This window comes from Canis lupus, chromosome 13, assembly GCF_003254725.2.
Source record: "Canis lupus dingo isolate Sandy chromosome 13, ASM325472v2, whole genome shotgun sequence".
In the NCBI taxonomy this organism is placed as follows: Eukaryota; Metazoa; Chordata; class Mammalia; order Carnivora; family Canidae; genus Canis; species Canis lupus.
In genome coordinates, this window is record NC_064255.1 from 50,680,602 (window position 1) to 50,752,690 (window position 72,089).

Sequence of the window (72,089 nt, forward strand, 5' to 3'; positions counted from 1 at the left end):
ACAGCATGGAAGTTCCTCAAAAAGTTAAAAATAGGACTACCATATGGTCCAGCAATTCCAGTTCTGAATGTTTATCTGAAGAAAATGGAACACCAATTTGAAATATATATATATATATATATATATATATACATACCTCCATGTCCACTGTGGTGTTAATTACAATAGCCAAGACATGGAAACAACCCAAGTGTCCATTAAATGATTAATGGATAAAGAAAATGAGGTAAATATGTCCAATGGAATATTATTCAGCCATAAAAAGAATTCAGTCTTGCTATTTGTGACAACATGGATGGATCTTGATGACATTAAGGTCAGTGAAATAAATCATATAGGAAAATAAATATTATATGATCTCACTTATATGTGGAATCTAAAAACAAAACAAACTGAACAGATCAAAACAAACAAACAAACAAACTTGAGTTTAGATACAGAAAATGGGGTGTGGTAGCCTGAGGTAATGGGTTGGAGGAATGGGTGAAATCAGTGAAGAGGATGAGAAGGTACAAATTTTAAGTCATAAAATTGAGAAGTCAGGTGATGTAATGTATAGGATGGTGACAATAGTTAATAGTATTATTACATATTTGAAAGTAGCTAAGAGAGTGAATCTTGAACATTTTCATCACAAGAAAGAAAATTTTTGTATGGTGATGAAAACTATTAGCTTTCTAATAAGCTTATCTTCTTACTATAATCATTTTGCAATATATACAAATACCGAATCACTATATTGTATACCTGAAACTAGTATAATGCTGTGTCAGTTACACTTTAATAAAAATGAGTAAGTTCTAATATAAGAAAAAAAAAAACCCTATGCCTTATCTCATTTTCAAGATTTAAAAAATAAAAAAAAAGGAAATATGCTATAATGTATCAATAAGCATATTTTACTTCCAGGGTTTGGAGAAGCTTACAGCTCTTTATGAACAAAAATGTTCTTACATGGCATGAAAATGAACCTTGCTTATAATTCAGATGACACCTGTCAAGCATTTAAAGAAAACTGAGAGTTTGTAATTACACCTTAAGTAAACTTAAGTTTACTTTATGTGTTTATATGAGTTTATATGAGTGAATATAAAATATTTTTTAGTTGAAAATGAAGGAGAGATGGAAAATAAGTCACTCTGAAAGCCTGAATTTCTGCAAAATTTCACAACAGCTCTAATTTATTCTTTAACTTAGGATTTTGAATACACAATGGCAGTTAAATTCAGAATTTAGAAGTTATTAATCCTAGCCAAATATAAATATTTCTTCTGTGTTATAAGTAACAAACTCCTGCTTGAATCTCTTTCTGAGTCTGGTAAAAACTTCCGATTAATTATATGAAACACAATTTCTACTAATAAAAATGAATTATAAACCTTGAAAAGAATGTCACCTGTTCAATTTATTTGACTGTTTCATTTTTAATCAGAGCTTCTACTCAAATGGTGCATTTTTTTTCATAGTTACAGAATAAAGGAATTGTTAGAAATTGACCTTGGTAATTAGGTTCTAAAGATGAAAAATTTTAGTGGTGACAGGATGACAGAATTGAATGATTAACAAACGAAAAACAAAGTTTCTATGAACTTACCCTACTTGAAATTTTCTCATTTATAAGTTGTCACTTTACCACTAAATAAGAATTATTGCTGAGGAAAATAGAATGCTCTATGATTTTTCTTCCTGTTAATATGATCATAGATAACCATATATCCTATAAGTAGAGAGTATTTATACATTCAAAACTGGGTCAAAGAAGAGTAAAAAGAAGGGGATGCTAATCAAAAGAAAAGCATAGGCAAAGTGTTACTAAAATGCAAATAAGAATGGGGAGGAATCACGTTTGCTTTTAATTTAACTGAATACTACTTATCAAATATCTATTTTATGGTTTTAAAACATAGTAGACAAATCTAGTTATGAAGTCTATAATCTCTTAATTACTCAAACTATGTACAACACTTTAAAGATAAAGGATATTCCATGGTGGCCTTGAAAATTAGCCATTTAAAAATCACTCAAATTGACATTTTAATCAACTATGTTACCATAGTAATGTCCTACAAGGAGGTCTGAGATCTCTCCATGGAAACCTCAAGGGGAACAAGGTTGGGCAGGACTGTGACAACAGATTTTCAGAACCAGAGTCACTGTGGAGGCCCATTTCTTATTCTAGCTGCTTCCCAAAGTACTTATCTCCTGAAAATTCAGAGCCACATTGATACTTCTTAGGAAGCTCTAATGTTTAGCCAATAATCATGGCCAGTCTTTATTTATAAATGTAACCAATTCCAAATTCCATTCCTACCTTCTTTGGATCACCCAGTTCTCCTTTCTTTCACCAAAGGAGACATTTGAGTCTCTAAGTTTCCCATTCTCAGTCAAGAAAAAATTATTTTCACTTTAGACTAAAGAGTCCCAGGATGGACCAAGACTGCCATGCAGTTGAGTGGTTGAATAGATGTTCTTTAGGGCAATCCATGTGATAATGCATGTAGTAGGAAACAAAACAAAGCAAAATTATTAAATAAAAGGTTAGTCACAGATTTCTAGAAGAGAAGTCTCTGGACAAGAATTCTCTTTAATGGATTTGTTTGGTTTGGGAAATAAGCCCTCCTGAGTACGGCTTGGAAGTTTAATGGCAGATCAAAGAGAAAACCAATCTTCTCTGAAAAAATGAAAAGGGGATTAGGGGATTGCAATTAGGGATTCTAGGGAGATAAATGGAAGACCCCTGATAGGGACACAGGATGCTAGAGTAACATGGCAAGTGTCTAGAGTTTGCACAGAAGAAAACTGCAGTGATACTTTCTCTTATGAAAAGAATATGCAGGGATCCCTGGGTGGCTCAGTGGTTTAGCGCCTGCCTTCAGCCCAGGGCATGATCCTGGAGTCCTGGGATGGAGTTCCACATCGGGCTCCCTGCCTGAAGCCTGCTTCTCCCTCTGCCTGTCTGTGTGTGTGTGTGTGTGTGTGTGTGTCTCATGAATAAATGAATAAAATCTTAAAAAAAAAGAAAAGAATATGCAAAAATGGTTTAAAGCAAGATTTATAACACTAAGACACAAACCTTTTTCTCAATCTAAGTTCCCAATATACATGGTCTAAAAGTGGAGAAATAATAAGACTGAGTAGTTTCTGGAAATTCAGCGCAACTCTTTCCATCCTTCTCAATGTTAGCTTCTGCTCATGTGTCATCTTTCAGTAGAATGGCCAAAATCCAATAAACTGACAATACCAATTACTAGAGAAGAAGTAGAGCAACAGGGACTCTCATTCATTGTTGGTGAGTGTGTACAATAGTACTATCACTTTGGAGGACAATTTGGCAGTTTTTTAGGAGCTAAACAGAACCTTACCATACAATCCAGCAGTTGTATTCCTGCCCGTTTACCCAACTTATTTTAAATTATGTACACACAAAACTGATATGCAAATGATCATATCATCTTCATTCATAATCACCCCAAATTGGAAGCAACTAAGATACCATTCAGTAGGTGAATTTATAAACAAACTGTGATATGTCCACACAATGGAATATTATCCAGTTTAAAAAGGAATGAGCTGGGGATCACTGGGTGGCTCAGCGGTTTGGTGCCCGCCTTTGGCTCAGGGCGCGATCCTGGAGTCCCGGGATCGAGTCTCACTCGGGCTCCCGGCATGGAGCCTGCTTCTCCATCTGCCTGTGTCTCTGCCTCTCTCTCTATGTCTATCATGAACAAATAAATAAATAAATCTTTTAAAAAAAATAAGGAATGAGCTAACAAGCCATGCAAAGAGATGGATGAATTTTAAATGCATATTGTTAAGTGAAAGGAGCCAGTATGGAAATGCTACAAACTGTGTGATTCTATTTATACGACATCCTGGAAAAGGCAAAACTATAAAGAAGGTAAATAGATCAATGGTTGTCAAAAATTTAGAAGGGGGAAAGGTTAAATAGGTGAAACAGAGTGGAATTTTAGGGGCAGTAAAACTGCTCTGTGTGATAGTATAACTGAATATATAGCACTATCATGTACCTATGTACGCACAGAACTTCACAGCTTGGAGTGAATCCTATTGTATGTAAGTTTTAAAAAAAATTAGGAGGGCATGGGTCCTACGATAGAATGCAGATTGTGGCAAAGTAATGTAAGAAACAACTTCAAATTAGGGTTGGGAGGAGAAAGCTGCTAATCGATGTAACTTTGGAAATGAATGGGATCTATAAGACTAAAAACAAAGGGAAGTATAACATTGTATATCTGGCACTGTACTGTAGTTGATAAACTTGTTTCATGTGGAGGTACAGACTTACAATACTGAAACCACTATACTTGTGTCCTGGAATTAAAGAATGAAGTAATTGGATGTCAGATGGTAGGAACCAGATTTCTCACTGTTGAAGTGGAAGGTTACAGACCAGCAAGGAGAGGAGGCTAGAACAGGCCATTCCATCAAGGATGCAGCTCTAGACAACAATATGAACTCATGTTTACCTTTCTATAAATGCAAATGGTTACATAAAGAAATCACTATGGATAAGTGTACATACATGGGTTAAGGTATACATATATGTATATCCTCTCTCAGTCAGCTGAGGGCATCTAGAAGGCATCTAGAGGGCATCTAGAAGCAACAACACTTCAGTAGCACACCGAGTACCCAGATCTTCGTTTCCCACTAAAAGGAATTAGGAGTCTTTAGAGAAATGGCTGATTAAATAGTGGGGCAAGGAATGTACAAGATAAGCCTAGGGCATCTTATACATAGTGCCTGGATTAAAGTACCACAAAAAAAATAAAATTAAAAACACAAACGATATAGAGGTTATATCAGGACATAGGCATTAAAGGAAAGTACTTTCATTTGCCAAATAAGGAACAATTTCAGGAACAACAAAAGGAGTATTGATCATAACCCAAAGTATGAAATAAACATCCATGAGTCCATATTGACATGAATAAATGATTGAATGAATAGACAAATGGAGAAGAACAAACAGGTGTTCTGGGTGGAAGAATTCCAAATAATTTATGCAGAAAATTCACCCTCAAGGACTATGACTCTTCACTACTTAAGGTTGGGCTGCATGTAAGGACTACCTTTCAAAGAAAACAGCAAAGAAAAGAGGAGAAAATAGCAACTTTACAGTGAAAGAATTTGACAAATTCTTTCTTGGCGCAGATGATCAAGTTTAACATTCACAGTGGTAAGTTACATTGAGGGTGTGTTACTCTTGATGTGAAGTAATGAGGATGACATTTGACCTTTGTGGTTTTTGTTCTGCAAACAAAACACTAGGTCTAATTACGAGAAAAACATCATAAAAATCTCAATTGATGGGCATTCTGCAAAATACCTGATAATACTCCTTTTAATTTTGTGAAAAATACTCTTAGAAAGTGTTAAAATCATAAAAACAAGGCAAGCCTGAGAAAATGCCAGTCAAAAGGAGCCTCAGGAGACATAATGACAAAATATTCTATGATATCCTGCATGGAGTCTTGAAATAGAAAAAGAATATTCTGTACAAACTAAAGAGATGAGTAACATATGGACGTTAGTTAATATTAACATATCAATATTTATTACTTGTGACCAATGCACCATACTAAAGTAAGATGTTGACAAGAGGGGGAGCTGAGTATGGAAAATATGGGAACTTTTGTGATATCTCTGCAAATTTCTGGAAATCTAAAACTGCTCTAAAATCAAAGTTTGTAAAATAATAACAGTTTAGATTTAAAACTTGAAAATTACATTTCTTACGTTACATTTCTGGATACAGGGATTTGTAAGTACATATATAGACTTTTAATAGAAGTTGAATGAAAATACTTTTTACTGACAGAAGGTTGACTATAATAGACCATGTAAGTAAAAGATGAATGTGGACAAGGTGTACATTTCTGAATATAGTTCAAAAGATAGTTTGAAGTTATCTTACTAACAGTACATGCTCTTCAATCCTGGATCCTAGCAGCACTGAAGAAGAAATCTTATTATCTAGTACCTATTAACCAACTTGGTAGGGGATATATACCACAAAACATTAGAGGGATAAGGATTTTCTTAAGTATTTTAGAAGTCGTCAAGGCAAAATTAGCATTTTCTTGCACTGCTTGGAGGAAATAGCATTTATTTAGCTTTCATTGTCATTATCATTACTAGCAAGTTTTGTTTGACTCTGTTGACAATTTATTTTGTTAGAATATTAGTTGTTGTCAGTCTCCTAAAGAGAAAGAAAGATCTTTCGGGAGAAGCCATTTGAGATAGAAATATATGAGACACGGAGATATAATATCTCAGGTGGGAAATGTGTTGATTTAAAAAACATCATATAAACTATGCCATAAATGTCAAACATTTAAGATACCATAATCATTAATTCTTATATATTATATTTCTTATGTTTCCTTTTTATCTCAAACTTGATTTGAAATACACAATCAAATGCATTATACAATCTGTATCATTGCTGCTAGCCTTATTATTATTGGTTAGGGCTTGACGTTCTTGATTAGCTACTATTTTTATTAAAACGTTCAAAATAATTTATTATTCAGTTTAGCAAAGGGAATGGTAGCTCTCCCTTCCCAAACCCATGGGTACCCAACCTGCTAGAAGGCAGCATCATTTTGTAATGACTGACCTTTGTGAAACTTATTTCTACATATCATAGTGAAAGGAATGTTCATAGTATAGTGTGGTGGGAAGCAAGATAATTTTGTAAGAAAAAAAATCTATATTTTTAAAATAACATCACTAGGAGAAAAACTCCATTTACTGAAATGCCTATATTTTATTGCTCTTTCTACATTAACATCAATGGGGATATATATATATATATATATATATATATAATTTTAATGATCTAAAATGATATGACTTTCTTAGACATTGTGATTATTTCTGTGATTACAACATGGCAGCTCAATATATAAAAACACATCTGTTGTTTCTAATTATACCTGTTCCTGAACATTTCCATCATGTTAATTTCAGTTGCTGAGTGGAAATAATTGAATTTGCCTTTCCTTTCATTTCATATTTGTTTAAGCAAACACCTGGGGATTTCTGCCTGTAGGGAGAAATATAATGAGATGATTCAAAGATACAGCTTACAACAAAAACATTTTTTATTCTAATTTTTTGCTATTATTTATATAAAGTTCAAGTTTCCCATTTTTTCCTCCAGAATTAAAATGTTTTTTTTTTTTTTCCAGCTAGATGCTATTGGTGAAAAAAATAAAAATAAAAATTGAACACAGCAACTTGGAAGATTTACCCAGAAATGACTTTGATTAAATTTTGTAGTAGAAGAAGCTGAAAAAGCAGCATATTTACAACACACTAGTTTTTCCTATTAGTTCTTGACATTCAAGTAAACTCATTATTTCTATTTAGACAACTTGCTTCAATGCCTCAGTGAATCATATCATTATCAACCAGTTATAGAGCTTACTGTCTTCATCATTCTCGGCACTATATAGGACATGAGTTTTCTGTCACTGAGTATATAATCTAGTTAGGAGACATGTCCTAATATATAATTGATTTTTTCCTTCTCTAAATTTGTATTTAAATTCTAGTTGATATACAGTGTATTATTAGTTTCAGATGTAGAATTTAGTCATTCATCACTTATGTAAAACACCCAGTGCTCATCCTTTGGTGCCTCCTTAGTGCCCTCCTTAGTGCCCATCACCTATTTGACTGAACATACATGACAAGGAATACTATTAGGGACACCTGAGTGGCTCAGTGGTTGAGTGCCTGCCTTCCACCCAGGGCATGATCCTGGAGCCCCAGGATCGAGTCCTGCATCGGGCTCCCTGCATGGAACCTGCTTCTCTCTCTGCCTATGTCTCTGCCAATCTTTCTCTCTCTGTATCTCATGAATAAATAAATAAAATCTTTAAAAAATACTATTAGTAATAATACATTGCATAATCTATGTTATTAATTTTCATGATAAGATTAAAGAAGATTAGAGCAGTGCTGCAAAGCTTTGAGAAAGAGGTAAATTTCTGTATGTGCTTTAGAGAACAAATAATGGTAAGATGGTTTCTAAGGGGTAAAGAACAAATTTCAACCAAATGAAAAATGATGGAAGGCAAAGAGAGTATGACCAGATATGACTAAGAAGCTGGATCCAATTTCTCCAAATCAGTGAATACTGACAAGGACTCTAAAACCTTTCACAGATAGGTACTAGGAGACCAAATTATTCTATTGGGTGGGTATAACTAGGAAATATAATAAACAATTAAGAATCACATGTATGCTCTGTTAAATATTTTAACTTTACATGAAGCAAGAAATAAGAAGAACTGCTTACCTCATAGATGAGGGGATATCAATCTTCTTGAACTGTTTCATTTATTCCCTCTTATTCTCTCTTTAAAAGTGTCTACTTCCTTTTACTTCATGATTAATTGTCAGGGTGACTGAGTAGCTCTCTCCAGAGCAGTATAAATGTCACTCACTTTATTTAGGTATGTGCTTCTCTTGAAACACGTTTGACAATCCCTTCTTAGAAGCCAAAAATCTCAGACTCCAATATTCTCATGGTCAGAAAATAATAAACTGTCTTCCAGAGAGCAACAGGGTCAAACTTGTTGAGAATAGACTTCTAACATGAAGTTATACATGACAATTAGTATTTTGTTGCATAGGTTAGTATATTATTGAAAAGTTGCTAGAATATTCCACAATTAGTCTATTTTAATCTACATAAAAGATTCCTTTGATGAAACCAAAAAGCAGGAACTCCATTCATTTGAGTATATTGTAATATGCAGTTCAACTTCAACTGCCTAAGTAATTCACCTAAGAAAATTATGCACTATCTGTGTTACTTAAAAATGAAAGTTTTGGTGCTGTGATGTGGGACTCAGATCTTCTTTCAGGAATGAAGGGCTTATTGTGTCATCTATTGGGAATGCTGCTGGATTTTTTTTTTTTTTTTTTTTTCAGATGTCTTCCCACTTTGCAGACTGTATCAGCTAAAGAGCTGCCTGGATGTGGCCACACCTCCTTCCAGGGCAACCAGAATCCAATGATTGATAAATGTAGGAGTAAAGGCTTCTACTTGCTCTATCTTGAAGTAACTCTGAAGGACAATCTCAGCTCTAAAGGTCCCCATTGGAGTCAACATTGGGATTGTATTGTAGCTCAACCTCTTTCCTAATTCTTTCTTCCACCTGTCCTCCTAAAAGTGTTCATCAAGTGTATTTCCTACAAATATTCACTGTCAGAGTCAGCCTCTCATGGAGTCCATTCTGCAAATATTTTAAAATTTGTTCTTATATGTACCCCAAATCTTTTAAGCAAATCTCAAACCCATATTTCCAGCTTTATATAGTCTTTACTTGAAAGTACTGTATTAGCATCAAATTCTTCATGACCAAAACATGCTCATGTCTTAAGATGTTTATTACTTCTCCTATTTCATTCTTTATGTTAATCTTCCATCCTAAACAAGCATGTAAATGAATTTACTACTCACTGAATGAGCCATCTGAAAATGTTGCTCATATAATATTGGGCATAATGTCATTTAGTAGTCAACTATCTAACATGATTCCCCAGTAGTTGGAGGATAAAGATCAAGAAATGCATTTCAAGGAATTACCTAATTGCAGGTTCATATTTGGCACACATTCCAAACATGACACTGTATGTGAAATGGATTTTTCCAAATTACATAATGCTAGTTTTTTTTTTGCAGAGAGAAACTATCTACAAGAGAAATCCCTCATTCAGTATTTATTCAACAACATTCTCATCGAGTGCTTTTAATGTTCTTACAAGCATTATAATTTCTGGGATACAGTGAATAAAATAAACATGAACTCTATTAATGCTATTAAGATAATAAAATAGGTAATTGATAAAGATGTACCTGGACCAGACTTAGTTAGGAAGTCTTTATTATGAAAATGCCATTGAACTAAGATCTGAATCATAAGGGACCATGCAAAGACCTGGAGAAAACATATTCCAGGGCGAAGGAAGATTATGTGTAATATCTCTAGAGGTGGAAATGACCTTGATTATTGAAAGGACAAAGAAAAGTCCTTACAGATGGAGCATGAGAACAAGACATCTTTAGATCTCATTCTCTAGAAACAGATCTTGAGAAGAGAATTAACGAGCAAACAATTTATTAAGGAAGTGCTCTTAGGGCATAGAAATATTAAAAGGGATCTGAAGAGAGCTGGGTAAAGTAGTGATATCCTCTACAGAAGGAAAGCAGGATATAAGTTGAAGACAGAATATAAAACGTAATAAAAAACTGGATTATATTTTCTTCAATGAGATGCTTTTGAAGAGTTCTAATCAGAGTAGTAGAATGATCAATGTCATGCTTTAAATTTGTCACTCTGGAGACTGATGCAAAGGGGTGTGTGGAGAAAGATAAACAGGGAAGATGGGAGGGGGTTGTGAGAGGGAGAAAGAGATAGAGATAGAGATGGAGAAAGAAAGAAGAGAGAGAGAGAGAATTAAAGACCGAATCTGATAGCAGAAAAATTGGTTCTAAGGAAATTTAGGTGTTCTAGAAAGTAATGATGATGGTTCATTCAAAATAAGGATAAAGAGAGATACGTAGCTAGCTGCTGAACACATTTAAGAGGTTGATTCCATACATTTTGCTGAGTGTTTAGACATAAGACACATGAGAAGGAAAAAAAATAATGAAGATGCCTTGAATTTTGGTCTGAACAACTGGGTTCTGATATTTACTAAGATGTATGATCCTTGAAAAGGAATAGGTTGAGTGAAAGAAAACAAAAAATTTTGTTTTAGGCAAGTGTATATATCGAGTAGTTAAATAGATCTAGAAGTTTGGAGCTCAGAGAAAGTTTTGGACTAGAAAATAGATATTTTGAAGTCAGGCATAGATGGAAAGTATTTGCAGTCATGATACTGGATAGGATTACACAGAAGCAAAGGGCCAAAATCGATGAGACACTTCAACATTCTGAGAGCTGACAAAGGAAAATTGTCAGTGAGATGGGAAGAAGAAGTGAGATAGATGTATAAAAGACTAAAAAAATATTTCAAGAAGGAGGACATAGTCAACAGTGACAAATGCTAAATGAACAAAACAGGTAAGTATTTGAACCCTGTTAGAACTTTGAAGCAGCTCCGCGAGATTCAGAGTATTAGGAACAGACCTACTAGAATTCCAGAGCTAACAACTTATTTTTGTGTAGTTAGTCCCTTCTGTTACCATCATTTGAATTAAAGATAGCTAAGAGGGGTCTAATGATGAATTATATGGTGCATCCTCTCTGACCTTTAATTAGGTGTAAATTCTAGTGGTCTTGAGTCATTGTAAATAGTGTTTTTTTTTTTTTTTTAACTATGCCTTTAAGATTTAAAAAAAGGGTATGTCTATGCTTATGGTACCTGAAACTTTTTTTGTGCATTTCATTACCTTTGTTTGTATTTCCCTTCCTCACCTTTGAAAGCAGAGTACAATGGAGGTGAGAGCATAGTACTGCAGTCACACAATCCTTATCCCAAACTGTTGAGTTGTGTGATCTGTGACTCAATTCTCTGTGCCTAGCTTTTTTTAAATACGAGAAAGAAAAAAAAAATGAAAAAGAGAAAGAATATGATCTATACCATGGATTATTATAGATTATTGTATAGGATCAGTAGAATTAATATGTGAAAAGCCTTTAAGATATTGCCTGGCGTATGATATTTGCTACCAATTTACTATTGCCTAGAAAAAACCCTACTCATTATTTTCTAGATTCCTTTCTAGGAACTCTTTTCTAACAGACTTGGACAGAATTAATCATTCTCACCTCTGTGTGACCACTGTATTTTTACTTATACCTAGCTCTTTTCCTGCTGCCTTTCTCACATGGTTATCTCTCCCACTACACAATGAGCTTCCTGAAGGCAAGATTATATTTTACATAGTCTGTATTCTTGCAACAAAATGAAGTCCTACTATGCCAATGCCAAGCACACACTGCACCAATGATTATCATTCCTGGCTGCCTGGCAGGATCATTGAGGAACATTCTCAAAATATGTACGCCCTGATATTAGGATTCACTAAGAAATTTAGATTTTTTTTTAGAAGGTTTATCATAAGGTTTTCATGTTCTGGCAAGTTGAGATCCTATCTAGACACACGATAAATAGGTAAATAAATAAATGAGCTAAACTTTCTCTTTGCTTACTATTTATAAGGGAAAGCATTCTTATTTTCTATTCATTCTGAGTGCCTTGTAGGAAAATTGCATTTATTGATGGAAAAGAACAGCTATACATGATCTGATTTATGTAATACCTTTTTTATATTCGAATATTACTATATATCACTTTTCAACTTTCTCTGAAAAAGTCTAAATAATCACATATAATGCCTTTGGAGGTTTTTTTTTTTTTTTATGGGTCTTTGTGTATGATTAATTACCTTACCAAAAGACATTTTAATTGTGCAAAGGAAAACTTCAAGTCTATAGGAAAATTGTACCCAACCCTCGAATATGTTCTTACTTTCAGGAATTCTTTATTTGAATGTGGTGGTTTATTTCTCTAATGTATTCGCTGACCAAATCAATTAATGTTCCTAAATTCCCCAGATTTCCAAAAAGGAGAAGTGTATATGTAGATGATATGAGAAGAAAACTTTATTGGGGGAAAAACATTTAAAATAATAGAGAATGAAAATAAAACCAGATCTCTCATTGAAGCTGTCAGGTTGTGCATCATGAACAATAGTACTCATAAGATAAATTTGGCTTATTGTTGAAGATAGTCCTACTTTTTGGTAGGACTATTTTGATATTATTAATAGTTTTAGTATTAATAGTTTTCTTATTACATCCAGATTTAGATAATTTTTTTGTTGCATTGGCAAACTCTCAAATTTTCCATTTTGGAATTTCAAAAGTTTTGGAATAGAAACAACTCCCCCTCCTGCCCCTGCCTGCCACACACAGACATAGGTGCTTTTTTAAAAGAGTTACAAACAGAATATGAACAGATATTAGCAAAATGTCATTTGGTCATCAGGTTAAAATGAATGAATCTGCACCTGTGTAGTGTCCTTGGAACTAAAAGATAAATGTGCCTTCCTGTAATCCTAGAACAAGTGTACTTTATCACAAAACTGATGATTGTTTAGCACTACATGAGCTACATAAAGACACTAGTGAAACCCTACACTTTCTTAGAGCTGTACTTAAATCTCTCTGCATTGATTGTTTCTCATTATCTTTAACTGAAATTTCTACTTATCTTTATAAGCCAATTTTTAAATGATATACATTGTTTCATGTTTCATATTCAAATCTCCCTAGTTGTTTTCAATAGCAGATATTTTAAACATTTCCTCATTCCAAATATACTTTTTGAAGACATCTAATAAGATGTTCCCTCATTTGAAAGTCGCTTGTTATGTCATACTTAAGTACTCAACAAAATTAACTAGCATATGATACAGAATTACTTTTAGGACTTCTGGATCATTTGGGTGAATACCATGGTTTCTTTAAATATTCTTAAATATTAAGATCAAAAGATCTTTAAATAGATCTTTTGTGACAAATTCCTGATATAGATTGGTTTATTTACCTTTAGCTTTTTTAAAAAACTGTCAGTGTGTAAGGTAAGTCACTGAGATTGGGGCAGCACAATAATGGCTACTTTGGAATTTCATTCAAATTTTCTGCCACATTGGTATTTCATACCTCTCTTTTATAAAGCTGGGAGCAAGTTTCTCAGAGCTGATGATTATCAGCAACTCCTGCTCTAAGTGAGGAACGTACCTTACTGTTTGCCTGAGAATACAGTACTCAAAGTACTGAGTGTACTTTGTTTACCTGACTGTTTATTATTGATTAGAGGCCTAGATTTTGTTCCACAGTTTCAAATAATTTCTCTATAATTTCTCTACAATAAGAAAATAATTTAAAATGCTTTATTTTAATTCTCTGTAGGTATTGACTAATTCTGAATCTAACCTAGTTTTCCAGTTTCCCAAAATACCTAGTTTCTCAAAATAGTGTTTCTTTTTTTTTTTTTATGATTTTATTTACTTATTTGGTAGAGAGAGAGAGAGAGAGAAGAGAGAGAGCAAGCAAGGAGAAGTGCAGGCAGGGGGAGAAGCAGGCTCCCTACTGAGCACGGAGCTTGATGTGGGGCTCACTCAGTCCCAGGACTCTGGGATCATGACCTGAGCTGATGGCAGATGCTTAACCAACCGAGCCACCCAGGTGTCCCTCAAAATGCTGTTTCAACCAACTTTGCCATTTACCTGTTTTCTGTAAAACAAATTGAATATATTTTTGATAGGTATCCTTCTGTATTTGGAAAACAAAGGTTATGAGTCTATTGCTAATCTTTATACATCTCATATGAGTATGACTGCACTTTGTTCATTTCACGGAACAGTTTAATATGATTGTGATATATAGGACATAGAAAGCCTCAAGGGAGTGTCTCATAGCCAATGAGACAACTAAAAGGTGACAACTAAAAGTTTATTCCCAAAGCCAATCTTTACAGTAAAACTTTATGAGTGAGATTCTCCTCTGAGGATCTTTTCTAGTTGGAAAGTACTATAAGACACAGTTTATGCCAGTGCATTCCCAGTGAACTCTGAACATTCCAAGTGATTTATGCATAATGGACTCCTTCACTTATCTTCCTAATGGTTAAGATTATTTGTGGTCTAAAGTAACACTGGAAATAATGGACTAGATTATAGTAGCTCACAGATAAACTGAAAATTCAAGTCTCACCCAATTTCGGAGGGTTACTATGTAATTGCACCAATATTTTAAGATAGCTTACATTTGAATTTTGTTTCTGATAAGAAGTCAAGCAGCTATAAGGAATTAATTTCTGTTTCTCCTATATTTTGTTATTATTACAAATTAGTGAGCTATTTTTTGGAAGAAGAATGAAGCTACATGTAATTTTTATTAAATAATTTATTTTCTTAAATCATATGGCTATATAAAGATATATGCTTATTTTTTACATGCCTGCACATTACTTAGGTGTCTTTGGGAGAAAGGAAGCTAAATTAGGTACAGAAGTAAAATGTAAGACAAATTTTCAGTCATCTAGAAAACAGTAGAATAAAATCCTGAATTATTTTAACTCTTACTGTAGGAACTAATCAACTAGATTTCAGTGCTTTTTAAAAATAGATTTCAAAACTCAACATGCTTGTTTTTCTTTTATACCATTCCTCATGCTTGAGTTAATGCATCATTGGTAGTGTTTCAAACCATCACATCTACAACCGGTCTTTATTGCATGCTTTATTGCATACTTGAATGGCATTTTTTCAAAGCCTAGAGGTTTTTCATATTTCCCTCAGTGAGATTTATGCAATAGAATTTGTAGAGTCAGAAAAAGGGAATCAAGAAAAGAGAGCTGATGACTCTATTTAATGTAGCCTTTGATTGCCACAGGCTAACTCAGACCTAAGGAAAAAAAAATCAAGTACCCAATTTAAATCAATGAAGCCTTAAATTCCTTTCTTTAAAAAAAAAAAAAAAATTTTTCCATTGGAGTTCCACTTCCACCAGTCTTCACAAGTAGTTGCCAGAATGCCTTCTGGTCTCTTTTTCTGTCTCAATATCAAGGGCAACTTATTTAAGGAAGTATGCCTATCACAGAATAAGTCTAGAATGCCCCCAAAAGTATTTATTGAATGAAAGGGCAATGTAAAAAAAAAAAAATCTATGTAGTCCTCAGGCTTTAAGATCCCTTTCAGCAGTGGGCAGATGCCCTCCAGTATCCAAGGCAATCAATAAGCTAGGATTGCTTTCACTAAGTGTTACATATTTTACAGGCATCAAGGTGTAATGTAAAGCACAAAGGTATTAAAACCAGACAGGCAGAGATTTCTAATCCTATCTCTGTGTGGCTGTGGGCAAGTTGCTTGGCCTACTGGGTTTTAGTTTCTTCTTATGAAAAAAAAAGGAGATGTGACCTTGGAAGGTTGCTGGTAGATTAAAATTAATGGATACAGAGTACCTGGCACATAATAGGCCTTCTATAATAGCTATTAGTAAAAATTTTCCAGCCCCAAATAGAAAGAACTGTCTTCATTTTTAGTGCTGTTGGAAAGCCTATCTGATTCATGTTCTTTTGGTCTCACAGGGTAACCTTGCTCTTTCAGGCTTACTTTTTTATTTTTTATTTTTTTCCGTAAGAAGTTTATATCATGTTCTCCCAGGAACTGGGACAGGAGGTGTTTTTCTGTCAAGGCTTGTTGTGAAACTCAGACCTCTCTTCACTGACCTCCATTTTTTCTGAACTGAAATTTTGTATTTCAAACTGTGCCCAATCAAGGTGGAAGGGGCTAGAAATACAATGGTGAGTAGGATATGATCCTTGAACTTGAGATCTTCTAGTGTGTCATGCCACTAACTCTCAGATCCATTTTGGAGTGCCTCCAGCACAGAGCCCACAAAACCTAAATGCCAATATATCCCTAATGGACTGATTTACACAAATTATGATGACTTTAATTTCATTGTTTGTAAGATTATTAAAATAAAATTTTAGAATAAAATCTCATTACCATACAATTGACTATTGAGACTGGAAACAAAATGTAGTGCCCTTTCTCTCTCCCAGCACTTCCATCCTTAAACAGCTGTTGCAACTGCATAATAAATCATTTATTATAGAAATGATTACTGGAAAGCACTGAAATGCTAGGGATATAGAATTGACTAAAGCAAACACTCCCTCATGGAACATACATTTGAGCCTTAGTCTTTTATGGAACATGTGTTGTATACACTGCTATGTGCAGGTGGTATAAATCATTTTTTTGGAGGCATTTCTTTCTCTGTTCTGCAATTGTTTTCTTTGGAAATCATCAATAATCTGCTAACTGGGCATCATTGCAGATAATATAACCATTCATCAGAAATTTCAGATCCCTTTCTCAAGGCACAGCTAAGACCCAAAGTCCCATTTAGGCCAGAATGAACACCTTAGGTTAGAATTTTATCCAAGACATTTATTATTCTTTTGTTTTTAAGCTAAAAAACTGGACTGAAACGTTTCAACAAAGGGAGAGTGTGGGCTTTTATTTTGATCCTGGGAACAAGGTATCAGTTTCTTTTTCTTTTCTGCCTGAAGCAATTTACTTGTTTCACTTAATAATTAACCCCTCCAGAAAACAAAACAAAAATAATAACAAAACAGAACAAAAGCTTTTCAAGGTAAAGCTGTAAGTTGTTTTTTCAGGTAGTTAATATTTGGTAAGCCAAAGCTGGATCCGTGGTAGAGTTATGACTGTAAAGGTTTCAGGTTTTACATAATGGAGGGAGAGAGCTCAAGAGTGACCCCCTATGAGTTAACATCTTGGCTTTGCCACCTGGTTGCTGTGCAGCCTTGGGTAAGTTTCTTATCTTCAGTAGCCTGAAATCTTCACATCTAAAAGATAAAAATATTACCTATCATATAGAGAGTTTGGGGACAAATGAATGCCATAAGCAAAACACCAAATACTGTGACTAGAACATGGTAAATATTCAATAAGTACTAATGTTCTCATGCTATTGTCTCTCATAAATATTTCAAGAAAAAGAGAATCAATATTTGAAAAAAAAAGTAGTTAAACTCTGAGTAGCACCACGGAAATTTAGAAGAAGTAGCATTTTTGCTGAACCTAAAAAATGGAATCCAGAAGGGACTGTTAAGATTTTTCTGCTTATTAGAATTTTCCTCTTTCCTAACCTGACAGAGAATGTTGAGATTTTTTGCTGAAAACTTGCATTATAGATTTCTCTATTTTTAGATAAAAATACCTTGCAGATTAAAAATGACATTCAAACTCATAAAAAGCCATCACTTGACAAGCAGTTGTTCATATGGCAAAAATTGGTTTAGATGAGAACAATTTAGATATATAAAGTTAAGGAAAACAGCATTCCCAAAGTTTTGCTTTCTTATGGATAAACTCATTTATATGCTCCCTCATTTGCAAAATGTCATAAATTTTTTTAAATGATAGATGTGCCCATTTGAATAAAATTTATTTTTTGTCTATTACTGTGTAAGAATAAAGTAATATAGAGTAAAATATTACTTTGAAGAGACAATAGTGTAGACTTTTGCCCTTAAAAAACAGACTACCTTGAGACTTAATTGCTCTCATTTTATGCTCTGTAAAATCAGCTTCAAAACATCCCGCTCAGCCTCTGTAATGAGAACAAGTGACATTTTAAAATATAATAGATGACATCCGGATAAAAGCACACACACACATATTTAGTGTTCTTTAACACTAATTCCTCTCTATTGAAGAAGAGGACTCTAATGAGAGTCGCTATGAACAGTGACCAGGAGGTGAAACACAAGGACTGTACATACCACCTTTCTCTTTTACTACCACTTTATTAGGCCTTGATATTGGTCAGGTAGGACAAGTTCTGCTTGTTCCCTAACATTGTATTTCCTTCATCATCATCGAATGTTTCAAGTCATTTACATACTCAGAAGATGAGATGAAATATAATGCCTGAAGCAGGTAGAAAAAAAATTTTCTGCTAATATAATCTTGTTATCTTTCCTCATTCAGTAGGAAACCCAGTGTTGCCTTTACCTCTGGGCACCTGGGAACTCTACTCAGCCTCTGGAGCTTAAAATATTGTGCTGGGTTTCTATCTGAGAAAATATTAACTACTGTAAATGCAAAAGCTAAGGAGCAGAAAATGTTTTATTGAAATTCTTGTGGAAAAAAGGGCCCTTGTTCAGAAGAATCTCACTTCTCTTGATTCAAATCCAGCCTCAAAACCTAAGGAATCCAAGTGTGTGAAAGCTGTATGTTTATCCAGACCAGCATGCTGACGCATAGCACCTTTGGCCTTATAACAACTTCATGATTGATATTGCCCTGGTTTTGCTGCTATGGAATTTGAGGCTGAAAAAGTTTTGGTACGGGCACCTGGGTGGCTCAGTGGTTGAGGGTCTGGCTTTGGCTCAGGTCGTGATCCTGGGATTCTGAAATCGAGTCCTGCATCAGGCTCCTCATAGGGAGCCTGCTTCTCCCTGTGCCTATGTCTTTGCCTCTCTCTCTATGTCTCTCATGAATAAATTAAAAAAAAAAAAGTTTTGGTAAATTATCAAGGTCACACAACTGATTAGCGGTGACAAAGACTCTCCTTGATCAAACTCTACTCAAGCTCCTCAGAGTCCTCTTCTGTTGGCATGGACCATGGTCCCTGTCCTGTTTAGGGCCTGAATAATCTAGTTTTAGCAAGAGTCTTGCTAAGCCAGTTTAGAGACAATCCTCCACTCTTAGTAGCTGATCAAATTCTTCATTCCTTTGCTTTGATGTATAAATCATTGGTCTGACTTCAGCACAAAGCCTAAATCACTTTAGCAAGAATTCCCCTGATGTTTGATATCTCCTCTTGTTAATTTTTCTTCCCCCTCCAAACACCTCTTTCAGGCTGCTCCTTGGCTATATTTCCTTTTCTTTATTATAATCGGAGTTGAGCTCCGTTGCTCTTCCCTATTGCCAATGTTGATGCCTACCACAATAGTCTAGAATAATCTTTCTTACCATTTTAACAAGTGTCAGGATAATTTTTTTTAACAATGGTAAAATCAAGAACGGAATCAAGTTTGCTGAACCCAAAATCTTTGTTTTCCTCCTTAAATTATTATATCTCAATATTTGATACTTTTATTCACTAATATAAAATTTGTTTTGTTAACTAGACATATTTAAAATATTGTTTTTAAAAGCAGCAGATAGACAATTCTACATTTGGTTAGCAATGGCCAAGAGACACCTAAAATTCCTCCAAAATTACTTTTTTCATGTTCCAAAGTCTAATATAGTCTATTTCCTTTTATAAACAACTCTTCAGGCCTTTAGGTATGTGGGCCCAGGGCCTTCTGTAAACCATGTAATGAATTTACCTTTTTTCAAAAATACTTGATATTGGGAACCCTGGATGGCTCAGTGGTTTGGCGCCAGCCTTTGGCTCAGGGTGTGATCCTGGAGTTCAGGATCAAGGCCCGCATCGGCTTCCTGCATGGAGCCTGCTTCTCCTTCTGCCTGTGTCTCTGCTTCTCTCTCTTTCTCTCTCTGTTTCTCTCACGAATGAATAAATAAAATCTTTAAAAAATATTTGATATTAACAATAGGAGAATTAGTATGCCATTTGTTAACTAACTTACTTTTTGATAACTTTTTTTGTCTCTATCATTATGTCAGCTGATATTACATTGCATAGAGTTGGTATGCAGTACATTTGTTGGTTAAAGGAATGAGTATATGCAAGTAAGCTTCCAAAGCCTGGGAGTTTTTATTTAATTAGTGTCTGCATTTATTCACTATGTATTAATATTTATAATTATTGTTATTACTGATAAAAAAATGCACCATGGGCACCTGGGTGGCTCAGTGGTTGAGTGTCTGCCTTCAGCTCAGAGCATCACCTGGGGTCTGGGATTGAGTCCCCCATTGCGCTCCCTGCAGGGAGCCTGCTTCTCCTTCTGTCTATGTCTCTGCCTCTCTCTGTGTCTGTCATGAACAGATAAATAAAATCTTAAAAAAAAGAGAAAATGCAATAAAATTATTAGAAAATTTTTTTTGAGGTAGCTATGATGTCTCTGTTTCATTATGAGTATAAACACAGAAATGATTTTCAAAATTTGTGGGTCTTCTATTTTGGCCATTTTTAAAATTTGTCACTACTGGTCACTTTTGTTCTTTTAATAGACAAGAATATGTTTCTCTTCCTTCATGGTTGATGTTTTCCTTCCATTTCATCAATAACTTTCATCATCCTGATGTTACTGCTACACGATAGCTGTCTGCTATCCTTAAAGTGACCGTATGCTTTCCATTGCCTGTCAAAGATCATGCCTAAATTCTATTTTTTTCTATGTCACACAAACGATAGGTTTTTAAAATTTTCCTTATTAATAACACTTTATTATTTATCTAATTTAAGAAAAAAATTCAGATAAGCAAATCTATCTTCAATCACAAATATATTTATTTTATAAGGTGATGTTCATAATTTCTTGAATACAATCATTATTAGTGACAAACAGTAATTGGTGGTACTATCATTTTCACAACCACTATATGTGATAATTATTATAATGGCTAAATTTCATTTTTTTTTTTTTAAAGATTTTATTTATTTATTCATGATAGTCACAGAGAGAGAGAGGCAGAGGGAGAAGCAGGCTCCATGCACTGGGAGCCCGACGTGGGATTCGATCCCGGGTCTCCAGGATCGCGCCCTGGGCCAAAGGCAGGCGCTAAACCGCTGCGCCACCCAGGGATCCCAATGGCTAAATTTCAATTTGAAGAGTTTAATTTACTTCTCTGAGTTCCCATCAACAGTAAATAAGTAATGAATCTTGGAATTGAAACCTGGCCTTTTAACTGCAAATTCAAAGCATTTTGTACTTTATCTTCACAAGTATACACCATGAGCAGTAAATATTTACTACGGATGCTTAATTAAAGCTGTTTGTACAATAAGTCTGTTTCTCTACACTTCAGGAATATGCTCACTATGACTTGAAGAATATTGAAAGTAAAGCTTGGGTGTTTCAGTAGAAAATGCTGCAGCTATCTGGGTTTGATTTAAGGGAACCTACTTCATCATAGAAAAATAACATAATTTTAATATACATTTACACAGCATCAACAAAAGTGTATTTAAGATCAGATATTTTTGGCTCAGGTGTATTCTGTTAAAGTGAGTCATTTGCTTTAATTATTTCTAATACTTACCCTCTGTTGTTTAATAATGTTGTCATGTATACAGCAATCCTACAGATTTAAAGTCATCCTCAAAAACACTACATCTATAATATGCGTCTTTAGCCTCCTAAAAACTCATTCAGCCCTGTTTTTCAATAGCTCCTCTTAATCCATACCTCCTGCTGTTCCTTGTTCCAATAAGCTAAAACAACACTAGCATCTGTCTGCAGCAAATATGCTCAGAATTCACTAGCACATGCTGATGAAAATCAAACAAGTAGTGAATAGAATGTAGATTTAAAAGTGGTTGGAATTTCTTTTGGTCTTGCTACTTTATTCTTGTTAGGCCCCTGCCTGACTCCCATCAAGCTCAACTCAATTTCATTTAAGCCTTTGGCACATAGACTGCATTTGTCATCACAGCTGATAAAGGCAGAATTTATATGATTATACTCATTTTTGCAACTTTACTACTGAATTCAATTTGAAGTCAAATCTAATGTACAATATGCAAAAGAATATGGCCTCCAAATACAAATTTATAGCACTTGGTATTACCCATCTTGAGTAAGAACGAGCTATCTTCCATAAGATAAGAGTTGAAATTAATATTACAAAAATTCATAAGGCATTTACCACAAACTGGACCAGAGTTCTGTTCAGCATTGAATTTGGGGCTGAAATCTCCTTTTCAGCCTAGAGGCAGTCTTACCTGTGTTTAATGATTTTATTATGTTTCAGTGCAAACATCCTCAATTTTCAAAGGTTAATCTTCCTGAAAATATTCAAAGCACATTTCATCAGAAAATATTTCTTCCTATTCACAGTTGTATGGAGAGCAAATATGCCACACAGTGCTTTTCAAATAAATGAGGAAGGAGCCTCATTCCAAGAATGTACTGTTCAGATTAGACTGACTGTGTAATGCGATCTAATGAGTGATCAAGCAGCTGGCTTCTCTTTTACTTTCTTTTTGTTAATAGTGCAGAGTGGCATGACAGGGCTGTAGAAAAATATATTAGATGCTGCTTTAGGAGTGAACAGGTATATAAAACAGGAGAAAATATCAAATGTTTAATATAGAAAAGGAAAAGCATCTTGAAAGAAACAAGAAAACATTTATACTTTCATGAGCCAGCACTCCTGTTATGCATCAAAACTTCCAACTATTTTTTGATGAGAATTCTTATGTATTTATAAACTAAGGTGTTTTTCTTTTGTTTTGTTTTGTTTTTGTTTTGTTTTGTTTTACCTTTCTGTTTTCTTCAGGAATGTTTTGGAGATAGGAGAATTATTGCCTCTTTAACAAGAATTTGAATTAATTCTATATTGGAGGGCACTAAAATATTATTGGCTAGCAAACAAAAGTTAAAATGTAGAAGTGAAAAATTAATCTTTGATTTTTATAATGAATACGGCTTGTGTTTGAAACAATCATATTACCCAAGACTACCAAACACAGAGAAGTGCTATTGAGAATGCAGACAAAGACCCCACCAAAAAGGAGAATTATAGACCAATATTCCTGATTAACATGGATGCAAAAATTCACAACAAGATACTAGCCAATAGGATATAACAGTATATTAAGAAAATTATTCACCATGACCAAGTAGGATTTATTCCTGGGACACAGGGCTGGTTCAACACTCATAAAAAAATCAATGTGATTCATCATATCAGCAAGAGAAAAACCAAGAACCATATGATCCTCTCAATAGATGCAGAGAAAGCATTTCACAAAATACAGCATCCATTCCTGATCAAAACTCTTCAGAGTGTAGGGATGGAGGGAACATTCCTCAATATCTTAAAAGCCATCTACGAAAAGCCCACAGCAAATATCATTCTCAATGGGGAAGCACTGGGAGCCTTTCCCCTAAGATCAGGAACAGGACAGGGATGTCCACTCTCACCACAGCTATTCAACATAGTACTGGAAGTCCTAGCCTCAGCAATCAGACAACAAAAAGACATTAAAGGCATTCAAATTGGCAAAGAAGAAGTCATACTCTCCCTCTTCGCCGATGACATGATACTCTACATAGAAAACCCAAAAGACTCCACCTCAAGATTGCTAGAACTCATACAGCAATTTGGCAGTGTGGCAGGATACAAAATCAATGCCCAGAAATCAGTGGCATTTCTATGCACTAACAATGAGACTGAAGAAAGAGAAATTAAGGAATCAATCCCATTTACAATTGCACCCAAAAGCATAAGATACCTAAGAGTAAACCTAACCAAAGAGGTAAAGGATCTATACCCTAAAAGCTATAGAACACTTCTGAAAGAAATTGAGGAAGACACAAAGAGATGGAAAAATATTCCATGCTCATGGATTGGCAGAATTAATATTGTGAAAATGTCAATGTTACCCAGGGCAATTTACACGTTTAATGCAATCCCTATCAAAATACCATGGACTTTCTTCAGAGAGTTAGAACAAATTATTTTAAGATTTGTGTGGAATCAGAAAAGACCCAGAATAGCCAAGAGAATGCTTTGTGATTCTTCTTTTAGTTTCACTTTGATTTGTATCTCTAGAGACATCTGAAAAATTGGTGAGGCATGATGTTAAGTAGTGAATGCTAGAGATAATAGTATTATAATTTCATGCATCAGCTTAAGTACTTGCTTTATTCCCCCTCCTTCTCTTCCTTTCTCCCTACTTTTCCTCTCTCTCTCTCTCTCTCTCTCTCTCTCTCTCTCCATTTCTCCTTTGTTTGCTTTTCAGTTCTTGAGAAACAAGAATAAAATGAATATAGACTCTCAGTATAGAGTTATTTCATGCAAGTAAGTTACATTGACAAAATTGATTAAAAGATTAAATCTGAAATAACAATTTATCAAATTTTAATCATTCTATACAATATAAATATTATTATGTACATATTTTTAAAAATATCTATGATTTTACAACTCTGTAGATAGTTGCAGATAAGTCTTGAGGAAAACTCAAATGAAATAAGATCTTTTTTGAAGCCAATTTTTCTTTTTGTCACTGCTTCATTTTCAGTTCTCATACTGTCACCATTTAAGACCTAACCTCTCTTGTCTCAAAGAGTGTGTTATTGCGATGATTTGTTCTGCACCTTAGGTTGAACTTTAGCTGAAACATATCATATTCCTTTAGATCTCAACTTCCAGGTGAAAAATAAACAACTTGTGCATAGCTTATATGTCATTATTAGGGCAGAAAAAGAGATCACTGAAACATTTGCCAAAGATCATCTGGAACTTTCTCCATCCATTTGGCAAGAGACATCTTTAGTGTCCAGCAGAGATGTCCATGTTGTCTCTTTCTGAAGGTAAGCAGATGAAAAGCCTCTATTACTTGCACCCTTGATTTTTTTTATTTTTCCATTATTTAGTAGACTGACAGTCAAGATTTTCTTCTCGGTGTGCACCTGAATACTTTCCTGCCTTTATTTAAATATATTGCATCAGTTCATTCCTCTGAAGAGAATCCATTAAATAGCACTTCCCTAAAGACTGAAAAAGAAAGTCTTTATTTTTAAAATTCACAAAATTACACAAATTCCCATAGAATAAAAGAATTTGGGTTCATACACACAGAAATGAATAGCATCAAGTGGAAGAGTCCCCAGTATTAAAAAAAAAAAAGGTAAACTACATTTTAGCATACAGATGTCTTTTCTTACACAAAAGCAGACAATTGCAAGTTTGAGAAGCTTATTATATAGTCATTGCTGCCTCTTCAATAACTCATTTTGATATTTTGTAATTTGCCAAAATGTGCCTTTGTGATCCCACAGGCTCTTAACTACTTTGTAATGAGTGTGTATGAACAGATGGAAAATGTTTTCAATTTCAGAGAAAACCACTAATGGATGTCACCAGCTATTAGAAAAGCTCAGGTGGCTCCATTTTCCAAGGAAAGGTATTGTCATAAAACTCTTCATTTTTTAATGAAATGTTTGCTCATTTATACCTAGATGGTAATTTAAGACTTCACAAGTCTAAACAGATTAGAACTATAGCTGGAAATTATTCAGTGCTAAATAGCCTGGAAATCCAATCTCAAGAATCTCACCTAAAAACAGTAATGCTAATCCAGGTCATTTTATTAGACCAACACGAATTACTATAAAAACAATTTCCCCAAAAGAAGTGGATGAAAGAGTATACCTTCAGTCCTCAGTTTGCATCCCAAGCAAATATATCTTCTCAAAGAAAAACATGAAATGAATGATAATAACAGAGGTTGTTTCTAGAGTATAGTCTATTTCATGTTCAAATAATATTAATTAGTTCAAAATGCAGAACCATTAACTATCCCCTTAAAATTCACACCAACTTCTTCTTTTATAAGGCTCTTAGTCTAATATCCTGATAAAGAAATTGGCAGACTTTTGGTCTAATTAGTTTATTTTGGTCCATTGTTACCCTCTTTTTTACTTAGTAAAACTTTGGTCAAAAATCAATGCCATCTGTGCAATGATTGATCCAGCGTGTGTTTATTTATTTAGAATTCCACCAACAGGAAATTATTTATATGTAGGTTAGAAAAGAATGGAGCTAGCAATTACTTTCTAGCAAAGCAAAAACCTACAATTTTAAGGAGATCTTCATGGTTCCATTTTTTCCTTACTTGGATATGAAATATTCAATAAATATTTTAAATAAGTTCCTTCCTCTTATCATAGAAAAAAAGGTGGTCAGACACATTTAGAGTGCTGACATTATACTGCTTTTAGTGCCATGAACATAATGTAAATGTAATTACATCAACACCAAAATTATTGATAATAAAATATATTTTTCAATAAAAGTGCTTCCATACAGGAAAAAAATGCTTTAAAAACCTCTGGTCTAAGGGAAATGTCAAGTGTACATTGGAGTATCTTTATTTTATTTCACCATGGAGACAAATCACCTGGTAGTGGCACTTTGAGGTCACAATGCAGAATAGTAGCAAGGTGGAAATGTGACAGAAATGTGCATGAGAAAATTTGCTACCTTTAAAATTATAATTACTCTCAGGATATCATCTGTTTTGCTTTCAATGAACTATATGTATAGATTCATATATTTAGTGGAACTTTCTAAATCAGACAAATGACATGTATCTCGTCAATTCCCTCTTTGTTATAAATGATAGGAAGTTCCCATTTGTGATTGCATTTCTTTAGTCAGGGATTATTGATACAACTTTCTTATCCTCATTCTCCAATTTTTATAACTTGGCTTTGGTTTCCATTATTCCACTCAAATAGATCTTGGTCATCTGTTTTATTTATTTATTTATTTATTTATTTATTTATTTATTCATTTGTTTATTTATTATTTATTTATTTTAAAATTTCGAACAAAATCACCTTTCAATCATTTGCTTATATAGGTGTGCTTTTCAAATAAGAAAAAATTGTTTCAAATAAGATGGCCTCACTATTCTCATAGTATTTTAAACCCACCTTAAAATAAAATGTAGGATCTCCTTTTAATATGGCTCAATAATCAAGGTATATAACCAAGTCATGAGTTAAATCATCATTCTTAAATATAGCCTTCTACATTAGAGTCAGCCATGGAATTCTTGGCCTATATGAAGTGATATATTAATTTCTGACTTTGAATATTAACATTATTAAGAAGAGTAATTTTTATGTTTCTGTTCTTTTTACTCATATGCATGCATGCATGCACACACACATGCACACATATATATGTTTGTCATACATGATATGAATGGAAGATTATATATTGCAGAAGAAAAGATCAGTGAACTTGAAAAGATATAGGCACTATCCAAAATTAGATAGAGAAAGCGTGTCCCCGGGTTCTTCAAAGGAGGGGAAGGGTAGAAAATATTTGAAGTAATAATGACTGGAATTTTTCCAATTTTATGAAAATAATAAATTCATATTTAAGAATTTCAACAAATCTCAAAGATATATGTAGAAAACCCCCAAGTATTAGCATAATCATATTGTTCTGAAGCATTATATGAAGAAGAGAAAACTTTATAGAAATTATTAACAGATTTCTCACCAAAACAGCATAAGTGAGAAGACAATAGAGAAGTATTCTTCAACCTTGTTTTCATTATCACCCTCACCCAGAAGACTTGTAAAATACTTTTTTTCCTAATCACTCCTGCCTGATAAAAATCTCAATATCACAGATATACTGTATGTGTATTTAATATATACAGATATAAATACAGGTAAATGTTCAATACTAATCTATGCTGTATGTATTGTAGCTCTTTTGAAGAACACAAGCCATTATAATATAGTTTTTGCCCTCTCCTCCACAATCAATGTTCACTTTCTTGAGAGTGACATTGCTCCATTGAGGATGCATGCAGAAAGTAACACCTTGAAATTAATGGGAGAAACTGTCAACACTGAATTCTATACCCAGCAAAAATACCTTCCAAAGAACATAATAGTAATAAGTATTTTTTTTTAGATACAAAAGCACTAGAATATTTAATCACCAGTAAAACTATACTGTAAGAAATGTTAAAGGAAGGGCAGAGGAAAAGTAATGACAAATCAAAGTCTGAATCTATACAAAAGAATGAAGCACAGAAAAAATGACAGTTGCATCTGAAAACATGAAGACTTTTTCCTTATTACTTTAATATCTCTTTAAAAGATAATTGACTAAAGAAAAATAACAATGTTTTGTAGGGTTTCTAATAGTGGAAGTAAATAGAAAATAGGCATGAAAATACTCAAAACAATGGCCATTTATAAGTAGTACGAAAAAAATAAACCAATGTAATGGTTTAGTAATTGACCACAAAGAGTAGAACCTGGCACTTATGTTGGAATGATAAACTTTTCTCCGAGGAGCTGAGGGAGTCAACCACAGGAGAATTATAAGGTCACAATAATCAAGGCAGGATAAATAGCTAGTACAAAGATGCTAGAAAGGAGACTACAAAGATAGTTAGATCATAGTATAATAACTGGTGGTATAGTGATAAAAGATGGGGTTCAAGATGTCAGCAGAATCTTATAAGTCCTTGAAGCTTAGAAATGGCATTTTGAATTTTATTCCAACTGTAGCAGTCAGCCAAAAGAGGATTCTAACCAGATAAGTTATAAGGTCTGATTTATCTTATTAAGAGGTGACTAAAAACTGCCATGCATTAGATCCTGAAAACATAAGAAATAGAAATATGTCAGAGTTTCTCTTGCATATTGTCTAAGTCTTCTTAAGACTTCTGGTCTAGGAAGAGGGAAAAACATAATTAAATACCACATTTCATGGGATGAATTGGTGGCTCAGTTGGTTAAGCATCTGACTTGATTTCAGCGCAGGTCATGATTTCAGGGTCCTGAGATCAGGGCCTGCACTGGGCTCTGTGCTCAGCAGGGAGTGTGCTTGGGATTCTCTCTCTTTCTCCCTTTGCCTCTCCTCCCATGCTCTCTCTTTCTCTAAATAAACAAATTTAAAAAGATCTTTAAATACTATATTTTATGATGTCTTAAGACATTACTCTTAGGAGAACAGTGTTAACAAGGTCTGAACTCTCCTTTGGCAGAACACGAAGATTTTCTAAAAGAGGTAATAATTGAGCTAAAGTTAGAATAATGATTAGGTGTGAACTTCATAGGAAAAAAATACAGATAGAGGGAAGTGTTCAAAACAGAACAACATTCAGTAAGTCTCTAGGTTGAAAAGACTTTGTCTTAGAAAAAAAGGAAAAAAAATAAATGTCGAAAAAAGTAGGGATTAGACTTTCTGGGGATTTTATTTTAACACATGTCATGATTGAGTTTGACATACACAGGGATATTATAATAATGTGCTTTAAATCTAAGTCTATGCATTTGACCATCTAAACGCATATTTTCTTATTTCCTCATTAATTATCATACATGTTAATCACTTGATGATGTGACCATCAATATTTCATTACTACGGCTCCCATACTAGTATATTGCTTTCATATTAAAGCACCCCATAGGACTTTAGACCAAAGTCTTATGATATGATCAAAGCTAACCTTTCTTATTTTCTCTAAACAGCATGATAGCTTAATTTAGCTTATAATATAACACAAAGACACAATATTATTAATTATCTATTAGATATAGAACAGATAACCTAATATACTTAGCTGTATTTTTGCCCTGGTCTCAGTAATTATTTAATTAAAATTGGCACAGTGTCATAGCACATCTATTCTTGTTTTCTATTAATCTGTATTCCCCTACTCTTATAACCTTCCCTTCAAAAGCAGCATCTGCAGTTTATTTTTATAGACTTCTAACAATTCTTCACAAAATTTTCAAATTGTTTGAATCTCATTTGAAAAGATGTTATTAATTCTGTATCATTAGCGCATAGCAATGCACAATTTCAAAATATTAATCTGTAATTTCTCCCTGTGTTTTCTTGCATGATGAGATCCTTTGCCCACTCAGAGAAGGGTAATATGGCTAAGAGTACTGAGTGGTCAAGTACTGCCTTTGTGTTTAAAAATTTTAGCCATTGGAGGGAAATAGAATTCATATCTTAGGAAATAAATATGGAGAGAATATCTACAGTATAAAAACCAGGTCATCCTTAGACTAAATCAGAATGGAAGGCAAAACTTATCAAAATTGAAACAGGGAGAGTTTATATGTGGTAGGGCCACTTTTGTAAAAGAGTTTGAGCCTCAAGTAGGATGAGCTGCAAGTGGAGTGGAACAGTAGAAAACCAATGAGGCAATGAGAATTATCTAATCTAAGGAAAGAAAAAAAGATAAGCGCTTCTGTTTCTTAGTAGACCACAGAAGAGTAGCAAGGCCCCATTCATGGAATATATGTGTGATGTATCTAGAAATGAGCTTACTTGGTTCTCACTTGCACCAGTATAACATGGGTGTAGCTGAATGATTATATGAACTATAGAGTGACATTGACCAAGATGTCATGTGACATCCATGGAAATACTGTCATGTTCTGGTATGGTGTGGAGGCAGTAAAGTGAATGACAGCAAGGAATGAAGATGAAAGTAAAGAGGCTATTCAAATTTTAACATGAAATAAAGTGGAGACACTGGAATGGACAAATGAAAGACACTCTGATGGGATGATGACTTTTTCAGTGGTTGTCAACTGAGACTGAAGTCATATAGGACCAGATATTAACTATGAAATCCTTGCCATTATGCAAAATACTAGAAGCTGCACACAATCCCAGGGAATAGGGGAGAGAAATTAAATTGACTTGGATCGTTTTTTCCTTTCCACTCTCTCAGTGGTGGACCTGAAAATTATATAGAATTATAAGGAAAAATACATTTCTAGATTATTTGCATTTATGGAGCAAGACTTGCACCTGCTATGAGTATATGCTCTGTTTCCTCTGAGGCACATTTCACGTTACTTTTGAACAATGAAGTAAAGGCATGTCTAAGTTCGCTTTTCCTCATATACCTAAAAAAGTCAACAAAACTCAGACATTTTTCGTAACACATTTTTTTTTCCAGATGATACATGTTAGTTATCAGATGTGTTACTTAAATTTCAAAAAGAAACCCACAAGTATCTCCTTCTTTGTGGAAAAAAATAAACTCTTCTAAAATTATAATTATAGTTGAGATCTTTTCCACTTATTATATTCAGCTCATGGAGCATAACTATATTGAGGGATCCTAACTTACATCCTCATGCCATCAGGTTACAGGCACATGCTCTTTACATATGAATTTAGCACCTATCTCTTAAGTTAGCAGTTCTAACCAGATATTCTGTTGAAATTTATAGAATAATTGTGAAAGTAGTACTTAATCGGAAACTTAATATAACTAAATCTTACATGGCATGTTCTTTTTTAGTTCTCTTCTAGGTTTTTATAAGTTTATATTATACATACATTTGCTTAGGTTATTACACTTGATCTGTGTCTGAAATCTCAGTATAAAAATGTCTCTTTTTCATTATATCCTATTTTCCAATTTACTTATTGAAGTACCTCTACTACAATGATTCTTTGATTTCATCAAGATTTCTAATCCATGTATTATACCACTTTATCATTATTAATCAGACCTCTTGGTGTTCATTTTTCCTTGTCTAGCCTATAATTCACACTCTGTCATTATCATTATTTCTTTGTAAAGCCGACCAAATCTCTTTTATTTTATATTAATAGAACTCACCTGAAGACACGAATGATTTAAATACCAATATCCATTTATTTTCTCCAGGTTTGTACTTCAGCAAATAGCTGCTCAGCTGACCCTGAATAATTCATATTATCCATTTTAAACAGGTCCTCAAAACTGCCCAGCTCTAATAATGATTTCTTTGGGGCTCATATTATGCTCTAAGATATACCTTCTTCCATCTCCTAACCTTCTTCATCCTTAGTCTGAGCTAAATATTCATGTTTTAATTCACTGAAAAATGAGAAGCCATCAAGAGCCATTTCCTTCCACATTCCACCACCAAATCTACAAATTTAGCCCACACTTCTTTCTTTTCTCCTACTACAACATAAAGTGTTACTTTTCATTTCAAAAGCATTCCATGCTTGCATTTCTCTGGATCCAATCTCTTTTTCAAAAGGTTGACTCCTTTAGTCTTAGCTTTTATTGCCTCCCTAGAGAATTTCTTCTTCTCCAGTTGATAATCCATCTCCACAAACATAAAACATTCTGATAGCTTCTGTTTGTTCTTGGGACTGCAGCTTCATTTCGGTGATAGCAGCAATTATCTGACCTCATTTATTTATTTATTCTTAATTTATTTTTTATTTTTAAAATTTTAATTCCAGTATAGTTAACATACAGTGTTATATTAGTTTCAGGCATACAGTATAGTGATGCAACAATTCTATACATAGTGTTCATCATGATAAATGTACTCTTTGTTGTTGTTTTATTTTTTAAGATTTATTTGTTTATTTATTTATTTTTAGGGAGCACAAGCAAGGGGGGGGGGCAGAGGGAGAGAGAGAGAGACAAACAGATTCCCCACTGAGGACGGAGCCCAACTCAGAGCTCCACCTCACAACCCTGAGATCATGACCTGAGCTGAAATCAAGAGTCCAATACTTAACCAACTGAGCCATCCCATGTTGTTATTTTTGATAAGTGTACTCTTAATCACCTGTCTGGCCTCATTTATTAACAGACTTTGTAGATGATATGTTTTCACAAAGATTTTCCATGGCCTCATCTCCTGAGTTACCTTTTCTCATTGAAGAAGGTAGTTATCAAATGTGTTAGTAGTAGGGGTAGTTCTGCCCCTCAGTGTTCCTCTGCATCTTGTCTTGCTAAGGTTGTCAATGACATTTCTACTGCAGGACTCTATGAATACCTTTCTCCTTCTTGAAGTACTCTCCTTTCTTGGTTTCCACAAAATCCTTCTCTTTTGGATTTTCTTCTACTACTTATCCCATTTTCTTTTCCAGCTCATCCTCCTAATCTGAATCTTTAGTTGTTGAAATCCTCGGGATTTGGTTTTGGGTCTTTTAAAGATTTTTTTTTTCTCATTACTTTCAGTAATCTCACTAATTCCAAAGAATTCCAGTGTCACTCCATGATGATGACTCAAAAGTTTTATCTTCTTTGCACAGGCAGCTCCTTGATTCTGTTTCTAATTTCATATCTCACAAATAGCTATCTCTTAGACAGCATCTCTAGCTCTTGATATCTTTTTGAAACCTTCCTCTACTTTTTTCTTTCTCATTTCAGTATATACTACTACCACCCACTCGAAGCCAGGAATTCAGAGGGAATCCCTTTTTATTAATGGTAATAATTATATTCATATAGCTAAAATATAATTTATATATAACTATATTTATAATAATCTGTTTATATTAGCAATTGCTTCCTTGCCCCCATCCTTTCAACAGTAAGTCCTATTGATTAGATCTCTGAAATATATTTATTATGAAGATGACAACTTTGAATTATACACTGATAATATTTTTGGAAATGCGCCAATTTTTAGATTCCTTTACTATGTTACTATGTGATTTATCCTGGACTATTGTTAACTATTATCTAAATTGCTATAGTTACCTCTTGTCAATTTGCTTCAATTCTTCTCTACGTGGGAGTAAAAGTGTTTTGTTTTTGTTTTTTTTTAGAGAGAGAGAGAAAGAGGAGAAGAAAGAAAGAAAGGAAAGAAAGAAGAAAGAAAGAAAGAAAGAAGAAAGAAAGAAAGAAAGAAAGAAAGAAAGAAAGAAAGAAAGAAAAGAAAGAAAGAAAGAAAGAAGAAAGAAAAAAGAAAGAAAGAAAGAAAGAAAGAAAGAAAGAAAGAAAGAAAGAAAGAAAGAAAGAATGAGAAGAGGAAAAGGAAGAGGGAGAAGAAGAGAAAGAATCTTAAGCAGGCTCCATGCCCAGCACAGAGTCTGATGCAGGGCTTGATCTCACAACCCTGAGATCATGACTTGAACCAAAATCAAGAATCAGACACTTAACTGACTGAGCCACCCAAGTGCTGCTGATAGTGATCTTTTAAAAGTGTAAGTTGGATCATATTGTTTCACTGCTTATAAGTTTGAATAGTTCTCCAAAGTTTTTAGAATAAAATTGAACATTCTTGTCTGTACAGTTGAGTATAATCCACCTCTGCTGAATCACTAAACTTCACAGTTACATCTATCTCCTTTCCTAATACCATTGGTCATTTTTCAGTTGCTAGAAGATGTAAAATTATTTTCATTTTGGTGAAAATGTATATGTTGGACCCTGTTCCCACTATAAATGTGGCCACAATTTCCTCTTCATCTGATTGTCTCAATTTCATTTTTGTCTCCTCTTACATCATTTGTGTTCCAAGAGAGTCTCCCTGACTACTTTAGCTAAAGTAGACTTTTCAGGGCACCTGGGTGGCTCAGTCAATCATGTGTCTGCCTTCTGCTCTGGTCATGGTCCTGGGGAACTGGGATTGAGCCCAGTATCAGGCTTCCTGCTCAACAAGGAGCCTGCTTCTTCCTTTCCCTCTCCCTTTCCCTCTTCCTCTGCTCGTGTGCTCTCTCTCTCTCTCTCTCTCTCTCCTCTCTCTCTCAAATAAATAAACTAGATCTTAAAAAAAATAAAGTAGACTTTTCCACCGTGATCTCTAACTTTCTGGTTTATTTATTTCTTGGTTCTTATTTGCCCTAAAAATATTTTCTTTGTCTTTTATTTGTTTTTTTTGTCTTTCTACCCAACTAGAATATACATTCCATGAGATCAGGTAATCTAGGCTTCGTCTTATCTTTTTTTCTCCAATACCTATTGGTATCCTATCTATTATACTATACATGTTCAGTAAATATATTTGTTGGCTGAATGGCTTCTCATCAAAGGTAATTTAGATAAATAGCTATCATTATCTCTGATGAATATGCAGTTTGGCCAGACATTTTAAAATGCTTATCTTATCTCTTGTAATAACCAACCTACACAGGTGGGAGGATGTCTAGATTCCTAAGGATCTTTCAATTTTCCTATTTGTAGTAAGTTTTGCTAATTTACCCTTGCTTTCCAAATAAAGCTACTGAAATAATGGCCTAATCACAAACTTTAGGATGATATTTACTGGTTATATATACTTTCATTTGGAGGCAGGATAGTATTATTAAGAAAATACCCTATATAGACTCTTGATTTTTCATTAATATCTGGTTCCAGGTTTTATCATGGTCAGTGTCTGGTTCTGTATTATAACACAAATTATCACCAAACTGAGTGACTTAAACTAACATCCATTTGTTATTATTTTTATATTTTGTGGATCCTTAGGCAAGGACACAGAGAAAGACTTGCCCATGCTCCACAATGTACAGGGTATCAGTAGGGATAACTCAAACAACTGGGGGCTGAAACACCTGGGATATCTCTTTTTATGTAGTCTCAGGGCTTCTTTTGGTTTCTCCATGTGGTCTTCTCTCATGGTGTCCTCAATATGATGGCCTCAGGAGAGTTCTTACTTGGCTGCTCAGAATTCTCAGAGCCAGTGTTCTGAGGGAAGAAGGTACAAGTCTCTTGGCCAGGCTGTGCTGACAAACAGCATACATCGAAAGTGATGCCATGCCTGCTTCTAAATCCTGATCAGAGAAGGATGAATCTATCTCATTAATTATGTTATTGAAAAGTCACATGGACATTTCTGCAAACATGTAATTGACAAGTTATTTCTTCACAAATTGAAGCATATAAAGTATTTTCCTCATATTCTTTACTGAATTGCCCATTCATTTCAGTTTTGGTGTTTCAAAATGTTGGCAATCACTTGTATGCATCCATACATTTTTGTATCGTCTAATCTTAAATAATAATTTGTCTGATATAATACAACTCCTTTAAGTCTTTTAAATTTTTTTAATGTAATACATATAGTAAACCTCTAATCTCTTCATATAATTTAGAAAAATATTTAATAGGGTTTAATGAAATTGTACATTAGGTTAAAAAATGTGCCCATAGTGAAGTCAGAAGGCCAGCTCTTGGATTTTTACTGACATTTATACTGACAACATTGAACTGAGTCCTAATCCTGATTCTATGGGTACACAGCTGTTAAATTTTAGACAAATGTTAGATTAGGAGATCTTTAGGGAAGTTAAGAGGGCAGAGGAGAAGGGGATCCTAAGACTGTCTGGTCCCTTGAATTCACCCAAATGGTTGTCAAATCATTCTGAACACCTGTGAAATCAGTCGAAGATCTGAGAAAAGAGATGCTGCGATTCTACAAGTAGAAAAGCAATCATCTTTTGGAATGTAGGGGGTGCAGGAGACATAAATTTGGTGCAATATATCAGAGGATATGACAGCAGGGAGGGAGCTGGCTTGAGGAGGCTAGTGCAAAGTATTATAAGCAGTGGAGGGCAGAATCAGAACTTCTAGAAGTCTTCTATAGTGGGGACATCCCTGGCTTAAAGGTACTCAGGTGACAAAGTGGGGTAGAATTCCAGGTGGGACAGTGTGGTCTCAGGATCCCCAGGGTCACCAGAAGAATGGGGATACCTGAGTGCGGCAGAGTTCCCAAGCATAGGAGTGGGGGAGGCCAGCAAAGCCTAGGTGCTGGCTTTCTGCTCTGTATTGCCATAAATTGTGAACCACTGGCTGGTTGTGCAACTGTTTTCCTAGCAGGAGTCTAGCAACAGGCAGAAGTTTAGCAAGAACCCCCTCCCTCCTCTAGAAGGAACAAGGAGTCCATGAAATTTGGAGTTTTGAAACTCAGTCACGTGCCTGAGATAAAATGCTCATTCACAGGCCAGGTGAACACAGAGTTTGGATGGAAACCAGGGAGATAAGAGTGATTGGCTGCTTTTCTCTGAGGACTCACTGAAGAGTGGAGGGGGCATGAAATTTCAGCTCTGGGGCTGGATAGTAGGTGCCACCATTTTTATACTGCCCATGGGTGCTTAATGCCTTTAGGAAGCAGAACAGCACTACATAGTGAATCCAGAGCCACTTCAGTGAGCCCGTCCTCCTGGCAAAAAAAGTATATTTGCAAGAGGGCAAGTGAACCTAAGAATCAGTTCAACAGGCCCCTCCTCCAGAAGACCAGCATGAACTGGCTTGCACCAAGTTTACAGATCATAGAAGGCTGGAAAAGCTTCAGCTCTTGAGGAAAACAGTATGTAGAATTTGATGTCTTTTTAATTCTTAAAGAATTAAAAATAATAACTTATTTTTTGTTATTTTCTTATTTTTAAATTCTTTTTTACTCTTTTAAAGATATTTTACAAATACATTATTTATGTACATATTATTTTGTTTCCTTTCATTGTATTTTATTTCATTTTACTTTTGTATATATATATTTATATTTTATATATATACTTTTGTATATATATATATATATTTTTTTTTTAAAGATTTTATTTATTCATGACAGAGAGGGGCAGAGACACAGTCAGAGGGAGAAGCAGGCTCCATGCAGAGATCCTGATGTGGGACTTGATCCTGGGTCTCCAGGATCAGGCCCTGGGCTGAAGGCGGTGCTAAACTGTGGAGCCACCCGGACTGCCCCTTTCTTCCTTATTTTGAGATCTAATTTCTCTTAACAAGCAAACCAAAAACACACCCAATATCTAGTTCTTTGTTGTGTTTTTATTTTTTTCCTGACTTTTTTTTTCTGTTGTCATTGTTATGTTTTTTTTCTTTCTTTCTTCTGTCCCCCCCCACACACACACACAAAATGATGAGATAGAGAAATCCAACCGAAAGAAAGAACTGGAGGTGGTGGTACTCACTACCAGGGATTTAATCAACATGGATATAAATAAAGTATCTGAACTAAATTTAAAAACAATAATTAAAAAGATACTAGCTGGTCTTGAAAAAAACATAGAAAACACTAACGAATAGATATAGAATTAAAATCTAGTCAGGCCAAACTTAAAAATGCTATTACCAAAATGCACTCCCGAATGGAGGCTATAAAAATGAAGATGAACAAGGCAGAAGAGTCAGTAATATAGAAGATAAAATGATGGAAAACAGGAAGCTGAAAAGAAGAGAGAAAGAGAACTATTGAATCATGAAGGGAGACTGAGAGAATTCAGCAATTCCATAAAGTGAAATAATTTCCAAATAATATTAGTCCCAGAAAATGAGGAGTTGAAGAGAGGGGCAGAAAGTTTATTTGAATAAATTATAGTTGAGAATTTCCCTCATCTGAGGAAGGAAGCAGGCATTCAAGTTCAGGAGGCACAGAGAATGCCCCTCAAAATTAATAAAAATGTGTCAACATCTCAACATATGATAGTGAAGCTTGCAAATTTCAAAGATACAGAAAAAATCCTAAAAGCAACTCAGACAAGAGGTCCTTAATCTACAAGAGTAGAAATTCACCAAATACAAAAGTAGACTCAAAATGGTTGAAAGACTTAAATGTGAGACAGGAATCCATCAAAATCCTAGGGGAGAAAATAGGCAGCAGTTTTTGACCTCAGCCACAGCAACTTCTTGCTAGACTTTTCTCTAAAGGCAAGGAAAATAAAAACAAAAAAGAATGAACTATCTTAGTAAAGTCTAAGATACTTTACTAAGATAAAAAGCTTTTGCACACAAAGGAAATAGTTGACAAAACTAACAGATAAACTACAGAATGGGAGGAGATATTTGTAAATGTCTTATCAGATAAAGAGCTAGTGTCCAAAATATAAAAGAACTTATCAAACTCAAAACCCCAAACCCAAAACATCCAGTCAAGAAATGGGCAGAAGACATGAACAGGCATTTCTCAAAAAAAAAAAAAAAGAAAAAGAAAAAAAAAGACATATAAATGACTAACAGACACATGAAAAAATGCTCAACATCAGTCAGCACTAAGGAAATACAAATCAAAAGCACAATGAGATACCACCTCACACATGTCTAAATTTGACACCTCAGGAAACAACAGATGTTAGCAATGATGTGGAGAAAGAGGAACCCTCTTACCCTGTTGTTAGGAATGGAAACTGTCTTAGCCACTGTGGAAAACAGTATGGACATTCCTCAAAAAGTTAAAAATAGAAATGCCCTATGATCCAGCAATTGCACTAGTAGATATTTATCCAAAGGATACAAACATAGAGATCAAAGGGGCACATCCCACCATTTATAGCAGTGATGTCCATGATATGGAAAGACCCCAGATGTCCATCATAGGTGAATGGATAAATAAGATATGGTTTGTATATATACCATCAAAAAGAACAAAATCTTGCCATTTGCAATGATGAGGATAGAATTAATAATGCTAAGTGAAATAAGTCAAAGACAAATACCATATGATTTCATTTATATGTGGAATATAAGAAACAAAACAGATAAACATAGGGAAAGGTAGGAAAAAATAAAATAATATGAAAGTAGAGAGGGTGGCAAACCATAAAAGATGCTGAACTCTTGGAAATAAACTGAGGGTTCCTGGAAAGGAGGTTCATGGGAGGAATGAGGTAATTGGGTGATGGGCATTAACAAGGACACTTGATGAAATGAGCACTGACTGGGTGCTATATGAAACGGATGAATCACTAAATTCTATCCCTGAAATTAATAATATGGGATATGTTAACTAAATTAAATTTAAATAAAGAACTAAAAAAAAAAATAGCAGGTCTTTAAGTTTCCTATTGGCTATAAAACTCCATGAGGACTTAGGTTCTTGAAAGATAAAATGTCTTGAATATCAGGAGAAAACAATTTTTGGGTTAGTTAAGTCAATTTATTTAAATAGGTGGCAAAATAGAAAGCAGGAATTACGTTGGAAGTTATAACTCACTTCTACTACACCTGGCAATGACAATTCATGTTTCTTGAATCTACTCTCTGTTTCTTGATCCACCTTCTGAGCCATATTTCCTTTTCATGAAAGTTAGTATGTGTTTGCCACGGCACAATTTCCTCCATCTACTTCCTGCAAGTAGAATTTTGGATGACTAAAGGACTATTTCATTTTGTACTGCTTCTGTTTCTTTCAGTTCAAGCTGGCACCTTGCTGAATATGGAAATCTTCAGACTTTGTAGATCTCCCATGAATCTTATTTGTGTCCACACCGTTTGACAAAAAAGTGCCAGTAGATTTTTTTTTTGACTAAGCCCTTTTCTAACTTATATTTCTCTTAAGGAATAATGTCCTTATAATTCTTAGAAGCCCATTTTTTTTTAAATTGAGAGAATCTGTGAACTGTACTCTCTAAAATCTTTTAAGAGTCTTTTGTCTGACTGAACAATACTTGCAGGTACCACTTTTGCTCTTTCTAAGGTCTTAACAAAGGATTTTGTAGTCATACTACCAGCTTCATTTTTTAGACCATACTATTGTATTAATTATACATTGCTTAATAACAAATCACCCAAAAATTCAGTTACTTAAAACAAGCATTTATCTTCTCATGAAGTTTCAGAAAATCAGAATCCTAGGGGTTGCTTTGATGGGTGGATCTGTTCAGATTGTCTTATGAGATTACAGTTAAACTGTCAATTGGGTAGCAGCTGTCTAAGAGTTGAAGGATCCACATCCAGGCTCACGACCATGGAAGGAGGCAGAGGCTTTAATTTCCTGCTTTTTTTGTAGGCCTCTTCATGCAGCGGACTCCTCCTCCCAAAATGAATGACAGAGAGAGAGAGAGAGAGAGAGAGAGAGAGAAAATAAGATCCCACACATCCTCTTATGGTCTAGTCTTAGAGTCAGCAACCATTAATTCTGTTTCATTTTATTAGTTAGAAGGGAGTCTCTAAATCCAGCCAACACTCAACACAAGGGCATGGATATCAGGAGTCATCTTGAAGGTGGATTATCACAATACATTTCATCAGTTTTGGGTAATTCTTGGGCAGTACTATCTCAAGTTTTACTTTTGCTCATTATTACCTTTATCTTTTCATGCAAATTCAAATACACATATCTTTCCATCCTTTCCCTTTTCTCTTTTTTCATCTTCTTCTCTTGCTTTGCTTCAATCTCTATTAATGTTACTGATGTGTATTCTAATTTCAATTTGTTTTCCTTCTGCCGTGTTAAACCTACCTGTTGTAACATTAGTGTGAACTATTGCATTTTTTAGTTTGAGGATTAACCTTTTGCTATTTTTATTTATTCCTGGGTTTTGTGAAATTCTTAATTTTTAAATTTTCTTTTAATAAACATGCTAATCCTTGGGATTTAAAAAATTAAATATCTGTTTTTTTCTACTTGTCCATTTTTAAAATTTTTGACATTTTAATTTTGTTTCCTTATATGATGTATAAGTTTTACTTTATATGCTGAACATTGTATATGAAAAATAAAAAAGTCTGCATGAGGGTATCTTCCCCCAGAAGGAATTTATTTTTCTTCTAGTAAATAAAGCATGGGCATATCACCTGCCCAGGTAATGCTGGTAATTTTCCAATTTGCCTTTTTCCTAGCAGATATCACTTCTAAGGCTGAAGTGAAAGTTTGGCATATTTACTCAGCCCCCTCATACTTGAAAGCTTCTAAACTCCAATTTTCATCAACCCAGTATGATAAAGTTGCTAAAATCTTTGGTTTCTCTTTCTCTGCACCTTGACCCATAGAGTTAAAACTTTGTGTTGTTGTTGTTAAACCTTGGTGTCAATTTTTGTCTCTTCAGCCCAAAGAGATTGCTACAAACTCTAGACCACTGCTGTATGTTTTTGCTCTTTGCCTCTGAACATTCAGTAAATAATCAAATGTCAAGCCTGGGAATGAGAGGAAAGTTAGCATCCACATCAATATATTTCTTTTCCTTCAGAATCTTTATTTCCCAAATACTGCTTACTGTGTTTAAAATACGATGCCTTCAAACACTGTTTTTATATTTTAACCATATTTTATAGTTAAGTTAGCTGGAGATTTACTCTCAAGTTATTTCATCTTTTCCAGAACAGAAGTCATTTCAAGTTTGTACAACAAATATGCATATTTAATACACAGATATATGGTTTTAGTTTTTTCCCTAACCTATAATCAATTCTTAAAAATGTTATGAGTGTAGAAGGCTGGGTATGGCTATGGTTCTCTAAAATATACTGGGAGCTAGATGATACATATATTAATTGGAGACAGCATCATGATACAGTCTGGATAAGGATAGAAGAAATTTTTTTCTGGTGTTAGAAATGAGTTCTTTTGATACTTGCCATATCAGTTGACTTCAAGTCCAAGCTCCTGAAGCAGTATAATAAGGCCACAAAATAGCAGATTAAATTCTGTTACCTTAAAGAAGATTTTGCTTAGAACTACCAAAACCCAGAGGAAAAAATTATATTTCATTGGGATTAATGGATTATGTCTATTGAATGCAAAAAGTTAAAACTACATTATATCTACTGTTGTGAACACTCCAGCCAAGAGAGGCTGTCTTTATATTTATAGATTCTTGCTTTGAACTGCATATAACTTTCTCAAACGTCTCTTTGGCAGTGAAACTTTCTGTGATTTCCTAAAAATAATCTTATTTTCGGGTTCGACTTTTTTCAGTAGAAAAGTTTATACCATTTTATATTTCTTATATAACCAAAAACTAATGTGATAATATAATAGTGCTTAAAGAATAAGGGTAGAATGTGTCAGAAAATGGCAGCTGTCCTTTAAGAAAATATTACAATATTTAAATTTTTTACACTGCAGATCCCATTTTCTATTGCAATAATTATAATGCCAACTCATCTTTTTAAGATTAATGATTAGATTTAAAATTTATTATCACACTTAACTGAAACTCTAGTCTCTTTCCACAAAACTCCAAAAAAATCTAAATATTTTAACATGTCCTACAAAGCCATATGACCTGAATTGCCATTATGCAACATTATGAATTATCAACTTTTTCCACCTCATCTTCTACCTCTCCATATCGCTTACCTTTACTTAACCACTGGACCAATACTGTCCCTTCAAATTGTCAACTGATACTCGCCTGAAGGACTTTGTCCTTATTCTCTTAAATTGAAGTACTCTTCTTACATTTTAGATTTTTATATGACTTTTTCCTTTGTTTCACTTAAGGTTTTCCTCAGTTTTTATATTTTCATTTGCCTTCCTTTGTCATCCTAACAAAATAGCATTGCCATCTCTGCCTCGTCATTTTTTATCCCCATTCCCAGATTACTTTCTTTGAATAACTTTGAATATTATATATTTGTTGTTTTACTTGACAGTGTTTGTTTCACCCACTAAAGTATAGGTTTCATAAAAAAAATTGTATTATAAATATTAGTGCCTAAAAGAAGAATAAGTAGTGGATATTCATTATTGACTAAAGGACTCCCAGCTCCCTCATTCACACATATAAGTAGAAAAAGACAAGACATAACTAGTAAAACAATATTATTTATAGAATTAATCATCTAAGAAAGATTTCATGTTTCTATTGGTTGTGTGTCCATAACTTATTTGAGAAACAAGCTGATACTTTGATCCCATCTTTAGAGATGTTTATAATCTCTGGATGGGGAATCATAGCATTTGGATCCTAGTTATGTACTATAGTTTATAGGTAGGTATATGTTCCCTGGAGGGTGAGAGATATGGGTTCAATTCCCAGGTTTGACTTTTATGACTTCAGTGCTATTGGGTAAATTGCTCTCAGTACCTCAGTTTCTCATCTGTATAATCAAAATTATGATAGTTATACTTCATTAAATTAGATAAACTGTGTATGTGGCCTGAAACAGAATGGCTAAACCATAAAATGTACTTATTATTTTTACTATCAGTTTTGTTTCATGAGATATAGTCTATGAGTGACCACGTAAGTCTCAGAAGCTCACTTTCTCATCTTCAAAGTAGAGCATTAACAAAATTTTCAAATATTTTCTTCTTTGGTGGTAGAGCATAGTTAGTAGTTGCTCTCACCATTTAGAGTCTCCCAACACTGAAAAACAATTATTAAGAGTTCTCTTTTCCAAAGTAAGCAAACAATCTCAAGTCTTTAACCCTCAGGGCTAACATTTTTCATTTTATTCTGAGTCAGACCCTGGCCTCATGAAGAGGACAAGAGCTGGTTCTGCTGTTATTGATGAATACAATCAAACACACAATTCCCAAATTACTATGTCTTCTTTGCCTTGTGGATGGGCTAAGGTAAATACGGGCAGACTAGTCTTTAATTTGTTTTATTTAACCATGGTTCATGGAGTCATCAAAATTGACATCTCTCTTTTTTTAAGATTTTATTTATTCATTAGACACACACACACACAGAGACAGAGAGAGACACAGAGAGAGAGAGAGAGAGGCAGAGACACAAGCAGAGAAAGAAGCAGGCTCCATGCAGGGAGTCTGACGTGGGACTCGATCCTGGGTCTCCAGGATCACGCACTGGGCTGAAGGCGGCACTAAACAGCTGAGCCACCTGGGCTGCCCCTTGACATCTCTTTTGAATTTTCATCATATTCTCTGGCCGAGGTCAGATTACATTTATAATTATATGAGTTTGGAGGTTTTCAAGTACATTTAAAGAAAAAAAAATATACCTCAACTAGTTTAAAAAAGGATTTTATTGGCTTACTTACCTTAAAAAGTTCAGAAGTAAACAATATTAGACCCTCTAGGACTTCATGTCTGTAGCTTCACTGAGCTTATAATGGTGTCAATTTTTACACTAGAATTCTAGATTCTCCTATTAGGATAGAAACATCACTAAAGCATGTTCAGACCATACATTTTTACATTTCCCAATCCAGGATAAAATAGAACGTATCTCTTGCTATCTCTTCAGATCTTGGAGATTACTTATTTCCATTGAGTTGAATCAATTTTTATTGGCTAGGGACGTTTGTTTCAGGCAATCAACCCCACTCAAGCCCTGTAGCCAAGAAAGGGAAGATAAAAAAATGTTGATGGAGGAAAGAGAATTGGAACTTAAGAGGCAATCAACAAATGTCTACCACCCTCTTAAGATAGACAGAAAGCCTATCTGGTAAATACCACCAAGAATGCACCTGCAGTCAAAGTTAGGATTATTAAATTATTAAATTTCTGCAGCAAGGAAAAGCACTTTCAATGGGGAACAATGGCCAGATAAATAAAAAGGATGGGCTTTTAATAGGGCTTGTTTGTACCTAATAACTGTTTCCTTTTTTAAAGATTATTTATTATTTATTTATTCATGAGAGACACAGAGAGAGAGAGAGGCAAGTACATAGGCAGAGGGAGAAGCAGGCTCCATGCAGGAAGCCCAACATGGGACTCGATCCCAGGACTCCAGGATCATGCCCTGGGCTGAAGGCGGCACTAAACCGCTGAGCCACCTGGGCTGCTCCTAACAGCTGTTTCTAAGGAGCAATTAGAGAAACATGAAACAGCTCTGAATTGTTTATCACTGTAGTCTTATCCAGGAGGCAGGAGAAACAAAGCAGAGCTAAGGAAGTCACTGGTAAGGAAATAATTGCTCAAATTATGTGGCCTTGCCCACATCTACTTGGAAATATTCTTTTAGAATATTAAAATTCTGTATAGTCTGATTACCAGCAGCACTAATAGTAAGACTTTGGGTTCTGTTTCTTCAGCAACTACAAAGTTAAGATAAGTGAGGAATGCTGTGAAAATAATAATTTAAAAAAAATCAAGAAAGTGAACCTCCAAAATTACTTTTATCTGAAAAACTGAGGTTGGAAATTGAGGCTACTTCAGTAGGTCAAAGTGACCCCAATTGTTCAGATCCTTTGAGCAAAGGCAAATGTTCCATTGTTGCTGATTCAATTTTTAACAGTACTGTTTCTCACAGCTGAGTGTTTTAATCAAGATTTCTTACCACCTTGACTTTGAAGTTAATTAATAAAATATATCTTTATATATGCAAAATAAATAACTACACTCCTCTTTTAAAGGGATTTTTAGTGAAGTTTCCATTTCACAGAAAAATTGAGGGAAGATGTAGAGATTCCCCATCTACTTTCTGCCCACACATGCACAGCCCCCCTCAATATCAACATCTCCCAATTAGAGTGTCAGTTGTTACAATTGGTCTATCTACACTGACACATCATAATCATTTCAAGTCTATAGTTTCCATGAAATTTCGCTCTTGGTGTTGTACATTGTATGTGTTTGGACAAACGTGTAATAATATGTATCTACCATTATAGTATTATACAGAATATTTTAACTGCTCTAAATACCCCTGTGTTTTGACTATTCACCCCTATTACTACTCCCAATTCCTGGGAACCACGGATCACTGACAATGAAAACACTGTCATTCTAGTTTTACTTTTTATATAATGTCATATAGTTGGAATTACAAAGTATGCAGCTTTTTCAGATTGGTTTCTTTTGATTAGTAATATGCATGCAAAGTTTCTCCATGACTTTTCATGGCCGATAACCCATTTCTCTTTAGCAATGAATACTATTCTGTGGTCTGGATGTACCACAATTTATCCATTCACCTGCTAAAGGACATCTTAGTTGTTCCTACGTTTTAGCAATGACAAATAAAGCTGCTGTAAACATTCATGTGCAAACTTTTGTGTAGACCTAAATTATCAGTTCTTTTGGGTCAATACCACAGAGCTCAATTGCTGGATCATATGGTTAGAGTGTGTCTAACTTCATTAAAAAAAAAAAAAAAAAAAAAAACACATTAAATTGTCTTCCCAACTGGTGGTATCATTTTGTATGCCTGTTAAAAGTGAATGAGTTACAGTTGCTCCACGTCCTCACCAGCATTTAGTGTTGTCAGTTTCAGATTTTGGCTATTAGAATAGATGTGTAGTGGCATTTTGTTGTTGTTTTAGTTTTCATTGTCTTGATGAGAAATTATTCTATGTATCTTTTCATATACTTATTTGCCATCTGTACATATTTGGTGAATCATTTGTTAAGGTCTTTGGCTCATTTTCTAATTGGATTTTTTGTTTCTTATTGTTGAATTTTAATAGTTCTTTGTATATTTTGGGTAACAGTCCTTTATCTGGTGTGTCTTTTGACTGAGGCTGAGGCTCATATTCTCATTGTCTTGACACTGTCTTTCACAGAGCAGAAGTTTTTAATTTTAATGAAGTTCAGCTTTTCAATTGTTTCTTTCATGGGTCGTGCCTTTTTTTGTTGCATCTAAAAAATCATCACTATACACAAACTTATCTAGGTTTTTTTGTCATATTTTAGGAGTTTTTAATAGTGTGATTCTTGTCTCACAAAATGAGTTAGGAATTGTTCCCCTGCTTCTATTCTCTGAAAGACATTATAGAGAATTGGTATAATTTCTTTCTTAAATGTTTAGTAGAATTCACCAGTGACCCTATGTGGGCCTGATGCTATTTGTTTTGGGAAGTTATTAATTATTGACTCAATTTCTTCAATAGACATAGGCCTGTTCAGATGACCTATTCTGTGAATTTTGGCAGCTTGTGTAGTTCAAGGGATTGGTCTATTTCATCTAGGTTACCAAATTTGTTGTGTCGAGCTGCTCATATAACTGCTACATTTTTAATCTACAATTTTATTTTAATTTTTAATCAGATAAAAACTACTAACATTATTAAATGAGTATGATCATTTCTATAATAAGCAAGATTAAAGAGTCATGCCAGAAAATAACCAATCAAATAAACAAATGACATTCTCTAACTTATTGTTGAGTATATATCCTGTAAAATACTCATGAAAGCTCTTAAATTAACTTTGTAAATATCTGTGGTAAAAAAAGGGGTTTTCCATTTTTTGTTCTGTTTTCTTTCCTTTTGTTTTATTTATTTTTGTTTGTTTGCCATAGATTCTTACATCTAAAAATTAACATTAGTGAGTTTTTATTCTGTCCCAATAATTTTTCAGATAAGAGATGAGAAATGCATATTGGTAAGGTTTTTTGCTCATGTTCACAAACTAATTAGTGCCAGAGTTAGGAGTAGAAGAGAAATATGGAGCTCTTTTTACCACAGTGCACTCTTATCAGCTAAGTGGCAGCAGTTAGGAAAGATCTATGCAGGAAGGTGCATGCCATATTGGCTCTAGTTATAAGAACTTGCTGGACAGAAATTCCTTCCCTTGAATAATCAATCATTTTCTTCCATGAGTTTACTATCTGTGTGCCATTCATCTGGACAGTATAATTATTGGTGAAATCATTTCAACTGCCATTGGAAAACTCGCTCTTATTATTATTTTAGTAGGAAAATTTTACCTATAGCTTTTGCCATCTAATAATTCTTAAACTTCCTTGGTATGGACTAGAATGTGGGAGCTTATCTAATTTAGGGCCTTGAAAATTCTATAGTATTTTTTTTTTTTTTTTTTTTTTTAGTATTTGAATTGTAGGGAATAATCTTTGGGAAATCAGGAAAGTTGAGAAGTCAATTTTACTGCAGAGGGTTGAGCTCTCTCTATATGGATAATGTATATATAAATTAAATAGCTACATGCATCATAGGATTATTTTCATTTTTTGTAATATATTTTAGTAATATCACTATTGAATTGTAAAGCATTGCATTTTGAATAAGTCACATTAGTTGTCACAGTGACAATTCAGAATTGAATAAAGAGTTGATCCTTAGCATCTGACACTCTTCCTAGAAATATTCATGGTCTTATATGTTAAGGTTGATTCTTCTGCCTGAGATTGTCATTTTTTAAAAGTGATTGGTGAACATATCTGTCTTTCTTTGATAGGTAACATGAAGGTTTTAGGACTTCAAAGAAGTTTTATTTTCTAAAATAAAGAAATTGTCATAGTCCATAGTTTTTTGCTTTGCCTTTTTTATTTACCCTGGCTGTTTTTCTAAAAAACTAATTTTTATCTTTTTTTCAAGAAGTCTATGATGTAATGAAAATCAATATTCTCTTTATCCATAGATGTGAGACTCAATATCAAACACGCATAAGAAGGTATATTAGCTTATATTTAGAAAATTAATACATGTTATTTATTTTAGCCCACTTGTATTTATTGATGACTGCTATGCTAACACCCTTTCCCTTTCTCCCAATCACCCTAAGTATACCATTGATATTTTGTGAAAAACTTCAATAATTCATTCAAGAATATATTGTTTGATAATTACAGATATTCATTAAAAGACATTCTCCTTGTTCGAGGGACTGAAGGCTGGCCTTACACAAAACAGAAGTAGGGCATAGTTGGGACAACTTTATTCACATGAAAACAACAGTGTGGCAATTTCCTGTAAAAGTGCTTTGCCTTAATTGGCATTTATAACCTGACCCTGAAAACAGACAAGTATGAGATAATGTTCCATATAAGAGCAGATGATTGGAACAGAAAAAAAAAAAAAAAAAAAAAAAAAGATTTCTGCCATCAAGAAAGAAAAGCTAGTAGGCTATCTTCTTAACTAGGATGATTTGGAAAATAAAATCTCATTATGTATATAGAAAGGAAAAGGAAGATATTTGCCTTCCCAGCTGGAACTGACTCTTCACTCTGTCTAGCTCTTTTCAAACCATTTACTTTCACTTCTTCAACAGACACTTTTGAGCATCCTTTGTGTCAGGCAGTATTCTAGACTCTAGAGTCATATAATAGCAATTAATTAGAGCAAACCAAGTCCTTGACTTTAGGGAGCTTACTTTCTTTTCTTTTTTTTTTAAAGATTTTATTTATTTATTCATGAGACACAGAAAAAGAGAGAGGGAGAGAGAGGCAGAGACACAGGCAGAGGGAGAAGCAGGCTCCATGCAGGGAGCCCAATGTGGGACTCGATCCCAGGACTTCAGGATCACGCCCTGGGCCGAAGCCAGATGCTTAACCGCTGAGCCACCCGGGTTGCCCAGGAGCTTACTTTCTAGTGAGGAGAGACAGGCATACACAAATAAGGAAATAAATAAATACATAACATTCCAAATAAAATAAAATAGAAATTGGGAGTTGGAGACATTGATTCAACATGTATTTATTTTGTAACTTTTGTGTGCAAATGTAATCTTACTTCTTAGAAATGCAAAGAGAGGGCACCTGGGTGGCTCAGTTGGTTGAGCATCTGCCTTAGGCTCAGGTAGTGATCTAGGAGTCCCGGGATAGGGCACTGTATCCCAGCATCCGGCTCCCTTGCTCAGTGGGGAGTCTGCTTCTCCTCTCCTTCTGTCTGCCATTCCCCCTGCTTGTTCTCTCTCTGTCTCTTGCTTTCAAATAAATAAATAAATTCTTAAAACAAGAAAAGAAATTCAAAGAGAAGTGTTCCACCCTTGGGAGTTCACAATGGGAAACAGATAAATAAACAGGTAAAATTAAAAAAAAAAAAAAGTAGGAGAGCAAAAATGCAATAAAGAAACATTACATTCTGCCTCCATATTTTTTTCCTAGGATTATGGTGATTGGGAAGATGGTTTTAGAGTAAACCTGTTAAAGAAACTTGTAATTAGAAGAACTATGAGTTTTCTATAGACCAGCATGGTCCAACAGAAATATAACATGAGCCAGAAACAAAAGCCACATATGCAGTTTTAAATTTTGTAGTTACCTGATATAAAGTGAAATGAATTTTAATAAAATATTTAATTCAATATGTTCAAAATATAACTTCAACATTTAATTACTATAACATTATTAATGAAATTTATACTCTCTTTTCCAAACCAAGTCTTCAAAATCTACTATGTATTTCCATTTAAGCATAACTCATTTTGGACTAATAATATGACAATTGCTCAATAGCTCATCGCTACCATATTATACAGCACATCTAGAGATGATTTCCTCTCAGTTTACCCCTCCTGTCCTCTGCGGTTATTATTTTGGAAATAAATACATATAGAGATTTTAACAAAGTCAGAGTATTGACTTTCTAGCTTGTTTTTATTACTGCAGCTGGCAATATGAGGGGCTTTTCTGCTTACTATGTTAAACATTTGGGTAATATCTCAAATAAGTTACAAAGAAGTAGGCATTTTTATGTGGAGAAAAATGGAGCTATATTTGAATAAAATAAATTTAATTTCTGAGTATTTTTTCTCTGCTAAATCACTATGAAATTGTTATTTTAAGAGGCAACGAAAGCTTGGTTTTGTTTATTTCACTTTTTTTTTTTTTTTGGTCCTGTAACAATGAGAATATGAAGGTCAAGCTCAAGTGTTTTGAGATATTCTGAAATTGTAAAGCACAATGTAAAAGACAAGAAACTGTATTTCTCCTGGTTCCTCATTGAATTACATAGTGACTAAGAACTGCCAACTTGCTGACTATATATATTTTTAAGTCCAAAAGGCAAAAGGTGAGTATTCACCATTGACCTGCTTGTCAAAAACAGTGAACAATTTTTCTAGATGCTGACAGCTTATATGATTTTTTTACATGCTTTGTCCTTACAGCCTTCTCTCTCAGGTGTTTTCTATCTGTGCCTTTCTAGACCATTCGTTCAGATGATAGCTGAATTTACATACTCAGTAATCTATAAGAAGATTTAATTTAGTTAATCTGGGACTGATTTACAGCCTATAATCTTGAAAGTGTTAGATGTCATAATACAGTATCAATAAACTACAACATGTAAAAAAAAACTATCTAGTTTAATATTATATTTATGGGTTATTAGGCATTCTGACCCTCTACATAAATATGAAAAGACTAATGCTGAAATATCCTCTAAATCTAAGTACATTATTCTTATAGGATTAAAATTAGAAAGTTATTATTCCATATACATAATTTGATCAGAAAGTGGGGAAAAAAGTATATTCTTCTTCACTACAGTAACTTATGGCTAGCTTCTATTTTTAACTGTGTCTAACTGAATAATTTAGTTCGTAGTAAAATAAAGAAATATTCATGCTATTATACTGTACCCCTGTCTTTGTTTCAGGTCAACTGATATTGAAGCATTGATCTTTTCTAGGCTGTAGTTTTCTCCTCATTCATAAAATTTGAGGACACTGCTATGTTCACCCAGTAAATAAACTGAAAATGCAGCCATCATATATAGATAACAGAATGCATCATGAAATCTTTAACTTTTCTTTTCATTGATTTATGTTGGTGGTAGAGGGTGGTGGTGGATATTCAAATCTCTCAAAGGATTTTAACATTCCTGAATATATTTACTTCTATTCGTATCATATTGGTGTGGTTTACTCAAATTATTTTTTTTAATTTTTAATTTATTTATGATAGTCACACAGAGAGAGAGAGAGAGGCAGAGACACAGGCAGAGGGAGAAGCAGGCTCCATGCACCGGGAGCCCGATGTGGGATTTGATCCTGGGTCTCCAGGATCACGCCCTGGGCCAAAGGGCAGGCGCTAAACCGCTGCGCCACCCAGGGACCCTACTCAAATTATTAACTTAGAAAAAAATCTGCCAGTTACTCTAGATTTCTTCATTTCTTGGCATAAAATACAAAATGTTAAAGATTTTATTAAAGACAATTTTATTTTATTTATTTTTTAAAGAATTTATTTATTCATGAGAGACACAGAGAGAGAGAGAGAGAGAGGCAGAGACACAGGCAGAGGCAGAAGCAGGTTCCATGCAGGGAGCCCGACATGGGACTCGATCCCAGGACTCCAGGATTACACCCTGGGCCAAAGACAGGCACTAAACTGCCAAGCCACCCAGGGATCCCCCACAATTTTATTTTTTAAGACATTATTTTAAGCTGAGGGGTGACCAACTGAGTTTACTAATGAGATATTTTAAGACTGATTATCAAGTTACTGAACATATCTGTAAATGTCATTTTATTTGTTTCCTGAGACTAAAGATTTGTGACTTAAATCTTTTTTTGGTAGTAGAATCCACAGGTATTTACAATGTCAATATTTGTCCTTTCTGTTTTATTTGCTGTAGCATGCTATTAAAAACTATGTGCAGACTTTTAAAATTTCATTAGACATTTGTAGTTACTCCTTACAAAATTTTTACAAGATAAGGAAAGAATCACTTACAAATAAACAAACAAGCAAACAAACAAACAGACAAGATAAAGTGTCAGCTCTAGAAATCCCAAATGATCTATTCAACATTTAGGGACTATCACAATGGGCCATGTTGATTTATCAGAGATCCAGTGTAGGTAGAGACCAGAGTGCTGAGTAGCCTTCCCTCACAGTCTCATTTTATCCTGTTGCTGCTGGATGGGAGTTGGGACTCAGCTCCTCACCAGGTCCTGCTGGTACCAGGGCAGGGTACATGAAGTGCTGACTAGCCCACCTCTTTACTACCTTACTAAGTGTAGTTGGCAGTTCAGCTCCCTTGCTAGACTTCCACGAAAGTACCCTGGCAGGTGAATAATAACACCATCCGTTTCTGCTGGGCAGAGATTGAAGACCAGCTGTTTAGATTCATTGACATTTTCCTGACAGTAGAATTAGAGCATCGCCTCTTTATGCCTAGTAGGAGATGGGGGATCAATATCTGTGGTGGGCTAATTCTAAAATCATCACCCAAGATGTTTCTCCTTAATACCAATGATGATAAATATGGAGACCCTCTTGCCCATGATTATGCTATGTTCATATCAAAATGGGTTTTGCAGATATAGTTAAGGTTGCTAACCAGTCAACATTGAGTTACTCAGAGGAAATCATCTAGGTGGGTTTAATTTATTTACATTAACCTATTAAAAGCAGAGGTATTTCTCTAGCTAGTAGCAGAATGGGAAGCCAGAAATATGCAAAAAAAAAAAAAAGGTTCTGTACATCTTAACTGACTTTAAAAATGGAAGGCCATGTGTGAGTACTACATAGCAGCCTTTAGGAGCTAAAAGCAACCCTTAACTAGCAGCCAGTAATAATTAAAAGTAGGATGAAGGTGGTTGATTATATGAATAGGAGGCTCAGAGATTTTTCTGCGATAAGATTATGAAGCTCTCTGATTTTGTTTCTTGAGTGGCATCCCTTGGCCACTACCCAACCACTTGCAATATATGAATATCAGGATGCTGATTTTAATGATTGCCTAAGAATGGCCTAGGTTATTGAATCTTTACTAGAAACTAGAGTAATCCAAAAGTCCTGAGTTATTTATTAGTGTAATTTGAAAATAATCACAATTTATTTGCTCTAATTAAATATTTTGATAACAGAATGTGAATGAAAAGAATCACACATAAGAATAATCTGTGGACATTTATCTGGTTTATAGTGGTTATAGAGAATAGGGCTTTGAATAACTTGATTTGTTTCATCACTGAATCAACATATTTTTATATAATTTGTCATTGGAAAACTCTGTTATTGTACAGATTGTTTTAGATATGAGCCTTTATTATTAAGAGTCAGTAATGGGGTGAAAGAGCAAATGCAAAAGAAAGCTTTCCCAGATTTTCCTATATCCATATCTTTGATGATGGGGGCAGTCACCAGTTGTATTAAGAGTACATGGATTTGGAAAAGGAGAGGGACTTCCTACTAAAGGATTCTTGAAGAAGTTGATTTCATGGAAATACAACTAATGCCCATAGGAACAGTTAGGATATCAGAGCGGCTTATTCAGTTTTAAAATCTATTATGGTATAAAAATGAAATACAGACTTCAGTGGAAGAAGCAATAATTTCCTGAATGTTAAAGGAAAACCCTTAATAGCTACATAAAACTAGAAGTAAACTTTGTTTACAAATGCAGCAATATTGTTCTCAATTTCAGTATCGAAATCAATCAAGACTGAAAAGCTAAAGTGTCACTGACGAGCTATTCCCTCATGATTCCTTTTTACTCAAATCACATTGGAGCCTGAGTTGTGTTCAGTGATAGAAGGTAACATTTGCTGAGTGTACTGAGTGACATTTGCAATATGCCCTTATTGAAATCCCAAATAGTATTTATAAAGAAAGTTTCAATCAAAAACATTTTCAACCCATTTACTGATACAAACTATATAATCTTCATTACTTTCCCTGTTTCCTATTATATAGCTTCTTCTAAACTGACTATCACGAAAGGAAGAAAATAATATTTTTTACATAGCAAGAACACAAGATTTCAAGGTGATTTCTACATTGGTGAATATGTATTGTCAGTTAGATTTGCTGTAAACATTTCTGAAATGAATTCAAGACTGCTTTTCAGTATCAGATGAAAAAGCATATGTAAGAATAGAGATTCTATATCTATGTTACTGATGAGGCTTTATTTCCTCCATAGGTATATTACAAATAAAAAAAAGTAAACCTAATAATGAGGCTGAAAAAAATGTTTCCTGAGCACCTACAAAATTCATTATGAGCCTATCATTTCCTTTTCAACGTTAGATGTTTGTATATTGTCACCAAACTTTCAAGTGAAGGCTTTCAAAATACAGGAGAATAAAGGGTGGGGAAATGGAAGTATGTATTGAATATGATGATGTACAACTATATACTTTTCACGATAAGTTCAATTTTTTTTACGTGAAATGGCTGTATTTTTTCTAAGCACAAAGTAAAGAAGAATTGCATAATCATGATATATTTAAAACTATCTTAAAATGAAGATTTTGGGATATAAAGTATATACATTTAAAGTATTAATACATCTTTTAAATTAGTGGAGATTATATTAATGTCTTATTCAGTACTTGTATTAGATGGCTAGCCATTTGAAAAGTAAAATGAAGCTGGATTGAAAAAATAAGTTGGGCTGAATCAAAATTTTAAAGAAAAAAGGCAACTACTAGATAATCATTCAGATTGTGGAAACAAATACACATATTCCAAAAAGAGAGCCTTATACTGAAATAAAATCATCACGAAAATTCTAGAAGATAAACTAAAAAATTTAGTACTGTGAATAAAAGAGAGAAAATGCCAATTTTTATTATGAAAGGAACAACAATAAATCATCAGTAAAAAGGAACACCCCAAATAAAATGAGAGCAAAAAAAAATGAACTACAAAACAAATGATTAATTTCACTTATAATAAAGTTAAAATAGAGTTTAAAAAGTACATGTCTATTTGTCTATCCACTTATCTATATTTCTTTATATCAGAATATATGTTCACATTCTACCAAAAAATATGAAACGGAGTTTTTTCTTCATTTCAACAATAGTGTTAATTATATGTGTCTGTCTTATATTGTTGGCAGGGAGAAAGAAAGCCTCTATCTTTTACTGTTGGTGGAATGTGAACTGAGTTGCTACATCATTTTGGAGGATGTTTTATTAATTGCTAAGCATTATATGTTCTTTGCCACACTCTCATCCTTAGAAATTAATATCACAAACACATTCATATCAATGGGACAATATAGGCTTCCATATAGAAGAGTTTAAATTTATTGCATCATGGTTTGTGCTTTTTCTCTTCAGTAGATTAATAAATGAAGTATGACCTACTCATATGACTGTATCTTTTTGTGGCAACAACAAAAAACTGAAAAATGGATGTTTACAATTTAATGTAAAGCAAATTAAAACATTGTAAAATATTAAGTGTATTATTATTTTTAATGTAATGAAATATACAATAATAATATGATTTATTATCATACAAACATATAAAACGAATTAATCTTGTTTAGTTATTTATTTCATAACTATTTTGAGAACCTACTTGGTGCAGTCACAAGGTTCTTTTTCTTTTTTATTATATTATGCAATCACATGATTTTTAATTACTGTGTAATAGTTGGTATGCAAATAGTCAATATACATATATTTATATAGTGAAAAAAAATACAGTAAAATGAATACCCATCAGTCTACAATCTAACTTAACTGGAACTTTGCCAATAGCATTGCATTATCTTCTGTGCTTCTCCAAATTACCATCCAAAGCTTCCTTTTATTTTTACTTTTATCCCAGTTTGTGTTTATCAATCTTTTCTTTTTCATTTTAATGGTTCTTGAAGTACACATTCATACAGAAAACAATAAAGATTAAATGATCAGTTTCATGAATTTTCACACACACACACACACACACAAAACAAACAAAATAAAGCAAAACATTAAAAAAAAATAACACCTAGATGGAGAAACAGAACCTTACTAGTATCTAAGAAGCTTCTCATTCCCCTCCTTTCAGTCAAATCTTTCTTTGAAAGGTAATCATTAGCCTATCCTCTTACATCCTGAATTATTCTTACCTGTATTTGAACTTTATATAAACAGAAGCATTTCATAAACAGCATTTTGTTTCTTTTGTTCAATATAATGTTCCAAGATTTATCTGTGTTGTTCAATAAGGCAATCATTCATTTATTCTCATTGTTTGATAGTATTCCATTATTCCATAATATGAATATGCAGAATTTTACATACATATTATACTTTAGCTATTACATATAGTTAAAATTAACATTTATAAATATATATATATATATATATATATATATACATACACACATAAATACATTTTTTGGTATATAACTTAAGTAGAATTACTGGGTCAAAAATATAACTTATCCCTTTTTTTTTCGGATAGTATCAAATAGTTATTCAAAGTAGATACACCAATTTACACTTCCACCTTCATTGTGAGAGTTCTAGATAATTCATATACTCACCATCACTTGATGTTATTACTGCAGTAGATTAGATTAATAAAGATACATTATTTCCCTCACTTCAATGAATAGACCATAAATTCCTGCCATTAGATTCTAGTCCTGGCAATATGTATTGCTTTGGTCAATGAAATATTAGTTTTACAATGTGAGTACAGTAATGAGAAATAATTGCCTGGTTGGGTTGCTCTCTTGTGCTTCAGTAATTCACACAAGAAATATATATCCAAGTTAATCATGTGGATCCTAGGAGAAGGATGAAAGACATGAGGAGCAGAGCAGAGCTACTCAATGGAACCTATCTTAGACTAGCTGGCCTATAGCTGGCCTGAAACCTGAACTAATGCTCACTGTTGTATGATGCTGATATTATATGGTTATTTCTTACATAGTATTATTATGACCATAGTTAACTAATACAGTTAAGTATTCTTCTGGATGACAAGTGGTATCATTCTGTGTGTGTATATTGTGTATGTTGTTTGGTTTGCATTGCCTTAATAACTAATGAAGTTCAATACATTCTCTAATGCTTATTATTCATTGGAAATTATGTTTTATGAAGTATTTAAGGATTTATTTATTAAGTATTTATTGAAGTATTCAAGTATTTTCATCATTTTTCTGAGTTGTCTACATTTTGTAGGACAGTTTTGCATATTATCTGTTTATAGACATATGCACAGATAATATATAGATCATATATTATGTAATATATATTACATATGAGTGCTTTATGTATATACAGATACATGTATGTGTGTGTGGTATAAATGATAGATTTATTTATATATTGACAATGAATCATTTGTTATATATTTATATTTCATATATTTTCCCACCCTGGGGATTACCTTTTCACTTATTAATTGCTATTTTTTGATAGACATCTGTTAGTTATAATGTCAATTTATTAGTTTTTTCTCATTTATAGTTAGTACTTTTTGCATTTAAAAAAATATTTTTATACTCTATGAAGATAACATGTTATATCTAAAAATATATTTAAATGTAAATGTATTTACGTGTATTTAAATGTAAATAAATGACCCATGTAGAGCATTCATTATGTATGCTGTGGGTTAAGGTGACAAGTTTCATTTTTCTCCACGTGGATTTTCATTGTGAATGGCCCCTGCCTGCTTTTTTCCATATTGGAAACCTACACTTTCATCACTGCACTTCCATGTCACTCTTTACAAAAATAAGTTTATATAGAGATACATATCTTGTATGGCTGTTTTAAGTCTCTTTAGCCTTTTCTGCTGATTACCACCAACTCTGAACAAAATACGAACAAAATACAAAAAGTAACTACCTGAGATCTTAGAATTATGTTTTTATGATAAAAGTAAACATAAAGTCAAGTTGTAGAGGAAAGAAAAATTTGGAGTAATTGAGTGCATTAGGAGAATGAAGGTGAAATAAAAATGGATTTTGAGATGAATGAGAAAATAAGAGCACTTGCCACCAGCAAACTTACTCTACAAGAAATGTTAAAGATAGTTCTTCAGGCTGAAGGAAAATGATACGAGAGAGAATCTTGGATCTTTAGGAGTGAAGAAAGACCAGAAATAATAAATAATCCAGCTATGTATAGTAGAATATTTTTGTTTTAATTTCTTTAAAATAAGGATACAAGTTGACAGCAAATAATATAACATTTCCTGTGGGGCTTTCAACGTGTTATATATAATAGATTTAACAACTGTAAGATCAAGCTTAGTGAGGGTATAAATAGACATATGGTGGCAGACTTCCTACATTTTGTTGAAGTAGTGCAACATTAACTCTTAGACTGAATATTTGAATATGTATATTTTAATTTCTAGAGTAACAAAAATTATGCAAAGTGATATGGCTACAAAAGTCAACAGATACATTAAATGTAAGGATCAACTTATCCAAAAGGAGGGATAAATGGTAAAATGGAACAACCAAAATTAGAGGGGACAAACAGAAAATTGCAATAAAATATGAGACCTATATTCAACTGTATCAATAATTATATTAAAAGTTAATGGTCTAAGCATTCTAATTAAGAACCAAAGATTGATAGGCAATTAATTAAAATGCAAAAAAATAAACATTGAAATATAAAACAAATGCTTATAAAGCTTACTTAAGGAAAAAGGGGGAACACAAATCATATAGATAGGGCTATCATATACTTGCTGCAGGAATTAAAATGTAATGAGCAAATATTACGAAAAACTTTATGCCAACAAATTTGACAACTTATATGAATGGACATACTTCTTAAAAAATACAATTTATCAAAATTCACACAACCTCCTTCTCACCCCCAAATTTAAATAGCTCTATATCTATTGAAGAAATTAAATTTGTTCCAAAAAATATCTCCAAAAATAAAAATTCAAGGTCCAGAGGGTTTTGGTGGTGAATTTTATTAAACATTTAAGAAATAAATTTTCAAAACATTTTAGAAAATAGAAGAGAAGGGATGATTGACTGACTCTTTTTATGAGATTATTGTGACTGTGATATCAAAATCTGACAAATTAAAAAAAAAGAAAACAAGAAAGAGGTAAAGAAAGAGTTACAGAAATGAGCTATTGATAAAGAAATATCAAAATTATTGGGAAAAGTTTGATTTCATTTATGTAAAATTCTAAATTAGAAAATTTTATATGTGCTAATTGCTATGTTTAATATACCTTAAAGTTATAACAAATAACGTGATGAGAAAGTACCTAACAAGTTACATATCAAATGTTAAATTCTCACTAAATTATAATTATATTAGTTTTCTGGAGTTTCTACAACAAAGTACCATAAACTAGATGGCTTAAACAACAGAAATTTGTTGTCTCAATAAAGATGGAGGCTAAGTTGGTTCCTTCTGAGGACCAGGAGGGAAAAATCTGTTCCCTGGCTCTCCTCTAGCTTCTTGTGGTTGTTTATTGTTAATCCTAGGCACTTTTTAGCCTGTAGATACATCACTCCAATCTCTGTCTTCGTCTTTCCATGGCATTCTCCCTGTGTGTGTGTGTCTTTGTGTCCAACTTTCCACTTGTTACAAGGATACCAGCAGACAGATTGGGTTAGGGCTCACTCTATGACTTCATTTGAACTTGATGACCCTGTAAAGGCCCTTCCAAATAAAGTCACAAAAAATAATACCCACAGAAGGACTCCAGCATATCTTTTTTGAAGGGTAAAATTAAACCCATTTCAGGGAGGAATATATTGCAGAGAATAGAAAACTCATTTAAAAAATTAAAAGTTTTTCTTTTATCAAAAGATCTAGGGTGCCCAGGTGGCTCAGCGGTTTAGCACTGCCTTCAGCCCAGGGCCTGATCCTTGGAGACCCGGCTCCCTGCATGGAGCCTGCTTCTCCCTCTGCCTATGTCTCTGTCTCTGTCTCTGTCTCTCTCTCTCTCCACTGTGTCTCTCATGAATAAATAAAATATTTAAAAAAAGATTTTTCCAAACTTTCTAAGACAGTGCACTTATGAGACTGTTTGCCCAGCTCTAGCTGGCAGTACTTGAAAGCCAATCAAGTCTTAGTGCTCACTGTCCAGAGCTAATCTAGAGCAGTGCTTCTTTATCTGCTTTGATCTTGCTCTTAAAATGAATAGTTCTTCAATTTCTTGTTCCACAAGTATGTCTCCACACTTACCATGTGCCTGGCTTCTTTGATAAATAACCAGGTTCAAGCTCACTTTTCTGCTTGACTTCATTGCTGTCATCTAGGAAACCACTCCTGGTGTTTTCTGTCTTTTCCCTAAGCCCTTTTGTGTTCAACTACCAAGTCCAGTTTTAGTACCATGAAAATGACTGGCTTTACACATTCTGTTAAATATCTCACAGAAAACACTCTTACTGATATTTCTGAACAAAGCAAAAACAATTCTGTGCTTTCTTCCATATGACAGCACTGAAAAATATTTGAAGAACACTGTTTTATGCTTTTCATGTATTACTTTGTCTGTTTCAGTGGCCCATCTGGGCCTGGTTTAGCTTGAGTTGCAATATATTTTACAAGAATAAACTTAAGTATTACCTATGTAAAAATTCCTCAAACCTCAAACTTTGGCTGTGTTATTCACTACTTCTACCAAGTGGTAGTTCTCTGCATGGCTCAGATTATCTATCATAATCATTTATTCAATCTTATTCTACTCACAATGGTATCTGCTTTTTGGTACAAATATATTGCTTAAATCATCTTTTCAATTCTAGCACAAGGAATTAAAATATAGATGTGTAGGCAATCAGTAAATTGAATGAGTGAACAAGTAAGAGTCATGAGCTCTCTTGCTTTACTTTCAAGTTGAATAGTATTTAGCTCTTCAATATCTTATATTAAGTCCATTATCTATCTGATTATTCATCTGAATGCATGCTCAGTAGTCCATGTTTTGCTTAAAATGTGGTAGGCAGAATTGGACAAAAATGTTTTGATTTTGGAGTGTAACTTCCAATTAGGAATTATTATTTTTTAAAGATTTTATTTATGTTTTTGTGAAAGACAGAGAGAGGCAGAGACAAAGGCAGAGGGAGAAGCAGGCTCCGCAGGGAGCCTAATGTGGGACTCAATCCCCAGACCAGGATCATGCACCAGCAGAAGGCAGATACTCAACTATTGAGCCACTCAGGCATCCCCAGATTAGGAGTTATTGTAAGTTTTTGTTCAGGGAATAAGTGGTATTAGAATAATGTAGACTTCGAGAAAATATAGTGTCTATAATGGTTAATTTTATGTGCCAACTTGACTGGGCTAAGTGATGCCAAGGTAGCCAGTAAAACATTATTTCTGGGTGTGTCTGTGAGGGTGTTTCCAGAGGAGATTAGCATTTGAAACTGTAGGCTGAGTAAAGAAGATTGCTCTTACCATTTTAGGTGGATATCGTCCAATCCATTGAGGGCCTGAATCGAAAAGGTAGAGAAGAAAGAAATTTGCTCTCCTTGAGTAGGAACCTCAATTTTCTCTTGCCCTTGACACTGGCATGTCCAGTTCTCTGCCTTTGGATTGTAATGGAGACTTATATCAATGACCCTGACACCTTGCATTCTTGGGTCTTTAACACCATCAGTTTCTCTGGTTTTCATGCCTTTAGACTTGGACAGAATGACACCACCTAGTTTTCTGGTTCTCCTGCTTGCAGACAGCAGGTGTGGGACCTCACCTCCATAATTGCATGAACCAATTTTTATAGTAAATCAATAAATAGGATACATATATCCTGTTGGTTTTGCTTCTCCGAAGAACCATAATTAATATAGTATCCAAATCCAAATATTAACTATTCTAAGAGTAATCTAATTCTTTCTCATTTAATATTGTAGGCTGGGGCAGATTGACTTTGCATGTTCATTTGGGGCACAGAGTAAAACTGCTCTGTTATCCTCTAAACATGGCATGCAAATCCACCCTTGAAATAATTGTCAGAAGAGGAAAACATTCTAAGTGGCACAAGTATAGGGGCTTTTTATTACCCAGTACTCAAAATCATATGTATTTTCTGTTCATAGAACATTGGTTAGAACTTACATACCTGGCTGAAACTAAATGCAAAACAAGTTAAAAAATGTAGCATAAAAAAAAAATGTAGCATAGCTGTATCCCTTGTAAGAGGAAGAAATGGACTTTAGTTAGTAGTCTCACGTATACTGGAGAAATAATTTTTTTTTTGTCAGAAAGATTGTAGAAAGGTATACTTAAGTTAGTGAGGTAATGACCTAACTATTGAATCCAACAGAACTCTAGTTAACTTTCTTTGAGAGAGTTTATGAGAAAGGCATTGTTCTAAGTGAATATATGTCAAACATATATCAAAATTGATATCTTAAAATTTTGTTTTTGGCACTATTGCATATATTGATTTTAATAGTTATGTAATTTTGTTCACATTCATATCTTTATACTTTTCATTTTTTATATGACGTGACCTAGGGATTTTATCCCTAGGCAGTTGTTCCAATAGGCAGTTGTTCCAATATCCCTTATTGAAAAGTCTGTCAGAGGTAACTGTTATCTGCGATGCCTCTCTGTTCTATACTGTACTTTCATATAAAAATAATTCTGTGAATAGGTGTCATATGGTCAATAGTGTCTTAGATATTTGGAAAAGTGAGTCCTCATAGCTAGCACTTCTTACAAATTTGTTGTTGTTTTTATGATACACTATTTCCATATAATTTTTAAGATCAGCTTTGTCAGTCCCTGAAAAAATCTTTTTGGGATTTAAATAAAATTATACAGAATTTATATACTTCTATATTTATTTAGGTCTTCTTACAGGTCATTTGATATGGATCTTATACTTTTCTGTGAAAGTTCTTCTGTCTTTTATTGAAATTCCATGTCAGACCTCTTAAAATTTTATTTGCTTTTCTTTTGCTGGTGTATATGGTATATATTAAAAATAGCAAATCTTTCTAATTGGGATGTTTGAGACATAATGAATTTTGGATAGAGATATTGTATGATCTCACATATTAAAAATATTCTTTACAAAGTAGCTTAAAATTCTTGTGAGGATAATTATGATCATAAAGTAAAAAATGTTCTTTTGTGTTTCCCTTTCCAAACAAAATTTGTTATTGTTTTTTAACTTCATCATCTACATGTCTGCATTACATTTCTCAAAAGAGAGAGAGAAATTGCCTAATTCCTCTATTTTAAGCACATTTCACCCACTCTTTTGATATATCTTTTTATCAGGTTGTGATTGTTCACTTCTATTAAAAAGTTACTAAGATATTTTAATAAAATACTATTTGTATTTTGCATTATAATTATATTTTAACCTTAATATGTTAATGTATTCAATATTATTGATATTTATTTAATTATAAAATTTTAAAAAGATTTTATGTATTTATTAATGAGAGATACAAAGAGAGAGGCAGAGACATAGGCAGAGGGAGAAGTAGGCTCCCTGTAGTACTCCATCCCAGGACCCTGTCTGGGATCCCAACCTGAGCTAAAAGGCAGATGCTCAACCCAGGTGCCCTGATATTTATTTAATTATAAACTATATTTGTATTTCTTAAACAGATTGAACTTAATCATGACACATAATTATTTAATAAACTTTATTATAATCAGTTTGCTCATATTTTATGTACTGCATGTTCATTTATGATCCTTTGTGAATTTTTTTGAGTTTTTATTTATTTATTCATGAGACACACAGAGGGAGAAAGGCAGAGACATAAGCAGAGAGAGAAGCAGGCTCCTTGCAGGGAGCCTAATATGGGACTCGATCCCGGGACGCCAGGATCACACCTTGGACCAAGGGCGGATGCTCTACTGCTGAGCTACCTAGGCATCCCTCATTTGTGAAATTAAATGATAATTTCACTTCCTCGCACAATTTATGCCTGGCTTTGGCATCAAAGATACCTTCCCTATATGATGAAAGGAGGGACACTCATTTTTTTCTACTATCGCCATGTTTAAACAAGATTTATAATATCTGTTACTTAAGGTTTTGATAAGATTCGCTGAAAAATACATCCAGATCTGATTCTTTATTTTGAGGGAGAATTTTAAATATTGATTTGATTATTTAATACCTATAAAAAGTATGTTCCTAGTTTTTATATTAGGTTTTATAGGTTATTTTTTAATAAAGCAATACATTTTGTTTGTTGTCAAATTTATATCATCTATTTGCTCATAACCTCTTGTAATGATGGCTTTTTAAGTCTCCTAATATTTTTTCCATACCCTTTATGCATTTCCTAATCTATCTTTATAGAAGTTTGCCACTTTTATTAGATTTTTCAAGGAGACATCCTTCTAGTCTATATTTAATATTTCATTAACCTTTTCTTTTCTCCTGCTTTATTTCTGGATTATCTTGTTTTTTCTTCTTATTCCTCTAGCTTCTTAATTGAAGAGTGACTTGATTTTTTTCAAAATGTCAGTGTTTCAAAAGATGCATTTTATGTTACAACTTTCTAAATATTGTTTAATTATATTCTATAGTTTTGAAATCTACTAAGATTCATACTAAATAATATACAACTTTGTGATCACTTTTACCACCAGTAGGCATTTATAAGGGTGAGTTATTTAGAAGAGGTTCTTTAATTCCAAGATATATGTACTTCTAAATTCTCATTAACAAATATTATTGTATTGATTTGTCATCCTAAAATGTACATGATTAAATCATTTATTTGAAATGTTTTGGAACATTCATGATAAGATGCAGAATTAAAGTTTTTCTGAAATTCCTATCAGAAGTGATTTAGGTTTTTTTAATCTCACTGTTTCTTATCTTCCTTTTCATATTTTATCCCCTTTTTACCCTTAACCCTGCTTTTTATGTAGTCAGTAAAATCATTCTTCATCTACTTAATCTTTTTCATTATCTGTCATTGAATCTTTAATGTCAATAGATTCCATTCTATTCCTAGAATTTCTATTTGGCTATTTCTCTTTTATCTTTTTAAAAAATGTATTTGACTTTTATCAATTTTGTATTGTTGTGGTTCCTTCCCTTTCATCTTTAATCCCTGTAAGCATATTTATTAGAACATATGAACTCCTTGGATTGTTTTCCTGAGTGCTTGAATGTAGCATATTAATGTCTATAGATCTTTATTGGTGGAAATCCTGTGGGGGCTTGAAAAGGATACTTGTTGGTTTTTTGTTTGTTTTTTACCAAATTTACTAATATATCATGAGGCCATTTTGATGGTCTAGGATCATAAGCTAAAGTTCAACAAAAAACATTTCAACAAAAGTTAAACTCAGTACAAAATTGATGAGGAATTGGGCATATTTGGCATTATACGATTCTAGGCCAGTAGTTTGATAGCTGTTATGGAGTAGGAGAAAGAACAGAAGAAAAGATGAGAGGTGCAGTTAGTTAAGCATCTGTCTCTTGGTTTCAGCTTAGGTCATGATCTTAGGGTTGTCATCTCCCAGTCCTGAGACTGAGCCCCATGGTAGTAATCAGAGCATTCTGATTACTGAGATTCTTCCTCTTGCTCTCCCCCTCCCATCAAGATCTCTCTATCTTTCAAATAAATAAACAAATCTATAAAAAAGAAGAAGAAAAGATGAAACAGTGAAGTTAGAAAAGTAATCTGATAGGGCAAAGCAAGGAGAGAAAGAAACCATTCTAGAAAAGCTTTTAGACATGAAATCACTTCCCACTATCATATTGGTAAGAGTTTTATGTTCATCTCTTTCTGGTAGATGGATGAAGGCCCTAGTATGCTAAAGTTGAAAAATCATATTTCCACAATATATTGACCGTCAAGTGACAAATTCTATGAGGTAATAATTATGAATATTAAATTCAGTCCTCAGGCACCTGGGTGGCTCAGCGGTTGAGCATCTGCCTTTGGCTCAGGGCGTGATCCCAGGATCCTGGGGTCAAGTCCCACATCAGGTTCTGCACAGGGAGCCTGCTTCTCCCTCTGCCCCATCTCTGCTTCTCTCTCTGTGTCTCTCATGAATAAATTAAAAAAACATATATTTTTTAAAAATAAATTCAGTCCTCAACTTCAAATCAAATAATGATTTATTTTCTTTTGCTCATATTTCTTCTTTTCACATGTCTCACCACTTTACCACTCTTCTGCTACCTTCTTTCTTTTGTAAATAATTCTTCCTCTAGTATATTTTTTATTTTATAAATCATTCTTCCTCTAGTATATTTTTCTATCCTCCTTCTCTTTCTTTACCTTGGTCAGTTACTTCATGCAATTTTCAGGGAGTTCTGCATCTTGGCTTCAGAAATTTCTCAAGCTTTTTCCCCTACTTGGTATCTTGCCACTAGCCTCATACAAGTATGTAAGTTCTGGCTGCCATGACACAGCCCATAATGAAGGGGACTCTCAGAGTACATCCATTGTAACTAAAAGATAATCTAAATAATCTACATTTTTATAATTTCCATTTTGGAGCTCACCCATTTTATTAAAAGTTACCTGTTTCAGCTGTAAAAATGATTCTATGTTTAGTTCAGGTAAAAGGAAAGAATAGAGTGGTAAGATAGTGTTTCCTATATAGATGTATAGATTTCTCCTCCTTAATATGTTTCTATGTATTATTTTCTTTTCTGGGGGGAAAACAAGTTAAGTGCCTTGAATCTAAAATTTTGTCTCTATTCTGGATAGTAACCTTGCTAATCTTACAAGGTCCCATGAATATTCTCTAATTTTTACTTTCAGTTTCTTTAAATTTTTTTTAATTTTTTATTACTTTCAGTTTCAATATTAAATACACAAAAACCATCATACACAGTAAGATTTACCATTAGGTGAAGATGATGATGGACACAAAACAATAAATTGGAAGATAGTCAAGCACCACAGCTCTGTGTCTCATGTACCATGCATATTGGTCAGTATTTCAAATATCTAGTTTCTTATATTTCATTAGAGCTCCTTGAAATGTCTCTTGGCTGTATTTTTACCCAGCTTCCTGTTAAGAAACAAAGTCTGAAACTCTACTCACCTATAGTACTCATTTGTCTCCTGAAACTATGTCTATTTTCCTGATTCCATACATAATAGTACTAGGAATAAAATCAATACTGACATTTGTCTAAAAACTATGTGGAATGTCTGACAAGTCATGCAATTCACTTTACAAAGTGAAAAACCAGACATTTTGATAAGTGAAACGATTACCTCCCAGACCTCTCTGATATCAAAGTTGTTAGTTTCTAGCCTTCATCTTAGGGATGGGACTACAGCTGGCTCTTCATAAAAAAGTCTCTTAATGAGGAATGGCTGGGCTACTGACAAATCATTATCCTTCCTTCTTTGAAAAAACAAAAAAAAAGCCTTGACATGATGAAGTGCTCTAATCGATTCTGGCCTCTCTTTTGTTGTCAAAAAATCTATTAACCTATGGGGAACTGTGGCCTTAAAGCATGGCTGATTGAAGACGATCCATAATTTTCATTTGGCAGTTTTGCCCAAATTAAAGGAATAGGAAAAATGGCTATATTTTTTTTTTCCCCATTTCACCAGTATCATGTTTTGTCTTCCATTCTGTCTGATCACTCTGACCTAAAGTGTTTCTGGATGGCTCCAAGTGTTCTGTCTGGACTTTTCCTATATCTGAGATACTTCCAGAATTTTACACACACAAGGAAGCTCAAGCTAACACTCCCATCTCCTTGGCAGTGTCTCAAATATTTATCTGAAGAAAGAAGGTATAAGACTTCCTCCAGACTCCTTGTTGGTATCAATCTTTGAGAGTCAACCAACCTTATTTTTCTGAAGGGAAAATCAATGTTTAATTCAGAACTAAGAATAGTAGAGTTTCTGGGTTCTACTTTAGAGTGCCATTGGTATTAGAATACTAAGTGAATTCAATATGACTGGGAATTTCTTTTTTAAAATATTTTGTTTATGTATTCATGAGAGACACAGAGAGAGGCAGAGTCATAGGCAAAGGGAGAAGCAGACTCCATGCAGGGAGCCTAAAGTGGGACTCAATCTTGGAATTCCAGAGTCAAACACTGAGCCACGTAGGCATCCCTGACTGACAACTTCTTGATGGGAGTTATCTTTTAAAATTCTTATGACACTATCAAATAATAAAAGAGTTAAAATCCATTTAATTTAATCAATTATAATATATATGTTTATAATTGCAGACTATATATATGCTAATTTTAGAATTGGATAGAAATTAGTATCTTAGATTGTAAATGGTAGCAGTCTTTCCCATGGGAAAAGAATAACATATACCTTATAGCTGAGAAATAAACCCTAATAATCTACATATGGGCATGGATAAAGACCTTCCTTGCCTTGGGATTCTTCCTTCTGTGGAACATCAGAAGTATCTCCCTTAGTGAATAGTTTAAGATACGTGATGTCTTTCCTATACTTCTCTAGTGTCAGGATAGGAAAGGTAGGCTAGAAAATGCAGATGTGAACAGAACAAATCTTAAGGAACATTCTCTATCACTTTATATTTACTCAGGCCTCTGTTTTCCATAATTCTCTAATCTACCTTCTGGCCCTATGATTCTTCTTTTATATTAAAAAATATCCAGTGTATTCAAGCCATCTTCATTTTTTTTTTTATTAAAACTTACTCTCATAAAATGTATGTTTATAACCTGGTGAGATATTCAAAATATTAACAACATATAGAGGATGGTAAGTGTCCAATCAGAACTGATAGCTGCCACGTACTTGAACAGGGTGGTAGGTATTCTCTACTGTGTCAGGCACTAAATCCTGGGAGAATATATGTTAGAAGATAGGGTGACTTCCCAGCACCTTTGAAATCACATCAGAGGTAAGATTTTTTTTTCCCTTGAGGTCAGCTATAAAATAATGTATAATTACATGGATTTCATTGGCTTATTTAACACTTTTGATATGTTTTATTATTGAGATTTAGAGAATTTAGGTTTCTGTGGCTTAATGATCCTGGGGTTATATGCTAAGGACCAAGTACAGAATCAATGAATCTCACATTTCTTTATCTCAGTGATTGCTGAAATGTTGTTGGTTAACACAGTCTCGGTAAAACTAAAAAGTCAAAATAATTTATTGCAGTAAATTAGTTCAAGATATACTTATGCAGTATAGCAAGAAATCGTTTAGATGTATTTTGTTTGCCCTATAAATATGTTTTTTATTACTTGTGAAAATAGATGCAAAAATTCTGATAAGATATTAGCACTGTAGTTCAGCCATTTATCAAGAATAATATGCTATGGCCCAAAAGGTTTAATTTTGGGAGCAAAAGTGTGGTTTGAATACAAGTGTATATGTATATATAATTGATTACATCAATACACAAGGGGAGAAACCATAAAGATAAACATGTAAGATGCAGAACAGAGATTTGATAACATTTAGTTATCATCATAGATAAGCTACTAAACATACATAATAAAAGGCAACTATATAAATATTACAAGTCAATTATAATTACTTGATAAAAATATTATCCCAGTGTGGAAATCTTAAACACTTTAATTAAAACAAGAAATAGCCAGGGATGCCAGTTATCACCTGTGTTTCTTTAATACTCTTAGGGATTCTAACCGATGTGTTGGACAAGAAAACTAAATAAGCAAAATAAACATTGGAAAAGAAGAGACAAATTTGATTGAATTTACTCCTTTTACTTTGATTGAATTTTTTATGATTGAGTTCCTAGAGAACCCTGAGAGGTTCCAGTCAGAAAGCTTCCAGAAAAAAAAAAAAAAACAAAACAAAAAAAAACAAAAACAAACAAAAAAAAACTTGATAATTTGTTTTTATATAATATTAGTATGTAAATTCAATTATTATTTATGCTAGAAGTATGCTTCCAGCAATAAAAATTGGAAAAAGATACAATTTACAACTCCACATTAACTCTTAAAAATTAGAAATGTTTTGGGGATCCCTGGGTGGCGCAGCGGTTTAGCGCCTGCCTTTGGCCCAGGGCGCGATCCTGGAGACCCGAGATCGAATCCCACATCGGGCTCCCGGTGCATGGAGCCTGCTTCTCCCTCTGCCTGTGTCTCTGCCTCTCTCTCTCTCTCTGTATGTGACTATCTAAAAAAATATATATGTAAAAAATTAAAAAAGAATTAGAAATGTTTTAAGAAGAAATACATAACAATATAATTATTTCTAATCAAAATCATAGTAAAAATTTTAATAAATATATAAAAGAGGTCTAACATATGACAAGACATATGTCCTTGGCTATGAATCCAGCACATTACATATATAAATTCTCCAGTTACTTTTGGATTTTCAAAATAATTTCCTTACTCCCCTGGATAAACTATCTTCAATGTTCATACAGTAAACTAATACCTGATAATATCTAAAAAGAAAATTTTAGGAAGAAGTAAGGGAGTACTAAATTGTCAATATCATATTATCTCTATTAACATCACCATAATAACATCAATGTGGCAGTGGCATTGGAATAGATGAATAGCACAGGGTCATAGAGTATGACATACAGAGATAGCTCTCAGTATGTAAGAATATAAGAATGTATTACGTGAAAAGTGGTATTTCAATTTGGTAGGAAACATGCGTTATTTGTTAGTATTCTGGCCCAAGTGACAATACATCTACAAGAAAATGAACTTTTATAGTATAGAAAAAAAGACTTTTCAAATGGTAAAAATGTACATGTAAAAAACCACATGTATGTACAGAGAGAAAGAGAGAGAGAGAGAGAGTCTGCCTTCAGCTCAAGTCATGATCTCAGGGTCCTAGGATTGAGCCCCATGTCAGGCTCCCTACTCAGCAGGGAGTCTGCTTCTTCTTCTCCCTCTGCCCTTCCCTCCCCAACTCGTGTGCTCTCTCTCTCTCATAAATAAATAAATAAATAAATAAATAAATAAATAAATAAAATATTTTTAAAAATTAAAAAAAAAATAGAATCCTAAAAGCCATGAAAAAGAATATAAGCATACCCATTTGGAGAAATTATATATCTATATATATTCAATACAGAAAATACTCAATGGTAAGTCTAGATTCTTAGTCTACTCAAAGAGCTCTTAACTCTTACAAATCAAAAAGCAAAAGGCAAGCAACTCAATACATAAATGGGCCAAGATATTGAATAAAAAATTGTGA

General features: G+C 33.7%; 1 long non-coding RNA gene across 4 annotated transcripts; it reads left to right on the plus strand.

The window, feature by feature from the left end:
* The first annotated feature begins 40,636 nt into the window (after nt 1–40,636).
* LOC112652335 (uncharacterized) lies at nt 40,637–56,422 on the plus strand. 4 transcript variants are annotated; one of them, XR_003131373.3, is made up of 5 exons: nt 40,637–40,970; nt 44,126–44,235; nt 51,159–51,320; nt 54,687–54,797; nt 54,956–56,422. It is a non-coding gene; the product is annotated as an uncharacterized LOC112652335 (long non-coding RNA). The 4 variants fall into 4 exon arrangements; XR_003131374.3 differs by having other exon boundaries at nt 40,653–40,937; XR_007401815.1 differs by lacking the exon at nt 54,687–54,797 and having other exon boundaries at nt 40,653–40,970.
* The last annotated feature ends 15,667 nt before the right edge of the window (nt 56,423–72,089 follow it).